The 72,089-nt window shown below is 43.6% G+C and overlaps 1 long non-coding RNA gene and 2 pseudogenes across 2 annotated transcripts; 2 read left to right on the forward strand and 1 right to left on the reverse strand.

Annotated features, from left to right (window-relative positions):
* Nucleotides 1–28,284: 28,284 nt before the first annotated feature.
* Nucleotides 28,285–56,474, forward strand: LOC114884590. Its single transcript, XR_003790866.1, has 3 exons — nucleotides 28,285–28,440; nucleotides 35,390–35,443; nucleotides 56,366–56,474. It is a non-coding gene; the product is annotated as an uncharacterized LOC114884590 (long non-coding RNA).
* LOC114884589 lies at nucleotides 34,294–34,633 on the forward strand (annotated as a pseudogene). Its single transcript, XR_003790865.1, has one exon. The product of XR_003790865.1 is annotated as a protein transport protein Sec61 subunit gamma pseudogene (transcript).
* Nucleotides 56,475–57,930: 1,456 nt separating the features above from the next.
* On the reverse strand, nucleotides 57,931–59,121 carry LOC114884821 (annotated as a pseudogene).
* Between the last annotated feature and the right edge of the window lie 12,968 nt (nucleotides 59,122–72,089).

Consider the following 72,089-nt stretch of genomic DNA (forward strand, 5'->3'; position numbering starts at 1 on the left):
ATGGGAAAATGTAAATAGTCTGATTTTGGTGGGTAGTGAGGTTGGTTTTCCTTTTTAAGTTTATCTGTTACTGTCCCAGTGTTGTGTTTGCAATGATAAACATTTAAAAGATCAAATCAAAAATTCTTGAAGTTTTGTGTGTCTAATAGTAACAGTAATAACTACTATTATCAAGCTCACGTGTGATCAATATTTTACACATATTCTGTCTTTACTGCATATAGTCATTTTGCAGAGTGGGTGTTTTTAGGTCAGTTTTACAGAAAAGGAAGCAGTCTAGGAGCCTTTCACAACTAGTAAGGGACAGGGTCAGGATTTGAATGCAAGTTGGACTAACCTCAAAGCCAGGGTCAATATTTATAATATTGCCTCTCTGCTTGCCATGTATCGATCATAAGAGAGACCGCATATTTCATTTTTTGTGTCTTTTTGCCTTATTTTCTCTACCCCTTTGATATGTTTATACGCTGTAGATTACCTTTAAATGTTCTGGTCTCCTGTTACTGTTTTATCCTTGGGGCCAAAATGTTAAAGTTCATCCTTTTAAACTGTTGCACCTGGAGTGACAGAATGTTATTATCAGCAATGTCAGTTGATCTTATAAGCTCCCAAACCTTATGCAAATGAGACTTTTGGATGGACATATAATCTTCTTAGTCTATGTGGTTGAACCCAGCCAGATCTAGAGCAAATAGAGACCCAATGAGGCACAGGGCTATCCCAAGTCTCAGATAATGAGGACCCACCTAGATTACTGTCCCTGGGCAATCATTTTGGAGGCAGGATCACAACATAAAGGCACCACATGGTCCATGGACTCCTCAGGGCTCTGCTGTGATGAAAAAGTACAGACTTGATAGTGTGATGGTGTTTGCAGAGAGAAAGCCAGGGCCCTAAAAGCAGCCCTTCTACTGCTGGTAAGCTAAAAAAAGTCAGGTCTCTCTTTCAATCATGCTGGTAGACTGTACCTGGCCCAGAAACCACTAAACAAACCACAGTAAACACAAAAAGCCAAAGAGAGTCATTTCATTGGAGAGGAAGACATACCACAAACCCAATATGCATCACTGGTAAGGAACAAATTCATTTAAGAGGGACAAGATGAACGACCGGACACAGTTACTAGCAGCATTCCCAGAAACTGCCATTTGGGCAGAAAATCTGGTGCCAGGTACTGCACCCAGGCAATTGGCTGAGGGCATTTCTAGGACGAGTTTCCTGGAAGAATCACTGCGATTGTCATTCACATCAAGACTCAGGAAGCCTGGGCACCACGTGGACTGTTTTCAATGATTTATGAGGCTGGGCTCCCAGCTGAGATGCTAATGCTCATCAATTATTTGTGCTGTTAACGCAAGCTCACGGATACATGGGCAAGTGGTGCTGTTATAATGACAAGTGAAAAGAATAGGATGTAAAATTATACGCATAGTATGGCTTCAACTGTGTGAATGACTAGGATATACCATATAAAATCGCCATTTCCTAGGTCAACAATGGTTGAATATTGGCAACTTCCGATATTTCCTCTTAATACATACACATAGAAAAAGGACTAGGAAGAAATGCACCAAAATATTAATGGGGGCGGCTGTGTCTGCGTATTGCATTTATAAGCAGAGAAACAAAATACAGAAGGTATCTTTTACAAATCAGGGGAATTTCAAGTCTTTGGGCATCTGTTTCTTTGTACGTCTTTAGAGGTCCCTAAATCTTGTTTTACGGTAAGTGTGTTTCTTTTATTATCAGGAAAAATGAAACAAACTTGAAAGTTGGCAAGCCAAAGAAAGCGAGGCAGAGAGAGGGAAAATGACACTCAAACTGGGCGAAAACATGAGAGGTTCCTTTCACAGAGGCCTGTCTGTGCTTGTCCGGAGGTGGCAGATCGCGACAGGCTGTCCCTGGCCCAGGAGGGAGGGAGAGGAAGTGGTCAAGTCAGGAGCCTGTAGAGACATGTTAGTCTGACTTGGGACCCCTCATCCCCTCAGCTTGCATTCTTGGAATTCTTGGACCACATAGATCTCACTTTGAGAAACACGAATTTTTAAGTGTAAAGTTTTAGCCATTAAAAAATGTCTTTCCATTGCAAATCATCACTGCCAAAAGAGGAGTTTTGTCTGGAAAACCGATGAACAAATTGAGCATAAATACAAGAACAGAGATGAGGTGACTGTTGTTCATTCATTCATTCCTTCATCAAATATTTATTAAACACCTACTGTGTGTCAGGCACTGCTCTAAGTGCCTGGGAGACATCAATGAACAAAACAACCATTTCTGCTCTTGTGGGCATGCATGCTAACAGGGCAAGCCAGACAACGAACAACACACATTATGAATAAGTGAATGTTGTTGTATGTGAAGAGACCAGGGGTAAGGTTGATAGGCATAGGGATGGAGGTGGGGTGAGTGGGGAGTTGCAATTTGAAATAGGACTGAGAAAGTTAATCACTTAAGCAAGGACCTGAAGGAGATGAGGGAATTATTCATGCAGATATCTGGGGGAAGAACCTTCTGGGCAGAGAGAATAACAGTAGAAATGCCCTTAAGGGAGCACGTCTGCAGTAAGGAGGCTGGTGGGGCAAGGGGCAGGCTGCAAGAGATGAAGCCAAAGAGGCACCAGGAGCCAGAACATGAGGACCCTCCCCTTGTCACCCCCAGGAAGGACTCAGTCTTTCGGTCTGAGCCAGACGGAAGCCAAATGTGCTTGTCAACACACCAAAAGTTAAATGCTGTCCCTTTAAACTGTCCCTTTGAATATGGGAACTGAATTCATGCAGCAGCCCTCCGTTGTAAGGGAGTCAGCCACAGGATCCAGATCATGCATATGTTTTTAATAGTGTCATCAAAATGGAAAGGTAACATTCAACAATTATCTCAGAGGGTTTTCAGACCTTCAAGGATACATGAGCGAACCCTCAGGGATACACAGACCTGAGTTTTAAAAACACTCTTCTTGTGCACGTGCTGTAGATATGCCAGAAGACCAAAAGGACCATAATAGCCCCATGGACCACCACATAGATTTGCCGCTGCATGTAAAATGGAAACGCTAGTCTAGGGACTTTGAGATCTGACTCTGAAGTGAAGAGAAATGCAGAGGGTGAAAGTTGGCGTCCTGAGCTGTGGCTGATGGTATTTAAGCAGTGGCCTTCCTTGAAAGGAGTGGTGTCATCTTACAAAACCCAGGGAGAATGGGTTTGTCAAGTCTCCCAACCACACCTTGAAGGTTCAAGTGCCCGAGAACAGAAAGAGAAAGAGAAAAACACCCAGGCAATGTAGAAGAGGCCACACACAGGTCACGGCTTTTAAAAATCGGCAATGATAAAGGAAACACTCAGGGTTTCCTTAACAGACGATTCAAGCGAAAGGAGTCAGGAACAATAATGAAGGCAGCATTTTAAAAGTTTGATCCAGGAACCATATATCAAGTTCACCTTGGGAGAAGGGGGTCCTTGTGAAAAAGCAGACTCCTGGCTTCAGGCCAGACCTTCTGAATCTCTGATTGTGGAACCCAGGGACCTGCATTTTATAATTAACTATAAGAATCTCATGTACACTGAAGTTTTATAGCTTCTGTCCTACAGCCTCCAAAGTGTGCACACCAAGAACATAGTCTGAGTAATAAATGAAAAGGATGGGAAATTTTACTAAGAGATGATCTTGTAGGTATCACTGATGCTTTGATGAATGGGACTACGGACAAGAGCAGCTTCTTAAAGGAGGTGCGTATCTAGAGGAGCAGAAGGGGAGGGAAAGAGATGTGGAGAGAGAGCATTCCCTTCAGGCAAATATGGACCCCCTAATAGAGAGCTCTCAGGCTCTCTGCCCTTGACCTTGGATCTCCAACTGCATCCATCTAACCATGCTCTCCTGGGGCCAAGAACAAGCTAACCATGGGACTGGAAGGAGGCAGTAACGGTGGCAGTCATAGTGGTGGTCATGTTTGCTTAGAGGAGTGGACCTTAAAACAAACACATTGAAATATGTAGAGTACACACAAAACTGAAACAAGGAAGGTCGTTACCTCCCAAAGAGGAATTGGACAAGTGGGGCAAGAGAGGGACGGGTGTTTACTTTTTGCTATAAACATTTGTGTACCTTCTGAATTATCTACTGTGGGACATATAACTTATTTCAAAGTAAACCAGTTCTCTCTGGAAAAAAAATAATGATGTGTGCACAATATATTTTAAAAATTGTTTTACATTTTTGATTCCCTCTCAATTTTGCTAACGAAGCACAGAGCAGAGGTTACTTGACAAGTCACGGCTGTAAGTATGACCAGGGCCTGACAATGTATAGCTTGCTCCAAAGAAACAGCTGTAAGTCAAGAACTCTTACTCCTGTTTTGGAAATGCATGTGGCTGAGGAATGGAAGAGAAAAGAAGAGTTTTGGATGAGGACGGACAAGAAGTTAAAGTCCTTTCAGTGACCTTAAGATCAAGAGTCATGCTTTCCTGACACAGCTGGTCACAATACGGCCAGAGAAAGAAGATGGGGAACTGCAACAACCCAGGCCTCGACTGAGTTGCATTCAGGAAAAGGCGGTCATCTGAAACCTCTCCTAGCTTGGCTGACCATTTCATCCCTGAGACGCTGGAAACCTGATCTGGGCCCGGCAGAAAACTGTGCTCCCACCCCCTGGTGACATTTCAAGAACGGGGGACGCTGTTCAGCCTGCCCCGTGCTCTGGTGACCTTCTAGCGTTGCATGGATGACACATCACAGGATTTCCTCAACTGCGCTCTGGCGTCCTGCTAGGATGCCTTTCTCATTTTTTCCATGGTACACATAGTCACTGCATCACAGTCCAAACAGACTATCCAGCGATGCCTCTGTAAACATGAGTCACATGTGAAGTTAAAGAAATCTGTGTTTGGTTAGAGACAGCAGAGCTCCTAAGGCGTATCAGCTTTGCATACAATGTAAGGGTTGATGAGAGTCGTCTGATTTCCTGCCAAGATGCCCGAATGGTGCTTGGGGATTGACTTCGTGTGGCAGCCACCAAAGCCGACATAGACGCCGTTCTTCTTCATCCTAAAATCCCCTTCCAAGGTGAAGTTCTCCAGCTTCTGTCTGAGGAAACATTACTCTGTCTCCATTTTTTTCACCTCTGTGAGCTTCTCTCAGTTTGGTCTTTGATGCCACCACCTTGTCCAGCCTTGGTCATCCCAGTCTAAGCCCAAGCACAAACCTTGTTCTCGTTTCCCCTTGAAGAATGAAGGTCACCCATATCAACCTCCTGAAATGACTCATTCTCTCATCTCTGCCTGTTGCAATCCTATCCATCCTTAACCGGTTTGCAGGGCAGAAATAGAGACACAGATGTAGAGAACAAACGTATGGACACCAAGAGGGGAAAGTGGCGGGGGTGTGTGTGTGTGATGAATTGGGAGATTGGGATTGACATATATACACTAGTTTGTATAAAATGGATAACTAATAAGAACCTGCTGTATAAAAAAATAAATTAAAAAAAAAAAAGAAATCCTATCCATCCTTTAAGATCCATCTTACCAGCTACCTCTTCCTGGATTATCCCAACTGGTTATGAGCTCTCAAACTCCTCTACCCCAGGAGTCATCTCATTTTGACTTGCATTTAGTTATACACATGCACGTCCCTTTGGAAGGCTCTTGGAGAATCCCCTGAATGGGGCTAGAGATCTTCTGATTATGTGGGCTGTGACTATAATTTCTGAGCAAGGTATGCAAAGGGCTATGAGCCTCTTCTGAAAAATTGCTGGCCTTTCGGCAGTGAGCAAGAAGCGTTACATTGTATCTAAAGTCCTTCTGGAATTTCTTCCAGAATTTTGCATGCAAGCTTGATAATTAATTGACCAACAGAGGGATAGAAAAGAGACACAAATGGTTGTAGATAGGTAGATTAGGGAGCAATGTGATCAGTGGTGTCCCAGATAAGGTATAATTAATTAGTGATTAGATATCACTATGACTCATTTTCTATGTGAAACAACTCAAGGATTTAGGACATCAACCCTGCCTCTTCACACCCGGGAGTCACCTAGTTGTGCTGGCAGAAGGTCTACAGGTCAAGGACCGCTTTGTTGTCTACCTGGGTTGCTGAGCTAGTTAATTCCATGAGCTCCATCTTTAGACATCAGGACCAAGAATAACAGAGTGAGTAAAAAGCAACATAGAAATTACCAGGGAATTACCAGGGAATAGAGTGGGGATGCTAAACCCCACTTAGTGTCTCATGGTTTCAATTTCATTGTGACCTAGAATCATAAACAGTCTCAAATATGGGAAGCTGGCCGATTTTGTCAGCGCTTGTGACGATATTTCATCCTCCCACTGTAGGATAGATGCATTGAGGGCAGCCTTCATCTGTCTCTCAATCGTGTCCAGTCTAAGTAACCAGCTTTCTCTGACTGCATAGGCAGACTCAGGGGCCCCTCCTTCTGCATTTAGATTCCTCTAGATTCACACTGAACACATTATATACAATTGAGCAAGTCGGCTACCATCATTTCTTCTTATGCTGGGAGCCTAGAGAGAACCAGGAACCTACCAAGCGTGTGATATGAGAGAAGACTAGTTGAAATTGGATTGCCTTATTGATATGTTCAAGTCAGCCCAAGTCCCTTGACTTCCCAAGGCCAGTGTATTATTTTCCATTACACTTTGTTCAGTGGCATTAAAAAAATGTGCATAATATTAGTACTTATTTCAAATGCCAGTTCACAGGAGGGAACAATTTCCCAACAGTGTTATCTAGTTTCTTTTCAAGTTCACTGGGTTGAGGTCAGTCTTTGTAGTTAATATTGGGTTCCTGACCCAAACACAGCCTGTGCCAGTTATGAAGTCAGTTTTCCACGCTTTGGATAAAGAGGTGACTGTGGGAACATGTACTGCTCTGTCTCCAGCTTTGGCGGAGCCACTGAAAACCCAACCCAGCCTGGCTGTCCATGTCCCCACACGGAAATGGGGACAGACAAGGACTGTCCAGCAGGAGGAAATGGACCCATTCTGCAAAGCCAGCCTTGGCATATGGAGCAAAGGAAAGTATCCTTCCCATTCAGGAGGAAAAAATATCTCTTTAGCTATTTATTAAGCAACACTAACACTGAAGTAATCTTTTTTTTAAAAATTAATTAATTTATTTTTGGCTGTGTTGGGTCTTCGTTGCTGCGTGCGGGCTTTCTCTAGTTGTGGTGAGCAGGGGCTACTCTTCATTGCGGTGCGCGAGCTTCTCATTGCGGTGGCTTCTCTTGTTTCAGAGCACGGGCTCTAGGCACGTGGGCTTCAGTAGTTGTGGCACACAGGCTTCAGTAGTTGTGGCTCGCGGGCTCTAGAGCACAGGCTCAGTAGTTGTGGCACACGGGCTTAGTTGTTCTGTGGCATGTGGGATCTTCCCGGACCAGGGATCGAACCTGTGTCCCCTGCATTGGCAGGCAGATTCCTAACCACTGTGCCACCAGGGAAGTCCCCTCACATAGATATTTAAACTGGAGAACACAGGGAAAGAAGTGAGAAGGCACACAAAGAGATCCCAAGATCAAGAGACAGCCAGAGAGGGACTTGGCTGCTGGTCCAGTGGTTAGGACTCCGCACTTTCACTGCCGTGGGCCCGGGTTCAATCCCTGGTCAGGGAACTAAGTTCTCGTGAGGTGTGTGGCACGGCCAAAAAAAAAAAATTTTTTTAATTAAAAAAAAAAAAGAGACAACCAGAGAAACTGTGGTCAAGTGTTACACTAATGACCCCCAAAGAAGTGACTTCCTGGTGTCCTATACCTGTGTAGTCCTCTCCCACACTGAGGCTAAGCGAAAGTGACTTGATTTGGCTAATGGGACATCAGCAGACAGGTCACAAATAGATTTTTTTTTAAGGGAATTCCTTTATTTTTATTATGTATTTATTTATTTATTTATTTATGGCTGTGTTGGGTCTTCGTTTCTGTGCAAGGGCTTTCTCTAGTTGCAGGCAAGCAGGGGCCACTCTTCATCGCAGTGCGCGGGCCTCTTACTCTCGCGGCCTCTCTTGTTGCGGAGCACAGGCTCCAGACGCGCAGGCTCAGTAGTTGTGGCTCACGGGCCTAGTTGCTCCGCGGCATGTGGGATCTTCCCAGACCAGGGCTCGAACCCATGTCCCCTGCATTGGCAGGCAGATTCTCAACCACTGCGCCACCAGAGAAGCCCCACAAGTAGATATTTAATAGGCACCTGCCACTGTGGCTGGCCCTCATGGAACCCTGGACTACCATGCCATTACCATTAAGAAGCCCGGGATAAAGGACTCCATGGAGAGAGGCCCAGTCAGGCCAGATTTGTCTCAGCTGAGCCCAGAGAAGACCAGTAGAAGAACCAGTCAGTCAACACCCTGAATCATGAGAAATTAAAAAAAAAAAAAAATGTCATTTTCAGCCACTGAGTCTTGAGAGTGGTTTCTTACCAGCACAAGATAACTGGGGCCGCCACAACAGGAGCTCCTGCTGCCGAGACCTCTGCCTTGTGACCTTTCTTTTCCAAACTGCTTTTATCCCTGGCTTGCCTGGGCCCAGCTGGGTGTCTATTCTGGGATTCTTTGAGATGTCCATCTTTCATATTGGCTCCTGTAGTCATACAGCAACCGTGCATTATGTTAAGGCCGTTGTCAAACCCCAGCATTCAAAGAGCTGAGTCAAAATGTGAGTGTCTTTAGGGGAGGGATATTGTGGGTCTGTCTCACCATTACACTCCCATGCCTGGAATGGCGTCTGTCACATAGTAAGAGATATCCATAAGTAAATGAACATGCAGATCTTGGGAGCTTGTTCAAAATATAAATTCCAGGGTCCCACCTCTGGAGATTCTGATTTGATAGATCTGGGTCTGGTCCAGGAAACTGCATGGTAATTAAGCTACCTGAGTTATGCCAAGACAGGAGGCCTATGGAACACATTTTCACCATTAAGGCCTCAAGTTATTCTTGCAACCAAAAGAGGTCAAATGACCACTTTTCTAGGTGACTGTAAATCAGAGTCACCTGGGGAGCGAACACTCTTGGGTGAATCCAATGCAACTGGTCCACAGACTGAAGGGCCTTTGGAAATCACTGGCCCAACCAACACAGTTCTCTGAAAATCATTTGAGAGCCAAACACACTTTTCTCATTCCTGAGAGCAGAGAAGACAGACTTCCTTAGTTAGACATTCTCACGCTAATCTTTAAGGCTTTTTGAAGAAAGGTTTTCATGCTTATCGTGACAAGTAGTTGTTAGGGACTCCTTCTAAATCTAATGGTCTCATATGTCAATGAGATATTGGGAACACCTCCGACTCAAATACTGTGAGGGCTGGATGAGGTAAGATGCGTGAAGGCGTTTTCAAACTGAAAACACCATGCACATAATTTGTAAGCCTTTGACCAGGCATGACTATGTCATGTAGGGGATTAAAATATTTTATCTACTTTTAGATAATCAATCAGGATTTATTATGAGTTACCTTGTTCTTCTAAGGAAGGGAAAGCCAGACTTTCAGGATCCCTGTGTAAAATGTTTCAGGGACAGAAAATCCTGGCTACATTTCTAATTCCTTCTCCTGGGGTTCAAAGCTGGGCACGATCTGAGTCCTGCATCACCTTGGCCTCTCCTTCCCCTTCCTCCTGCCCTCAAGTGTCAGCCCTTCCAAAATACTAATGCAGTCCGCTGGTTCACCTCTGTCACTAGCCCTGACTCAAGTTATGTTCTGTATCTGGAATGTTCTGGATAATTGTCCATCCCCATCCACCTGGACTTTTCGTGAACCTTTGGTGTCTATTACTATCTTCCAGCCTCTAGTCAGACAAAATCGACCAGCCCCTGTTTTTCTGGGTTTTTTTTTGCGGTATGTGGGCCTCTCACTGTTGTGGCCTCTCCCGTTGCGGAGCACAGGCTCCGGATGCGCAGGCTCAGCGGCCGTGGCTCAACGGGCCCAGCCGCTCCGCGGCATGTGGGATCTTCCCAGATCGGGGCACGAACCCGCGTCCCCTGCATCGGCAGGCGGACTCTCAACCACTGCGCCACCAGGGAAACCCGTTTTTAATGCCCACTGAACGTTTATCCAAGCTCCTGTATCCCTTGGTTGCGCTTACCTAAGCCTGGAAGTCTCTGCCCTTCTCCCACCCCGAGGGCAGGGACTTTTCCATATTAATCCCCTTGTCTCTGGCCCTGAGCACAGTGCCTGGCACAGAGGAGGGACTAATAAATATGTGTTGATTTTATGAAAGCCGGGGGCTGTCTTTGGCAGGGTTTCAAGTTCTAGAGAAAGAAAGGCGCTCATGCCTGGCAGAGGTCAAGTGTCTCTCTCTGAATCTGATTCCCTGCTGCTGTCCTTTGCCCTTTTCTCCTCCATATGGAGACTTAATGAAAACCAAACAACTCACCCCAAGCTGCTTTGCCTGATCTTTAGCTCGTGGGGATATCCAGCAGGTTTAGAAGAGTTTGCCCACGTGGGTATCATATGCAAATGTAGTACTTGATATAAATGAACAGATTAAGATATTCATGAGAAATCTCTTCTGAAGGCTAGTTCTGCATTTTTGGTGCCTACTAGATACCTCCAGCTAGATATCCCCGAAGCACTTCAAACTCAACACGTCCCAACCTAATAGATCAACTCCATCACACAAACCTGCACCTTATCTACTGACCATCTGCCCACTGCCTGGGCGCCCAGCCCCAATGCCTCCCTGTCCTGTCATCTAAGAAAATGACATGTTCTCTCCATTCTACCCCCATGATAGTTCTCACATCCTTCCCAGACTCCTCCTTCCACTCCAGGACCTCTTTACCTCTCACCTGAGCTCCTATAAATATCCTCCCAACTGGTCTCCAGCTTCCTCTCAGTTTTTTCTCGAAATCTGGTAACGGGTTAATCTTGCTAAAGCACAGATTTGAACAGGTTACTCCTCTGTTTGCAAACTTCCAACGGCTCCCCGGGGCCTGCCCACTGAGTAAAGTCCAAACTCCTTGGTTGGCACACTGTACCATCTTTAACAACCCTGTCTAATCGGACGCCATCTCTTGGGAAGTGAGGATGTAAGCAGGAGGCAGCAAGAGGCATCCTTCATTCAACAATTACTGATTAGCACCAACCATCTGCCATGCGCTGTTCTAGGCTCTGGGAATACCGTCAAGTCCTTGATTTTATGGAGCTTCTTTGTGAGAAGACAAAAAACAAAGTCATTAATATGTGTTTTCAAGATGACCGCTATCCTGAAAAATGAGTGTGGTAGGTTGTATAGATTGAGATTGCATTGGCCCCCATTCTTCCCTCCTTCCTGCATCCAAACTTTCTGCCACATGACCCAGAAGTTCCTTACACTAGAAGTAGCTGGACTTCTCCCTGCTGAACTTCGGGCTGCACCACGTGACTTGCTTTGACCAATGGGATGTTTGCAGGTGTGATGCAATCAGAGGCTTGCAGCAGACTTGTGTGGTCAAGCTTGTCCCTCTTGAACTTCTGCTTCTGCCATAAAAAGACTAACCCACGTAGACTGCTGGTCCCAGAAGAAGGAGGAAAATGTGAAGTACAACCAAACTGCAAATAAGCTGTTGTTGTTTTTAAGACACTGAGTTTTGGGGGGATGGTCTATTACTGGGGCAAAAGCTGACTGATCAAGGAACTTTAATTCTAACCTCCATGAGATCTACTTGACACCCCTGCCTTGGAGGCACTGTTCCAGAGGGACTGGGCTGCTGCTAGGGGGGTTCTCATACTTCCTTACTTCCACGCAAGAAACCCTTCTATGCAGGCAGTATCTTAATCTAGCCCTTTCATCAGTATCTATGAAACCTGAGTATGTCTTTTCCTTGCAACCTGAAAAAGCCTAGGACAATGTCTCCCCTACTATCGTGAGGTCCTCGAGGGGAGAGATTGTTCTTGATGGCTCTGCTGGCGCAGAGCCTGGTGTAGCGCATGGTACACTCCACTAGTTGTGGAACCAGATGAAACTCCTGTCAAAATTAGTAGACTTAATGAAGCAGTCTGCCCTAGGCCTTCTCTTGGAAGATCTTTTTCTGTGCAAGAGACTATTATCCATTCAGTTTATCTATCTCCCCATCCACCCACTCATGGGGCTGGAAAGCACTCTGTCGGGCCCTGGGATATAAAGGCAAATTAGACATGACCGATCCTTGTCCTTATAGAGATCGCAGACTCATAGAAGAGACAGATAGACTATTCCCAGGGGGGTGAGATAAAATCTATCAGAAATGAGAGCAAGATACTGAGGGAGTATAGTCTGGTGGGTCAGAGAAGACTTCAGGGATAAGATGACACTTCAGATGACTTTGATAGGCAAGGAGGAACTGACCAGGTATAGAAGGGGGAGAACATTCTGGGGAGAAGGTGTGACGGTGCATGAACTTAAAGTCTATGATGAGGGTATGAGGGTGTGTGGGGCAGGGAGGGGGTGGGAAGTGGTGGAAAAGGAGGTAGAAACTGAGGCCTGGCCAGATGCCAGAGCCTTGTGTGCTACGGTCAGGAGTCTGGACTAGGTGCCGAGGGCACTGGGGAGCACTGAAGATTTTGAACAGGGGTGTGACATGTTTGGATTTTGCATATTTCAAAGACCCCCCTGGCAACAATGCCTTGGGAAGGGACGAGGAAGCTTGTTAGGTCATTGCAGTGATAAAGTGGGGGGGATGTAGATGACCTGAAATGCCGGCAGAAACCTAGAGAAGGGGAGGGGTGGGAGGAGGGAGGGTAGGCATCGATTCCCCCTCTACCCCAAGCTGCGGCTTGGCACTGGCTGCATCCTAGCTCTTGCTGAGCAGCCCCGCTCTGCCAGCTGCAGCTCTCGCCAAGTTCGGCTCCAGCTCCCTTCCTTCACCCCTTCAGGCCTAGGGGTAGTACTTCCCCCAGCACCTAGTCTCTGGGTGCTTCGCCATCTTGATTTCCTATATCCTCACCCAGACCTCGAAGTATTTTGTTCATTACGTGCTCTTCAGTTACCTCTTTGAGTGTGCCCTCTGCTTCCTGCCAAGACAGGAAAACAAAAACACTGACTGGAAAGAGGCAGGAACTCTGGGCCCGGTTCAGCTCAGTTCAGTTCAATTCAGCAAACACTTACTGAGCGAGGTCCTGTGAGTCCAGCTCTATATCAGGAGCTGAGGACGCAGAAATGACTCAGACACAGTGCCTGCCTGCAGAGAGCTCACTGCCTAATGGGACGTAGAGCCCCAGAATACAGGGTGATGATGGTGTAACTTGGGGTCACACTGGAAGTGCAGGGGGGACCACTATGCCAGGAGTGGCAGACAACAGAGTCTTCCCAGAGGAGGTGACAGCGTGGAATTTGGGTGGTCAGGGAAAGGATGAGCGAGAACAATTCAGGCAGAGATAGAATCACGAAGATGTGAATGGCAATGTCTGGGGTGGCTGCCTGGAGGAGGAATAGAGGCTGGGATCTTCATGCCCACTTTGCTGGAAGGCAGAGGGATGCCTCAGTCTTGAGATGTGGGCTTCTCCCCTGGCACAGGGGTTAGTCAGGGTGCCCCCGGCACTCCAGGTGGTTTGTGTGGGCTGGGGGGGGCGCCTCCCACCCTTTCCCAACTGCCATGGTTTGGGCTCCTTTCCTTTTAAAGCAGGTTTAATTCACCAACCTATCAAAGCTCCCCTTGCTTCCCTCAGGTGGGTATTTGGGGAAAAAAGAGGGAGACTGGGTGGAGTATTGGGCCTGGGGTCCATGAGGTTAAGACAAAAGAAAAGCTCTGGCTGGATGTACAACAGACCACCCTGATTTCACAAACTATCTCCGTTGACTTTAAAGGAAGATGAGCCTGGCAAACTCCTATTTATTCGTCAAAAGCCGAATGAGGGCTTCCCTGGTGGCGCAGTGGTTGAGAGTCTGCCTGCCGATGCAGGGCACACGGGTTCGTGCCCAGGTCCAGGAGGATCCCACATGCCGCAGAGCGGCTGGGCCCGTGAGCCATGGCCTCTGAGCCTGCGCGTCCGGAGCCTGTGCTCCACAACGGGAGAGGCCACAACAGTGAGAGGCCCGCGTACCGCCAAAAAAAAAAAAGCCGAATGAGATTTCACCTCCTCCAGGAAGACTTCCTGGAAGCCCCTAACTAGTGCTCCTTCTCTTGTATTCATCATAGTCTCTGGTAATTTGTGTGATCACCAGTGTATCTAGCCCACTTGACTACTAGATCCTTAAGTATAATACATGGGGCCTAGGGCGTAGTAGAGCATCAGAAAATATTTGTTGAATTGACTTAAAAGGAATTCTTGCTGCACCAGGGGAAGTAATAATAACAGTGATATTATCAGCCCTTTGAGGAATGAGGAAACTAGCCCAGGGCAGTGAAGGAACTTGCTCATGATCACAAAGCCCATAAACAGGGCAGAATGGGGACTCGAAACCAAACAAGTCTGTTGATTCCAAGGGCTGGAGGATACACCACTGGGCTCCTCACCCACACGGGCACAGCAGGAGTGGCTGCCCAGTGCGGCCCAGCCAGGAGATTGAGAATAAGAACCCTCATTGATGGAGCAACCACTCCTCTCCAGGAATTGTTCAGAGCACTTCATTTGCATCAACTCACTTAACCCTGACAACAGCTTTGTGTGGTACGTGCGTGATCATGGCCTGATTTGACAGATTAGGATCCAGAGACTGGACGTGGTTAAGAAATGTATGCAGTGTCATACCAAGAAGGAGGCAGAGCTTACAGTGAAACCCGGACTTATTCCAGAGCCCGTGCGTGCTCTGAACCATCATACTTCTCCAGGGAACGCGACACCAGCTTCAGATTTAGGAAGAAAGAGAAAACGTTTATATGTATTATATTTGTAAGAGAGTGATAAACTGAAATATGCCTCTACATCATGGCAAAAGAAAAAGAATAATGTTTCTACAAGCATCCTTAAATTATACAAAATTACACACATTGTGAGTTTTGGAAAATTTAGAGCATCACAGAGTAAATTGCATGGGCCTGGTGGAATGGGCTTGTTCTGCTACTGAGCAGCTGTGTTGTCCTGGGCACATCTCTTCCCCTCTCTGGGCTTCATCTGTTTCCACATCTTCCAGAGGCTCCATGAAGGTGTTTCCTTTTGGATTGCAAAAGCCGTGGCAGTTTGTATCAAGCATAGTCTTTTAGCGCCCTCTACTGTCCAGTTACAGCATTGTCAGTGATGTGGGTTAGAGGGGAAGGAAAATCAGCCTATGCTTGAAACAAATGGTGAGCAGTGAAGGGCAGCTACAGGGGAAGTCCATGATGTAACGCAAAAGCCAGTCCTGTTCCAACCCATCAAAGACTTAGAAGTCCTGTTGATCCTGCCCGCACAATTTCAATTGTTTCCGACCTGCGTTTTCCTGTGCTCATTCACATGCCGTCTGTACACCCACACACAGCACCACCTCTATTTTCATAGCATCACGTTGTATGGTCAGTGCCTGTTGACACATCTGTCTTTTTAAGCACGGGGCCTGCGGTTACTCACCTTTATTTTCTCTCTCTGCCTCATGGGATAGTATATGACACACAGGCCCTCAACTGGAGTTTACTGCATGGATGAACAGAGACAGGAGGGAATGAATCAAGGAAAGAGAGAGCCCTCTGGGAAGAGGTTGAGGTGAGAGGAGCAGGGAGCATGGGAAGTTCTGAGTTAGGAACTAGTGTGCCTCAGGTTCAACAAGGTTCCCTGCTGATCTCATGTTGCACTGGCATCTTTTCAAAGTCAGAGTGTGGAAGGGGTTTTATGAAGGAGACAAATGGAGGGCTTTTGGGGTATTGCTGGGGTGCTGGATACATGGTGTGCTCATCTTGGAAAATATATTCAGCTATACACCTGTGTTCACTTAAAATTTGCACATCTTTCTGAATGTATGTTGTACTTTGATGAAAAGCTTAGGTAAATCTAATTTGAGAGAGGGGTGGATATGTCTGCTTATGCCTTGCTCCAGAGGTAGAGGCAGGCTGCTGAGTTTCTTTCAAAGAGCTCACTCCATGTTCTGTCTTAGCGTCTGATGGCCCAGCTCTAGGGAAACCCTAGACGCATTGGACTCTATCGGTGTTTGACACTCTTGCCCACTCCCTCTTTCTTGAGATATCTCCATCCCTTGGCTTCCAGGACTCAATGTTTTTGCTCTGTGTTTGGCTATAGCTCCGTCTCCTTTGTTGGCCTCTCTTCCAAGAACATTCCTTGAAGTTCCCAAGGGTTCTGTGCTAGGCCTGCCCTGTTTCTAACTGCAAATTCTCCCTGGATGATCTCACCCCCTCTCATGGCCAACCCTGTGTCGATGACTCACAAATACATATCTCGAGCCCATCTCTCTCTCCTGAGCTGTGGACCACTTATCCAATTGTTTCTTTGACATCTTTGCTCAGACATCTCACTGGTAACTCCACGTGCCATGGATGGTGTCCATTTCTCTCTGCACCCCTATCCAAAACCATGTTCCTCCTTATGTGTTCCTTATTTCAGTGAATGGCTCCGCCGTCTATCTGGGGGTTGGGCTTAATTCCCTGTGGAAGACTATATTATTGTTCAGCAAATCCTCACTCCCCCTTTCTTTCCATCTTGAAGCAGAGTACATACTTCCATACCTCACTGACTTTGGGCTTGTCCGTGGGTCTTGCTTTGAATAAAGGAATGACCACGTGGCCGTTCCCAATAGAGGCTCTAGTGGCACTGTGCTGGGAGCCGCCTGTGTTTCTCTTCCACTGGTTCTCCTGCCACCTGTCACGAGGAGAGCAGGCCACAGATGGCTGCTGTTCCTTCAGCCTGGGTGTTTCAATGGCAGACATGTGGGGCAGACCTGAGCGACCTGGAGCCTAGAGCTGAGCCCAACTGAGTTGGGTTGAGTTCAGCTGACCCACAGACCCATGTGCAAGAAATAAATGTTTGTTACTGTAAGCCACTAAGATTTCTAGACTTTTCCAACTACTCACTCCCCACATTCGACCAAGACCTGTCAATTGTACCTCCTACCTTTGTCTTGATGCATCCAATGCCACCGTTTCCCACTGCTGCACCCTACTCCAGGCTCTTCTCATCTCTTGCCTGGACGCTTGCAAGTCTTTTTGCTGGTTTCCTCACATTCGATCTTGTCCCCATTAGTCCCATCTCCACACCGTAGCAAAAGTGATCTTGCTAAAATTCAGGTCAGTTGTACCCCTTCTTTAGGCGTTTCAAGGGCTTGCCATCACATTTAGGAAACTATCCACGTCCATGGCACTCAAGGCCTTTGACCCTCTGGACGCTGCCATCTCCCTCGCCCCCCACTCACCCCTTCTCCTCCATGCTCTGCCTACTCGCACCTCTTCCAGCTTCATAAGAGCCCCCTGCTCTTTCGTGCCCTGGGCCTTGGCCATGCCTTCCTCTCTGCCTGGACCACAGTCTATTTCCCTTGCCCAACTGCACGTGGATCGCACTTCTCATCCTTTATGGGTCAGCTTAGGAATGATTTCCTTTGGAGAGTCTCCTCTGATTCCCACTGTTCTGGATGAAATCCAATTGCTATTTGCTCCCATGGCACCCTGAGCTTTTCCTACCCAAACACATATCAAGCTATTTTCTCACTTTAATTTGCTTGTCTTTTCCACTGGACTTGAGCTCCCACAAACTCAGGAACTATATCGAAATTGTTCATCCTTACATTCCTAGTGTTTAAAAAGTTGCCTATGCTCATTCTTTCAGTTCAAATATTGTTTGTTGAATAAATATTATGGGAAAATAATATGAATGGGCTAAAGAAGTCCAAGATGGAAACAAAAACCACAGAAGGGACTCAGAGAATGTCTAGTCTCATTCTTTCGTTGTACAGATGGGGAAATTGAGGCTCAGAGAGGGCTTGACTACACCAAGGACATGGAGGCTGTTAGAGGCAGAGCTGGAATTGGAAGGTTCTGATGGGACTGCCTGGGTTTTATTTGTTGTCTGATCTGAGGAATTTAAATGGTTAATTTAGGTTCTTAGGACCTGCAGTATTAGCATCACCTGGGAGTTTTTTTCGATCAGGCCCTGCCCTAGCCATACAGAATCAGAATCTTCATTTTAACAGGACCTCCAGGGGCTTTGTAGATACAATAAAGTCTGAGAAACACTCATTTCAGTGACCAGGGGGACAGCTAATGTGGCTTAAAGGTCATTCCAATTCATGCAGGAAAGCCAGCTGGTACAGTGGGAAAGAAAACCCAGCCGAAATGTGGTGGCATTCAGTTCATGCTGTAAATCAAAGGCCAAACGTGTGGGCCCCTCACCTTCCAAAGTTCCAGATAGTTTGGGAGTCCAGGACCTGGACCGATGAGGGAATAATGGTTCAACTTTAGGTAAGGTGAATGAAGGGGGCTTGCATAAAGGGAAACTCCCAGAAGCCCAACTGACCAGCAGACCTGATGCTGCAAATTTCCAACTTTTGAACCTGTAAAATCTAAAAAGAAGTTTAATAAATATTTATTTATTTACACAAATAATTCTCCCCATGCTGCTTGAGGTGACGGTGAAAGTGGTATACTCCTACCCTGCTAGTGACATTGTCAACTGGTGCAGGCTGTTTTGTAAACACTGCAGCAATATGTAGCAACAACTACCACATTGTTGATCTCCTTGGACCAAGTAATGCCATTCACAAGAAATAATCCTAAGGAGATCATTCAACAGAAGTGAAAATCTATATGCATGAAGATGTTTGCTACAGGTGACGGTGGAAAATACTAAATAAAAAAGGGAATGATTGAGCAAATTAGAATATGGTATCTTCACGACCATTTAAATTTAATTATAAAATAGCTACTATGTCTTACTTCATCTGCTTGGGGTACAGTGGTGGTTAATAGCCTGGTCCCTGGGTGTTTGATTCTGGCTCCACCATTTACTGTATGATCTTGGGCAAGTTTACTTAACCGCTCTATGCCTCAGTTTCCTCATCTGTAAAATGGGGATAATAACAATACCTACTTATAGGATTGTTGTAAGGATGGAATGATTTAATTTAATTAATTAAAGTGCCTGGAATAGCACCTCTATAAATTTGTATTACTATGATTTTTAAAAGTCAAATTAAATGGCCTGATACTCTCACTCCACCTGACACAGGAATGCTTTTCCTGCATCCTCAGGGCCTGACCTATGATAAGTCCAAGACCCCTGGGGATGTTCCCTCAGTCCTCCTTGGAATCAGCCTGGTTTTCCAGCCTTGTGGAGAGAAAACAAGAGAATTTGCTTGGCTGGCCTGTACATTGTATTCTTTGTGGCTCTGTTGCTGTTATGGTGTTGCTATTGAAACAGGTGATTCAGGGGCCATCTTGAATTCTTCCTCCCTCAGCATTATGCTGGACTGTGGTAACTCCACCCCGTATAGGCCTTTAGTACACACAGACACACACACACGTGCACACACACACAACCACCTTCTGTAAGCCACTCCCCCAGCGCACCTGAGTTCTGGTTGCTGAGGCTGAACAAGGTCCCTTTTTTCTTCTCCCAACCCCTAGGTCTGTTTACATTTAGTGCCCTAGAATGGCATACTTTTCAGTAGATAATCCTACTTGTTCCGATGATAATAATAGCTACCATTAATTGAAAGCCAGAAGTGTGCCAGCCAGGTGTTCTGCTGTATTTTTACAAACATCAGTCCTTAGAATCAAATGATGAGGCAGGTACCTAAGAGGTAAGTACCATTGTTTCTATCTTACTGGTAGAGCCTCTGAAGTACAAGCATGTTATGGGGTTTGCTGGAGATCCACAGCTTGCAAGTGAAAAATCTGAGATTTTAACCCAGATTTGTCTAACTCCAAAGCCCACACTCAGAACCACTACCCTAAACTGCCTCCCTACGGAGGGACATAAGCAAGAAGTTTATGATAAATGGTAACTAAAAAAGTAAAAGGAAAATTGCATCACTACAATGCATAGTTGTGCAAAAATATGTCTGCATGTAGACAAAGCATTGAGAATATTTGCTGCGCAAGGGCCATAGGGTTAGGTATGATTTTTTCATTTTAAGTAATTTCCTTTAGTGACAGTGGCTGTATAGCCTTTACAATTTGAAAAAAGCTACCCTCCATCTGCAAAAATGACTGCCTTTAGGCCAATAGGTCTCAGCTTTGATTGATCATGAGAATCACCTGGAGGGGCTTTTAAACGTGACCCAATGCCTGGGCTCCACCATAGATGAATAAATCAGAATCTCTGGGGGTTGAGTCCAGGCAGTGGTATTTTAAGAGAGTCCTCCCATTGATTTTGTGTGCAACTAAGATTGAGGAACAGCTTCAGGGAGAAGCTTCACCTTCCACTGTCCTTCCAGAGAATCTAGCTGCCCCATATTCTGTGACCCGGTGCTAATTAACTCAAGCTTTTCCCTCTTCGCCCAGGAAAAAGCTAGCAATATGACTTCCCCCCGCAATCCTTTTAGTAGATAGGCACTGAGAAGAATCTTTGGGTGGCGGAAATATTCTGTATCTTGATTGTGGTGGTGGTTAGATGACTGTATACATTTGCCAAAACTCACGAAACTAGACTTAAAATTGGTGAATTTTATTATGTGTAAATTATACTTCATTAAGCCGGTGTTTAAAAAGGTATGAATATTGGAAAGGAAGAAGCAAATCATTATTCACAGAAATCAATATTCATATTGTGATTGATTAATTCTACTTCCTTGTGAATTAATTCTCTTTCTTTACATTGGTGCTCTTCTTCTCTAGTCCTGGCTTTCCTCAAATATTTGGCAATTCTTGGCTGCCTTCTCTTCTATGACTTTAGAAACGTCTAGTAAGCTTATGAAGGTTATAGATATGGTCCGAGTCCCTGCCTCCCATCATTGTAGGGGAGATAGGCTGACTGCTGGTGCTTGTCATCTAGTATGGAGGTTCCTTCTCCTCCATCCCTTGAGTTTTCTAGGAAGCTGGGGCCTCAGAATCACACTCAGTGCTTCCACCTGGGAAAGATGCTGCCATCTGTTTCTTGTTATAGGTGAAGGAGGGGGAAGGGCTATCAGGTCTAGCTGCTTCTCAAAGTGGTTCTCAATTATGGTCTTTGAATCAGCAGCCTCAGCATCACCTGGGAATGTATTAGAATTCTCAGGCCCTGTCTCAGATCAACTGAATCAGAAACTCTGGGGTAGGTTTCAATCTATACTTCAACCTGCCCTCCAGGTGGTTCTCAAGGTTGAGAACCACTGTCTTGCTGAGAACCCCAGTTAATTTCCTGGACAATCACTCTTTCTCTTCCCTGATCCCTTTTCACAGCAGGCACTCTTGCAAGTATTTCAAGCTGAGGTTTCTTCCTTCCTGTTCCACCTTCAGTCCAATTCCAATTGCTTTCTATCATTCAGAAGTTCCCCACATTTTCTGGTGGATTGGTAGCACCTATTCTTGCTTTCTAGTGTTCCAATGGATTTTTATTTTTATTTTTAATTGTGGTAAAAAGCATATAACCTGTGTGCCATCCTCATCACTATCTCAAGAACTCTTTTCATCTTGCAAAACTGAAACTCTGCACCCATTAAACAACTCCCCATCGAATGGATTTTTAAAAAACATATTTTTTGTCTGTCATTAAATGGAATTTCGGGTGTATATTGAGGTCAATGCATGTGCTCCGTATACCATCTTTCTAAAAAAATTGTGGTTAAATATATATGACAAAATGTACCATCTCATCCATTTTTAGGTCTACAGTTCAGTGTCATTAAGTACATTCATATTGTTCTGCAAGATCACCACTATCCATCTCCAGAACTTTTTCATCTTCCCAAACTGAACTCTGTGCCCATTAAACACCAACTCCCCTTCCTCCCCTGCCAGCCCCTTGTAACCACCATCTACTTTCTATCTCTGTAAATTTGACTGTTCTAAGTACCTCATATGAGTGGAATTATGTAGTATTTGTGCCTTTGTGACTGGCTTACTTCACTTAAAATAATGTCAAGTTTCAACCATGTTGTAGCATGTGTCAGAATTTCCTTCCTTTTTAAGGTTGAATAACGTTCTATTGTATGTATTCACCACATTTTGTTTATCCATTCATCGGTCAAGGTACACTTGAGTTGATTCCACTTTTTGGCTATTGTAATAATCCCGCTATGAACATGGGTGTACAAATATCTCTTCATGTCCCTGCTTTCCCTTTTTTGGAGCATATAGCCAAAAGTGGAATTGCTGGTGCATATGGTAATTCTAATTTTAATTTCTGGAGGAATTGCCATGCTGTTTTCCCTAGCATCTGCTCTCTTTTATATTCCAACCAACAGTGCACAAGGGTTCCAATTTCTCCACGTCCTTCCAACACTTGTTATTTTCTTTTTTTTATCATAAATGGGTGTTGAATTTTGTCAGAAGCTTTTTCTGCATCTATTGACATTATCATATGGTTTTTATCCTTCAGTTTGTTAATATGGTTTATCACATTGATTGATTTGCATATATTGAAGAATCCTTGCATTCCTGGGATAAACCCCACTTGATCACGGTGTATGATCCTTTTATTGTGCTTTTGGATTGTTTGCTAGTATTTTGTTGAGGATTTTTGCATCTGTGTTCATCAGAGATATTGGCCCATAGGTTTCTTTTTTTGTGACATCTTTGTCTGGTTTTGGTATCACAATGAGTTTGGGAGTGTTCCTCCCTCTGCTATATTTTGGAAGAGTTTGAGAAGGATAGGTGTTAGCTCTTCTCTAAATGTTTGGTAGAGTTCGCCTGTGAAGCCATCTGGTTGTGGGCTTTTGTTTGCTGGAAGATTTTTAATCACAGTTTCAATTTCAGTGCTTGTGATTGGTCTGTTTATATTTTCTATTTCTTCCTGGTTCAGTGTCAGAAGGTTGTGCTTTTCTAAGAATCTGTCCATTTCTTCCAGGTTGTCCATTTTACTGGCATATAATTGCTTGTGGTAATCGCTCATGATCCTTTGTATTTCTGCAGTGTCAGTTGTTACTTCTTTTTCATTTCTAATTCTGTTGATTTGAGTCTTCTCCCTTTTTTTCTTGGTAAGTCTGGCTAATGGTTTATCAATTTTGTTTATCTTCTCAAAGAACCAGCTTTTAGTTTTATTGATCTTTGCTACTGTTTCCTTCATTTCTTTTTCACCTACTTCTGATCTGATCTTTATGATTTCTTTCCTTCTGCTAACTTTGGGTTTTTTTTGTTGTTGTTCTTCCTTCTCTAATTGCTTTAGGTGTAAGGTTACGTTGTTCATTTTAGATTTTTCTTGTTTCTTGTGGTAGGATTGTATTGCTATAAACTTCCCTCTTAGAACTGCTTTTGCGGCATCCCATAGGTTTTGGGTCGTTGTGTTTTCGTTGTCATTTGTTTCTAGGTATTTTTTGATTTCTTCTTTGATTTCTTCAGTGATCTCTTGGTCATTTAGTAGCGTATTGTTTAGCCTCCATGTGTTTGTATTTTTTACAGTTTTTTCGCTGTTATTGATATCTAGTCTCATAGCGTTGTGGTTAGAAAAGATACTTGATACGATTTCAATCTTCTTAAATTTACCAAGGCTTGATTTGTGACCCAAGATATGATCAATCCTGGAGAATGTTCCATGAGCACTTGAGAAGAAAGTGTATTCTGTTGTTTTTGGATGGAATGTCCTATAAATACCAATTAAGTCCATCTTGTTTAATGTATCATTTAAAGCTTGTGTTTCCTTATTTATTTTCATTTTGTATGATCTGTCCATTGGTGAAAGTGGGGTGTTAAAGTCCCCTACTATTATTGTGTTATTGTCAATTTCCCCTTTTACGGCTGTTAGCATTTGCCTTATGTGTTGAGGTGCTCCTATGTTGGGTGCATAAATATTTACAATTGTTATATCTTCTTCTTGGATTGATTCCTTGATCATTATGTAGTGTCCTTCTTTGTTTCTTGTAATAGTCTTTATTTTAAAGTCTATTTTGTCTGATATGAGAATTGCTACTCCAGCTTTCTTTTGATTTCCATTTGCATGGAATATCTTTTTTCATCCCCTCACTTTCAGTCTGTATGTGTCCCTAGGTCTGAAGTGGGTCTCTTGTAGACAGCATATGTATGGGTCTTGTTTTTGTACCCATTCAGCCAGTCTATGTCTTTTGGTTGGAGCATTTTAATCCATTTACACTTAAGGTAATTATTGATATGTATGTTCCTATTACCATTTTCTTAATTGTTTTGGGTGTGTTATTGTAGGTCTTTTCCTTCTCTAGTGTTTCCTGCCTAGAGAAGTTTCTTTAGCATTTGTTGTAAAGCTGGTTTGGTGGTGCTGAATTCTCTTAGCTTTTGCTTGTCTGTAAAGCTTTTGATTTCTCCATCAAATCTGAATGAAATCCTTGCTGGGTAGGGTAATCTTGGTTGTACGTTTTTGTCTTTCGTCACTTTAAGTATATCCTGCCACTCCCTTCTGGCCTGCAGAGTTTCTGCTGAAAAATCAGCTGATAACCTTATGGGGATTCCTTTGTATGTTATTTTTTATTTTTCCCTTGCTGCTTTTAATATTTTTTCTTTGAATTTAAGTTTTGTTAGTTTGATTAATATGTGTCTTGGTGTGTTTCTCCTAGGGTTTATCTTGTATGGGACTCTCTGTGCTTCCTGGACTTGGGTGACACTTTCCTTTCCCATGTTAAGGAAGTTTTCCACTATAATCTCTTCAAATATTTTCTCAGACCCTTTCTTTTCCTCTTCTTCTTCTGGGACCCCTATAATTCGAATGTTGCTGCATTTAGTGTTGTCCCAGAGGTCTCTGAGACTGTCCTCAATTCTTTTCATTCTCTTTTCTTTATTCTGTTCCCTGGCAGTTATTTCCACCATTCTATCTTCCAGCTCACTTATCCATTCTTCTGCCTCACTTATTCTGTTATTGCTTCCTTCTAGAGAATTTTTCATTTCAGTGATTGTGTTGTTCATCACTGTTTGTTTGCTCTTTAGTTCTTCTAGGTCCTTGTTAAATGTTTCTTGTATTTTCTCCATTCTGTTTCCAAGATTTTGGATCATCCTTACTCTCATTACTCTGAATTCTTTTTCAGGTAGGTTGCCTATTTCATCTTCATTTATTTGGTCTTGTAGGTTTTTACCTTGCTCCTTCATCTGTAACAAATTTTTTTGTTGTTTCATTTTTTTTTTTTTTCATGGGTGGTGCTGTATTCCTATCTTACTGGTTGTTTGGCCTGAGACGTCCAGCACTGGAGTTTTCAGGCAGTTGGATAGAGCTGGGTCTTGGTGCTGAGATGAGGACCTCTGGGAGGCCTCACTCCGAATGATATTCCCTGGGGTCTGAGGTTCTTTTAGTCCAGTGGTTTGGACTCGGACCTTCCACCACAGGAGCTTGGGCCCAACCTCCAGCCTGGGAACCAAGATCCTGCAAGTTTTGTGGCTCAGTAAAAAAAAAAAAAGAAAGTAAAAAGAACAGTACAATATCAAAGAATATAAAACAAAATAAAATTAGAAAGATTAAAAAATATATTAGGAAAAATAAAGCTATAATTGAAACAACTGCAACAAGGGAAAATAAAACCACAGCAGAAAAAAAAAGGGAGTGGGGGGTTGGGGAACAAGCCAGAAGGAGAGATCACTAACAAAGTATAAAGAATAAAATAAAATTAGAAAAATAGAAGATTTATTAGGAAAAATAAAAAAGAATCAACAACGAGTCAACAAGGTAAAACAGAACCCCAATCTAAAAGAGGAAAAAAGAAAAGAAAAAAAAAGCCTTGGCTCTTGGGGCGGAGTTTAGGTGGGGGGTGGAACTCAGGCAGGGGCGGGGTTTTGGGTGGGGCGGGACCTAAGGGGGTAGAGGGAGTGACATTTGAGTGTGGGGTGGGGCCTAGGCCAGGCATGTTCAAGCATGGGGCGGGGCCTGTGCTGAGGACCTACTCCGGGAAGGGGTGAGGCAGCACGTGGAATGGAGGGCCTCTGGAGTGTGGAGTGCCGGAGTTTGGAGGTAGGGCCCTGAGTGGGGTTTAGGCCAAGCACGGTTGGAGGGGGTCTCAGAGGGTGTCTCCGAGTGTAGAGGTGGGGCCCTGGGTAGGGGCGTAGGGGCGGGGCTTGGGCTCTGCACAGCAGGAGGGAGGCTCCGAGGGCAGAGGATTAGGCCGGGGAGCCCAACAGACTCCCTGGTGCCTAAGTGGACAGGGAAAGCGCTGGCCCCGCTCCCTTCTGTTCCTTCGTGCCCCTCCCCCACCATCTCCCCCAGGGTCTCCCCTGTCCCTGCTGGACCCCTAACTGTGGGTGGGTCCCATTGGCGTAGGAATTCCTTCCCTCCCCCAGCTGCCCCTCAGGGGTGCCAGTCTAGAGGTCCGGCCTTTACTTTTGCTCCCCCTTCCCTCCCTCCCTCCCACTCCCTCAGGACCCACGCGGCTGGAGGGGGTCTCAGTGGGCAGAGGATTAGGCCCAGGATCTCAGCAGGCTCCTGGGGGCCCAAGTGGGCAGGGGAAACCTGGCCACGCTCCCTGTGGATCCTCTGCCCTCCCAGTGGTCCCCCAAATTCCCCCTTCGGATGTGGGATCCCTTCCCTCCCCCAGCTGCCCCTGTGGAAGTGGAGGCGGGTGCCAGTCCCGTCCCGCCTCCACTTCTCCTCCCCCATCACTCCCCCAAGTCCCACGTCCTACCGGTCCCTGGGGGTTCCTTCCATCCCCTTAGGTGTCTGTGGTCCCCCATTGGTGCCCAGTAGGTGCACCAGTTGTGAGGAGATGTGAATTCCATGTCCTCCTAGTATGCCATCTTGACTCCCCCCACCTTTTATTTTTTTTTATGGTAGCCATTCTAATGGATGTGAAGTGGTATCCCACTGTGGTTTTGATTTTCTTTTTTTTTTTTTAATTATTTATTTATTTACTTTTGGCTGTGTTTGGTCTTTGTTGCTGAATGGGGGCTATTCTTCATTGCAGTGCGTGGGCTTCTCATCACAGTGGCTTCTCTTTATTGCAGAGCCCTGGCTCTAGGCGTGCGGGCTGCAGTAGTTGTGGCACATGGGCTCATTAATTGTGGCTTGTGGGCTCTAGAGCCAGGCTCAGTAGTTGTGGCGCACGGGCTTAGTTGTTCTGTGGCATGTGGGATCTTCCCGGACCAGGGCTTGAACCTGTGTCCCCTGCCTTGGCAGGCGGATTCTTAACCATTGCGCCACCAGGGAAGTCCCCTGTGGTTTTAATTTTCATTTCCCTAATTATTAGTGATGTTGAGCATCTTTTCATGTGCTTATTGGCCGTTTGTATATCTTCTTTGGAGAAATATCTATTCTAGTACTTTGTCCATTTTTGAATCAGGTTTTTTTTTTTGTCCCCAAGTTTTAGTAGTTCTTTATATATTCTGGATATTAATGCCTTATCAGATATGTAATTTGAAAATATTTTCTCCCATTCTGTTGGTTGCCTTTTCACTGTGTTAATAGTGTCCTTTATTGCACAAAAGTTTTTCATTTTGATGAAGTCCAATTTGTCTATGTTTTCTTTTGCTGCTTGTGCCTTTGATGTCTTATCCAAGAAAATCAGAGGCAAATCCAGTGTCATGAAGCCTGTTTTCCTCTCTCTATGCTGTCTTGATCTAGCCTCTAATGGTGGTTTCTATTTGTCTGCTAGTTAAACATAAATATCTATCTTTCCCCCACCCTGCCCTTGCCATGAGCATGACTGTTTAAAACCTGGCAATTTTGCTATCAATCCACAATATAGATACAGCTGCTCTCTGATGAAAGGCTAAGACAAGCTGGAGTAAGTTCTGAATGACCTTGATCTTAACCCTCATCACAGTGAAAGGGACTGGTGAAGAGTAGAGTAGGTGTTTTTGGAATCAAAAGGGCCTCACCCCAAATCTGCCTGCCTCTGCCACTGCTAGCTGGGTGGTTTGGGGCAAGTTCTTCCTCTTTGAGCTTCAGTTTTTATTTTATTGTTTATGTTTAAAATGGGGATAATAATACCTACCTTGAGGTGCAGTTGTGGGAATGACAGATAATGTGTATACATGTCTGGCTCTTGGAAGCTGGAAGCCCTAATTATTAATTATTGCTGTGTTAGACTTGGTTGTCACCCAGTACATCTCCTCTACTTGACCACTAGCCCGTGAGCACCTCCAGGGACCAGTGTAGCACATCTTCATTTCTGGATCCCAACACTTGGTCCCAAGCCTAGTCAGTGGTAGGACCTCTGTAGGCCTTTGTTGAGTGAATGATTTGGAAGGTGAAAAAACATTCCCTTGCCGCCAGCCTGAAAGCCACATCCCTGTCATGGCATATGGGTGTGAACTTGTGAGTCTGAGGATTCACGTGAAACACATTCTTGCTCTTGGAATGTATTTCTTTCCACATATGGATGCCAAACGATGTCCAACTTTTCCTCTCTCCTCTTCACTGCTACTGTTTTTTGTCTACTTTCCAGGTGAAACTGATCCTGCATCCCAGAGGGAATTTTGGAAGAGGTTTCAGTGGAGGTGAAAACCAAGTGCCTGAATGGTTTTATTGCTGAAAAGTCCTGAGTCTGGGAAACCTCTCCGTCTTGGAGTTTCCCTCAGAATGAAAAACAAGGGGAAGCTGACTGGCAGGTACACGGACAAGACAGAGATCTTTTGAATTCCCAACTTTATCAAAGTTTGGTTTGATAGATTCTGTACGGTTCGGTTAGGTTACATTGAATTTGGTACTTGGATGAGTATGGAGCAGATCAGATTTTTGCTGGTTCCATTCAGATTTTTATTCTCTGTGCAAAGTAATACCATTGGCAACTTTAAAAAAGTTACAGCATGCAGTATTTCTTGACATGCTAAAGTGGCCAACATTGAGACTGAGGAAATACATGTATTAATTTTGGATCATAGTTACTTTTCTAAGCCTATTTTTGGACTGCAGTTTGCTGTCATCAACACCAAATCTTCCTCGGTGAAGTATTTTCTCAAAGACAAGTCTTTATGAGTAATCATCAGAGAAAGGAAGCAGGTTAATTTTACCTTGAAAACTCTGTTGGGTGCCAAAGCTGGTAGGATGTGCAAAAATACAGGCTTGAACTGTTTCAGAAGTGGATTTTAAAAGAATTGTGGCTAATACTTTTCATCCCAGTGACTATTTCTGAGTTCAGATTTAGTGGAAGATGATTGTGATGACTTAACAGAAACATGTCAGACAGGTATTTTATATCCTGGTACGTTCTTTATGCTCTCTCACTGGGCCAGATCTGAGTAAGTCATCCTCCTGCTTAAAAATCCTCACTAGCTATCCCACTTCTCCCAGGATGAAGTCTGAAGACATCCCAGGCTTGTGTGAGCTGATCCTCCGTTGAGCCGATAAGCTTGCTTCCTGGCCCTTTCATAGCCTTTTTAGAACCCTTCACTTACTCACATAACAAAAAATTAGCCATTTCAATCTAAACAAGTTAGTGGCATTTAGTACACTTACAATGTTGTGCAACCACCACTATGATCCAGTTTCAGAATATTTTCATCACCCCCAAAGGAAGCCATGTACACGTTAAGTAGTCACTCCCTATTGCCCTTCCCCCAGCCCCTGGCAACCACCATCCTACTTTCTGTTTCCCTGGACTTATCTGTTCTGGACATTTCATGTGTATAGAATCATTGTGTGGAATATTGAATGGAATCATGTATAATATATGACCTGTGTGTCTAGTTTCTTTTATATAATACAATATTTTTGAGGTTCCTTTGCATGGTGACAGTACAGTATTAGAAATTCATGCCTTTCTATGTTTGAATAATATTCTATTGTATAGATATAGCACATTCATCTGATGGTAGACATTTGGATTGTTTCCATTTTTTGGTTATTATGACTAGTGCATGCACGTATGTGTATTTGCTTGAGTACCTGTTTTCAATTCTTTTGGATATATAGCTAGGAGTGGAATTGCTGGGTCATATAGTATTTCTATGTTTAATGTAGAAGAATTGCCAGACTGTTTTCTTCCCTTTTCTCTCATGTTTCTATAATACAATATATTCAAGAAAATTTCTACTGTAGCACAGTTATAAGATACCTTTAGTTATGACAGGCTGTATATGTATCTGACAGCAGGGATTAGGTCTTATTTATTTGTGAATCTCCAATACCCGGTACAGGGCTGCACAGAGAAGGTACTCAAAAAGTGTTTGTAGAATTGGATTGACTATAGAGGGATTATATGCAGTTTTATCCTTGAGGAAGATGTGGTGTATGTGGTAAGGCTGTGAATATGAGTGATGGGCTAAGTGGAGATAGGAGGTGGGTGAAGTAAAGAAGACCCTCCCAACTTCTTTGGACAAAGGGAAAGGAAGACCAGTGTGGTAGAACTAGTTATCCATAGACCTGGCTTCTATTGCTGGTTTGCCTTTAACTAACTCATTATAATTTTCCGAGAAGTTCAGTTCTCCTCTTTGTCAAATGAAAAGATTGAATATTTTAGTGATATTCCATTTTTTGGGTTTGTTTTAAGCAACGGGAACTGTTTTATTCATATGAACTCACTGGTGGAAGCCCAGTATGCCTTGATGGGGGGAAGGGCAGAGTGCAGAGCAGGGCACAGACCAGAACACAGGGCAGCCCCTATCCCTGCAGCCCCAAGACCTTGGCAGGACCCTGAGACTCAAGGTCCCAGCACATTCAGTAGCTCTGAGAGACCTCTGTTCTAGAAAGATCAAGGAAGCATGAATGCACACAAGTACATATTATTCTGCAAAAAAAGAATTTTTTCCAAGCAATAGAGGGGAGCTTAAGGATTGAGACAGCAACTTCAATGGGAAAAGAACAAAAGATCTGATGAAAAATTACAGTGAGTAGTACATTTGGTTAAAAAGGGGGTCCCCAACCTCCTTCTCGCCTCCTCATACTTAAAAAGAAAAGATGTTGCAGGTTGACTTCATGAACAGAATTGTCAAACGTTTGTACTCTCCTAACTGAATGGATTCCTGCTCCATGAGAGCACTTCCTCTGCAAATGTCCTGCCTGGTATCATAGCTGAATGTGTCATTGGGCAGGCCTGGCCTGGTCCTTACTTTCTGGGTTTCCTTTTTTTTTTTTTCTCTCTCTCTCTCCTGGCAAAATGTCTTGAAAACATGACATTTACACTCCACCCTCATGTTATCTTTTCTCTCTAGTTCTTTGCTTTCGAACTAGCCTTGAACATCGTGAGGGTTAGCTGAGGCCCCCAGACCGCTTCCTGGCACGCCTATGGCATCAACAGGCCATAACCTCTCTCTCCACCGGATTGTTGCTGATGCTAGGCTTGCTTTGGTCTTGTTCAATTTTTTTATTTCTGCTGAAGCTCATTTTTAGGCAACACTTCTGAAAACATACTGCCTGAACCTCAAAATCTCTTCTATTTATTCAGGTTGAGGCACAGACGTTATTCAGGCACTGAGACCGAAGTTGGTTTACACGGATGTCTGAATTAGCCCCCAAACCATGTTGTTTTTATTGTGAATATCCCTACATGTCATCATAGAAACATAGTTCAAGCAGTGTAACTGCAAACAGTATTCACATTCCACTATTAGCCCTCTTGTTTATTTTTTTTTTTTTTCATTTTTATGTGAGGCTCTTCTGGAAATTCTACAACTTCTTTTAAAACAGATTTTCTGGACAATGAGTGTCCCTTTTGGAGGTAGAGCCCTATTATAAAAATAGAAAGAAAATTCAGTTTCAATATCCCTCTGATTTTACTTGCTTAACAGTTGCTTTCACTCCAAAATGGGCATGAACGTAAACACTGCAGTATTTTCACCATTTCTTTAAATGCTTTTTAAGAAAGGGAACTTACAGTTTTCCGGAGGATACCTGTATGACGTTAATCTCTCTCGCTCCGCCATGATGCTGTGGGACTAGTGGAGGATTGGATGCGGTAATCCTTTAAATAGCACTTCAAAAATGATTTAGAAAATCTAAAGTCTGTCTTGTAAACCCCAGAACTTGTCTCAGATCTTGCCTCGATCAACTTCCAAAGTATAATGCAACGTGATTATGTTCCTCTGGGGAAACCTGTGAAACAGGTCTTTGAGCTCCATTGGATATGTCAGAGTTTTAATTGATTCTTTACCATGTCTCTGCCCCCCCTAATAGCAGTGCTAAGGACAGGACGTGTTTTATGGGAACAGTCACCCAGAGCTTAATTTGTTGTTGCATAGTAGACAAGACTATTTCCCAATGAAATTAAATCTGTTTCGTGCCCTGAGAGTTTCTTCCTGATCAAGTGTGGTCTGCTGATTATGGAGAGTGCAAACCTTGATAGCCTCCAATTAGCACTGATGCGATTCCAGGGAAAACTTACTCCCTGTTCCTTGCCAGTTACAGAAAAACATTTTGGTTGAAAAGAGGTGTGCCACAGAACTCTGTTCCTTGAGTTCATTTACTTTTCTCTTGCTTCTTGGATCACAAGACAGGGGTGAGCCACACGCCCTTATTACAAGCCATATAAAGTACCTCACATATATTATCTCATTTTGTCCTCATGATAACGTTGCAAAGAGGGCAGGCAAGTATCACTATGCCCATTTTACAGATAAGAAAACTGAGTCCCAAATAGCTTTGCAACTTACTTGAGGAACCACCAGTAATAAGCACCAAGTAAGGACTAGAAAGCAGATACTCTTTTTAGTAATTACCCTCTTTCTTGGACAGTAGCCAAGACTGCTCTACCTAGAGCTTACTGCAGTGGAATTTCTGCCCCCCAACACAGTTCGTTTATTCATTCAATCAACAAACACTTGCAGTGAGTATGAATTTGGGGCCTCAAAATTCAGATCTGCAAAACAAAGGTAGATTTATTTTTAAACTTCAAGTAAATTCTCTCTTGGGTCCTCATTCCTCCTGGTGGCAGAAACTTGTCAATTCTAGGTTTTCTCTGCCAGCTCAGGGAATTTCCCCCTCCTCCCTTTTCTTCTGTAGTTGTATATAAGTTCAGGCCATTGGAAGGTTTGTGTGTGTGTGTGTGTGTGTGTGTGTGTGTGTGAGTGTGTGACAGTGTGTGTGTTATGGAGATGGTAGATGCATATGGCCTTCTGGGGTCTTGTTACTCTGATTGCTGTTGAAATGTGTGGCCCATCTGGTCTTCCAACATTTGGAAGTATTTGGTAAATACTAGCACTTATTGCTATGTGATTTTTTAAAAACCCTGCTCTTGAGGCATCTGTAGAACTGCTGGCTTGCCTTCTTTCATCTAGCTTCTGTGTCCTCCTTGTAAGTATGAGAGACACTTGGCTGCCCTCCTGAGCTACTCTGAGGATTTGGGGGAATTTCATAGGACTCTCTCAGGCCTCTTGGTCTAGCCTTGTCATATGTCTTTTTTATTCGAAGCTTCTCTCTCCTACCCTATTGTGTGTGGGAGTGGGGAGAGGAGACTGTTTCCCCACCTCCTCAGGTATCACCTTGTGTGAGGCATAGATCGCCTCTACCCCTGGATCTACCAAACCAACCTGGGGTGTATCTCATTTCCCTGACTGCACACATATCCCCTCACCCTGGCCTTACCCAAGGGAAGGAGGGAGGGTGGGGTGAGGGGCATAAACAGGGACATTCTCCATCATCCAAGTGTCTGCTCTGCTGTCCAATGCTCTCCTCTAGAGCAGGTAAATTTTACTTCCTCTGGATCAGGGGGTGGGATGGGGGTGGGGAGGAAGGATTAGCCCAGCAAGTATTCATCCAAATCTGTTATCTCTGCCAGGAGCTCAGCTTTTGAAAGTCAAAAGCTATGAGTTAACTATTTTTATTCTCTCTTCCTTGAAGCAGTAAAGGTGGAATGTCTTAGCTGTCTAGGCTGGGGGGTGAGCAATGGGGTACACATAACTCTGTGTGTGTGTGTGTGTGTGTGTGTGTGTGAGAGAGAGAGAGAGAGAGAGAGAGAGAGAGAAGCTGTTAATCCCTCATAATATTACCCTGAGTTTGGTCATTTTTGCCTAACATGTTCCAGATTCTCTGCCAGATGGGGAATATAGAGGTGAGCAGACTATATCCCTTGCCTAAGATGTTTACAGCCTAGTGAGAAAGGCAGAGACAGGGAGGTTGGCCCCAAGGCGAGATGCAGGCTGAGAGTGGTGTGCACTGTTTAAACCAGTGTAGTGTGCTGGCTGATTGGAAAGATGTATAAGGTGCCACTGGTACCCTTTCCCGAAGACCCAAGCAAAGACTTTACAATTCTACAGTTTCCCTGTTATCCAAGCTATTTGGTGCTCACCACTTTGGGTAACTGATCTGAACTAAGATGTAAGTGGAAAGCAAAAGGAAAATTAATAGTAAAACAATTATAATTTTGTATCTATGATCTCACAGGACCTTCTCCACCTCCGTGAGAGCTTGTAGGGTTATCTCCACGTGGCCCATATACAGCCAGGGTTACTTAGTAGCATCTTCTAGGTACCACTGCAAGCTGAGAAATATTAATTTGGCATTATGAAATAATTTGAAGCCGGACCCAGCTTCCGGTTCTGGTGGGCATTTGTCTGTTGCCTGTTGTGCTACGTGTCTTTGGCTTGTGAGCGGATGGTGGGCAGGCGTCATGGATCAGGTAATGCAGTTCGTTGAGCCAAGTTGGCAGTTTGTGAAGGACTCAATTCGGCTGGTTAAAAGATTCACCAAACCTGATAGAAAAGAATTCCAGAAGATTGCCATGGCAACAGCAATAGTATTTGCTATAATGGGATTCACTGGCTTTTTTGTGAAATTGATCCATATTCCTATTAATAACATCATTGTTGGTGGCTGAATACCTTTGTAGAAAAGTGTTTTTCATCTTGTGGATTGGTGAACAAGTAAGGATTTGAGACGCTCATGGAGTAAAAATTTGCTTATATGTTTTGTGTTTTTCTTTCATTTTTTTTCTTCCAAGGTGTTTTCTATTTGTAAATTAAAATAATTTCAAAATATATAAAAAGCAGTAATTTCAGCTTTTACTTCTGTTTCTCAAAAAAGCCTAAAAGAGAGTATGTTCATTACATAGAGCAAATTCCCTCCTCTTCTTTCATCTTCTCTTTTCTCCTTCTCTCTCTTCCTCTTCCCTTCCTATTTGTCCTATCTATCTGTCTGTCTATCTATCTATCTATCTACCTATCTATCCATCCATCCAGCTATCCATCTATCATCATCTATCATCCATTCATCTGTCTCATGGCCAGCTTTGCTCTTTTCCCAGTCCAAATTCCCACCCCAGATCTCTCAACCTGAGCTGGCATAGTCTTTTGGAAAAAAAATAAACTTTTTCAACCATTTCCTGTTTTAGTTTCCTCTCTTGCTCTTTCTCCTTTTCTTTTTCCTCTCCTTCCAGTCTAGTAGCAACCTGTCCTTTTAAATACAAATCTAAATATTACTTTAGCTACATATTATAGATCTAGAAAAAAGTCTGGTGAAGACAGAACCATCCTTAGCACGCTGGGGGTGGAGGTCGGGGTGATGGGTTGATGGGAGAGGCAGAGGGAGAGCCAAGGAAGCAAAGACCGTTTTCCTTAGTGGATGGAGAAGGTGATGTATTATTATTTGCAAGTCTATATTTTTGATCCCTGTCAAACTCTTTTACAGATGGAGAAACTGAGGCCTGGAGAATAAAATAAGCTGCCCAAGGTCACACAGCTGGTAAGTGACAGAGCTGTGGTTTAAATCCAGATCTTTGACATTAAGTGTTCTTCCTACTCACAAGTGGAGTGAATTCCCGGTTTCTCCCATAATTCAAATGAGAGGAAAATTCAAATAACAAAGATTCTCTCCCCACCCCTCAAAAGTAGTAATGGAGAGGACAGTTAATGGAAAAAAGATGCCAGGTCTAGCATGAGAACTATGGTTTGTTGGTTCCTTGATATGGAGATGGTAATGGCCACCCACTGCCAGAAGGGAGGCAAGAACCAGGAGAGGCAACAAGATGGAGGGAGCTGAAGGCCTTGTGAATTAACAGTATTGGAATTACATGGGTTCTGAAGTTTGTGTTTAAGTGTCAGCCACAGGGAAACCTGAGAGATCTGGGCTACTGCTGAAGAAAAATATGTTACACAGTGAGAATAGAAAAACCCAGTACTGTTTCCTGATTACTGTATTGTATAGTACATTGGACCTTTTAAAAACATTAAAACGTATAGCAGAAAGTGAGCAGCCCATGTAATACCCCAACTCACACACCCATAAAAGTCATAAGAAAATCTTCATATTTTTTCTATACAAATACTAATATGGTGGTAAAATAGCAGGATATCATTCACAATCTGTGTGAAATCTTGCAATCATATAGGTTCCTTTACCTGTACCCCTTTATGTTATAGGTATTGTGGTGATTACATCTACATACATTGAAAACCCCATCAGACAACTCTGTCATTACTGCTTTAAACAGTCATACGTATTTTAAGGAGCTTAAGAGATGAAAATTAGTATCCATTTACTCAGATTTTTACCATTTTTGTTGTTTTTCTTTCATTCTTAAAGTTGCAAGTTTCTCTCTGGTATCAGTTTCCTTTCGCCTAAAGAATTTCCTTTAGCATGTATTTTAGAATCTGTCTACTGGTTACAAATTCTCTTAGATTTCCTTCATTTGAGAATGTCTTTATTTCACCACTTTCATTCCTGTAAGATATTTTCACTGGATATAGACTTCTGGGTTGACACCTGTTTTCTTTCAGCACTTTTAAAGATGTTCAACTGTCTTCTGGACTCCATGGTTTATGATGAGAAGTCATATGAATTATCTTTCCTCTAAAAATAATGTGTTGTTTTCCTCTAGACTCTTTCAAGATTTTAAACTATTTTTTTCTTGGTACTTAATAGTTTTATTATGATGTGTCTGGGCATGGTTTTCTTTGACTTTATCTTGATTGGGCTTTACTGAGTTTCTTAGATCTGTAAATTGATGTCTTTCACCAAATTTGGGAAATTTGGGCCATTATTTCTTCGAATGTTTTTATGTACCAATATCTATTATTCTGGGACTCCAATGGCATGAATGTTAAACATTTTGATCTTGTCCCACAGATCTCCATGGCTCTGTTCATTGTTTTTCAGTCTTTAGTCCCTCTGTTATTTAGATTGGATAATTCCTATTCATCTGTTTTCAAGTTCACTGACTCTTACCTCTATCATGTCCATTCTGCTATTGAGTCCATCTAGTAAATCTTTTATTTCAGATTATATATTTTTCAGTTTTAAAATGTCCCTTTTAAAATAGTTTCTGTTTCTCTGCTGAGAAAGTTTATCTTTTCATTCATTTCAAGACTATTCTCCTTTATCTTATGGACCATCGTTATGATAACTACTTTAACATCTTTGCCTGATAATTCCAACATCTGGATCATCTAGGAGTTGGCATCTTTTGTCTTTTCCCTTGAAATTTTCTTCTTTTGTGTATGCTGGGTAATTTTGGATTGTATTCTGAACATTTAAAAGATTATGTCATGAGACTCTGTGACCTATTAGAATCCTCTGGCAAATGTTGATGTTTATGTTTCCGCAGACCTTATTAGGCTCAGACTGCAAAACCTGTATCCCCTTCTGTGGGTGACTTTTCCAATGATCGTTTTCAAACTGTTGCTATGGTGTTTTGGGTCTGTCCCATGTTTGTGCTACTTAGGGGTTAATCTGAGACTTGAGTGGTGGTTTAAATCATAATTCAGTTCTCAAAGACTTTTCCATGGTGCTTTGTATCTGTCTTGTGCATTCACAGGTCAGAGTCAAGTCTGGGCCTTGTGTAGGTTTATACACAGAATTAGAAAATTCCTTTTTCTGGCTCTTTCCTCTCCAGGATTCTTCTCTGTGATCTAGCCCATAGAGGACTCATGATCCTCTGCTCAGAAAGATGGGGTTTTACTTAGGGTTTTATCTGTCTGTATCCTTGCTGCTATAGCACCCCTCCATGACTGGGACCCACCCTCAGGGCAAACAAGCAAGAGAAAAAAAGAGAAAAAGAAAACAGGGATTCCTCACATACTTCTGGGAGTGCAGGGGCGTCTTTCCCCAATTATCCTCGTCAGAGAAACAGAGTTCCTATTGGAGTTTCAGCTGCCTGCACTGCCACCACACAGTTCCATGACTGGGGCTTGTCTTCAGGTCAAACCTGGGGAGCTCATCCCTGGACAGGTTGCTGCTGTAATTGTTTACTTCCCTTCTTGTCTCTTCTGTTTACTTTTCAGAGTCCTCAGGTAGTTGCTTTTTATATCTTGTACATTGTTTTTAGTTGTAATTAGAGAGAGGTAGGCTATTGTGGGCTTTATCCATCTTGTGTGGCACCAGAAATTCTTATAATCCTTTTAAAGTTTCATCTTTTTACTTTTAAATCTTTGCTCCTTCTGGAATTAATTTTGATGTAAGGAGTAATGTAGTACACTCTTATTGTTGTTATTATTATTATCCTAGGAAATCTTCGGTAGGTGAATAAATCAGGAGCCGTAGTGGGAAGACCATGGGATTAGCAGTTGCATCAGCCTGGGTTCAAATGACTCCATCACTTACAAGTTCGTGACCTTGGGCATAACCTCCCTAATCTCAGCTTCCTCATCAGTACAGTAAGGATAATGACTAGTATTTGCTTCACAGAGTTGCTGTGAATATTAAATGAGATAATGCTAGTGAATTATTTTGCATGGGGTCTGGCACTTAGTAGGGGAATTAATAAATGTCAGTTATCGTGGCTATGATGCTGGTGATAATTATTGTTGTTATATAAGTAACAAGACAAAGTCATTACACTTGAGAGTCAGGTGCACTGAAGGCTTAGGGGGATGTTACTTAGTCACAGTACATATGTCAAATCATACAGAAAGCTGCTCTCTGTCCCAGAACACGTGTGAGGTCTGAATCAGTGACATGGATTTGAGTTTGTAGGATAAGGAAATGTGACTGGGAGATGGAGGCTGCTGTAGGTAACACATTCATAGCTCCCTCAGTTAATGTTTGTAGACAAGGAAAATGAAGAATCCTACATTTTAGAAAATGGTGTTTTTCAAATTGGAATCAGAATCATCTGGTCTACTTGTTAAGATGCAGATTCTTGGGCCCCACTCCTGACCTAAGAAATTAGAACTGTGGGCAGGTCCTGGGAATATGCATTTAGCAGGCTCCCCAGGTAATTCTTTTTTTAAAATAAATAAACAAACAAACAAATAATTAATTTATGGCTGCGTTGGGTCTTCGTTGCTGTGCGCAGGCTTTCTCTATTTGCAGCGAGTGGGGGCTACTCTTGGTTGCTGTGTGGGGGCTTCTCATTGCAGTGGCTTCTCTTGCTGAGGAACACAGGCTCTAGGCACGTGGGCTTCAGTAGTTGCAGCATGCGGGCTCAGTAGTTGTGGCTCATGGGCTCTGGAGTGCATGCTCAGTAGTTGTGGCACACGGGCTTAGTTGCTCTGCGGCATGGGGGATCTTCCCAGACCAGGGCTCGAACCTGCGTCCCCTGCATTGGCAGGTGGATTCTTAACCACTGTGCCACCGGGGAAGTCCCAATGAAGATGTTTCTGGATGAGATTAACATTTGAATCAGTAGACTGAATAAAGCAGATTGCCCTCCCCAAAGTGGTGGGCATTATCTAATCTGCTGAAAGCCTGAACGGAACAAAAATGTGGAGTAAGGGAGAATTTGCTCTCTCTGCCTGACTCTCTTCAAACGGGGACATCTGTTTTCTCCTGCTTTTGGGCTCAAACTCAAACCACAACTTACACCACTGGTTTTCCTGGTTCTCAGGCCTTCAGACTCAGATTAGAACCATACCATTGGCCCTCCTGGGTCCCCATCTTGTCAACTGCAGATCTTGGGGCTTCTCAGCCTCCACAATTGTATGAGCCATAATAATAACTCTCCTTATATATGTGTGTATATGTGCTTTTAACTATATGTACTTTTATATATATTTAAATATATATCTATATTTATGTAATATATTTTATATGCTGCATATATATTTATATATACTCTGTGTGTGTGTATATATATGTATATATACACATATGTATATGTAGTGTGTTTCTCTGGAGAGCCCTGCCTAATGCATCTTCCTCCCTAGTTCCTCTGTGTCTTCCTGGTCCGTCACCTCCCTCCGTGCCCAAGTCCCTTGCTTTGTCCCCTCAGTCACAGCAACCTGGTTGTCAGTAATGCTCTCCCTGTCCTATCACTCACTTGCTTAGATTTCCATGACTCCCTGTGGCCTTCAGGAGGAAGTCCCAGCTTTCCTATGCCGGCCCAGGGAGCTTTCTTTTTTTTTTTTTTTTTAAGATTTTTTTTTTTTTGATGTGAACCATTTTTAAAGTCTTTATTGAATCTGTTACAATATTGCTTCTGTTTCATGTTTTGGTTTTTTGGCTGTGAGGCATGTGGGATCTTAGCTCCCTGACCAGGGATTGAACCCGCACCCCCTGCACTGGGAGGTGAAGTCTTAACCACTGGACCGCCAGGGAGGTCTCCCGGGGAGCTTTCTTACCAACCACTCCAGCCTCCGCTCCCGTCACCTGCACTCAGCTGTCCCTGACTCTCGGCCCTGATTTGCGGCAGCAACTTAAACTGCCTATATTTCCTGCTTCATGTTTCCCTGCTGTTGCTCATGCTGTCCCTGCTGCCTGGGATGCCCTCACCCTCCAGACATATCGGTTTACCTGCCAACTCCAGTTTATCCTTTATGACTCCACTCAGTCACCACCCCCTCCAGAAGAGTCCCTGACCCAACTTAGCCTGCGTTAGCTGCTCCTCCTGTTGTTCCCGTGTTTCCGCCTGTTGTTTCTCTTATCAGATGTGTTATCATTACCTCGCGTGTGTCTGTCTTCCTCACTGGGTTGTAAGCTTCTTACCTTATTTAACTTTGTACTCCCAGACCCTAAAATGTAACTGGTACTAAATATAAGTTTGTTGAATGAACAAAACCAAGTTTTTGTAGAAGGGCCTCTTTAGTACCAGCTGTCAAACTCTTCTCATACCACCTACCCCAGTGGCTCAAATCCAAGTGGTTTCCACCTGGATCTCTGCTTATCACCTCTTACTGCTGCCTTCATGGACCCCTGGACCTTGTACTTAGTTTGGACTTTGGCTTGTGGTGCTTATTTCCTGTCTCTGCATTCTCACTTTTACTGATCTTCTGGTTTGGAAGACACTTCTGTGTCTTACCCTTTCCAGTAAACCAATGATCTCCTGTCACCTGGGGCTACTTGAACTGCAAGACCCAGCCTTCTCCGTCTCATCCATCTTGTCACCTCAAACACCCCCCTACCCCTGTCATCTTCAAATTCCATGTTACACTTCCTAGACATTAAATATTATTATACATTTTATTTTATAATAATACCATGAGAAAAATGTCCTTCATAACAAAACAACAACAAATCTGTGCATTTAGTGTGGTTATGTGAGATTTACAAGGTGCTTTCACACAATTTATTTCATTAAATCCTCATAACAACCTCGTATAGTGGGTTATTATCCCCATTTTACAGATGAGGAAACTGAGGCTCAGAGTAGTTAAATGAACTGCTTGAGATCTCATAGACAGAGAATGACAGAGCATGGACCTTAGATGAGGTCCTTTGACTCCAGAGCTTTGAACTCTTTGGAGTTCACCATGGCATTAAAAGATGAGCTATAGCTGATGAAAAACAGATATATCTGATTGTAAGCTTGAAAACATGCCCTCTCCAAATCCATCTTCTATACTACTGTTAGCATAATTTAAAAAAACCTTAAATTCAGGTCAGATTTCTTCCCTATTACAATCCTTCAGTGGACCTTGGTTCCTCATCCAGTTACCTGGGGTTCTGTTGAACTCCTGACCTCAGTCTTACCCTATGTTTTAGCAATCTCTACCAATTGCCTTGCTCTAAAGGCCAATGGTGGTCCATGCCTTGGTGTTCTTTGACCTAATTTCCCACCTATAGTGCATCTGCCTTTTGCCTGGGCAGTACCTCCTTCCTTTCTAGCTCAGGTATCACCTCTACTCTGGACTCAACAGCCCCACCCCCCCATCCTCACTCTCCCTACTACCTCCTTCATAGTGTCATGGAGTGAGTCACATGCTTTTGTTCCAACACCTCTAACCATTTGTGGTGTTGTTTTCATTATCTGTCTGCCTCCCTCTGAAGACCTTTATATTCCTTCAGGTTACAAATAAGGCCCAAGTTCTTCTGTGTTTACAGACGCAGCACGTAGCACAAGTCCAGCACAGAGTAAAAGACAGTGGATGTTTATAGAATGGATAGACAGATGGATAGTTGGAAGGATGGATGGATTCATTTTTAGAAGGATGGACGGACAGCTGGATGGTTGGATGGATGGATGGATGGACGCATGCACTAGTGAACTTCAGGTTGCCCTTTCAAATCCAGGTCTTCCTCTTCTTCTCTGTTTTCTCCAGTGGCAAAGTAATTAAACGTTTTTAGTAGAATATAGAATATAGGATGAACTTCTTTCCCCCTTAGAATAGTATACTCATTGAGCTGTAGAGGAAATACAAGGTCACCTCTGTCAGCCCCCTGCCTTCAGACCTGTCAATGGGCCAGTCATTTTACTCTTAGATTATATTAATAACATTCCAGTTGGTAGAAGGAACCCCTTATACTGAGCACAAGTACACCTCCCTGAAACTACTGTACTTGGGTCCAGTTTTGGCTTTTTGAACCAATATAGATGAGTAATCCCTCTTTCACGGGGTAGATTTCAACATATGAGATCATGGCCTGCCTTATTCAAGACTCTGCTGCAAGTGACAGAAAACTCAGCTTAAACCAGGTAAATAAAAAAGAACAGTTACTGCCTCCTATGAGCCAACTGCAGAATGGCAAGGATGGAGCTGTCCCCACAGTTGACTGGCCCCAGGCACTCCATCTCTCCATTTCTCGGCTTGTCTTCTATTTGTGTTTTGCTCCATTATTTCAACTTCTTCCAGATGGCTGGGAATCCAGGTACCACCATCTCTACAAACACATCCTTTAACTTACAATCCAAGGGAGAAAAGGCAGAAACCCTAGGGCAGGGCTTTGATTGGTCTGGTTCAGGTCACATGTCTGTCCCTGTGGCTAGAAGTCAGGGTACTGCAGTTGAAACTGAAACCATGCACCTCAGATCGGGACTTGAACCCATGCGGCCGGGACTCAAACCCGCCCAAAACCCACAGTCTTCCAACTGAGATCACACGCCTGGTTTCAGGACTTAATGAATTTCAGGTTCTTGATGTCTCATTGCAGAAAGAATTCACTGAGGGTCAAAGTGATAGGTAAGAAGTAGATTTATTTAGAGAGAAACACACTCCACAGACAGAGTGTGGGCCACCTCAGAAGGTGAGAAAGGCACCAGGGTATGGGGTTGTCAGTTTTTATAGGAGTGTGTCATTTCATAGGCTAATGAGTGGGGGGAGTATTCCGGTTATTTTAGGAAGGCGCGGGGATTTCCAGGAGTTGGGCCACCGCCCACTTTTTGATCCTTATGATAGGTCTTGGAACTGTCATGGTGCCTGTGGGTGTGTCATTTAGCTTGCTCTTGTGAGAGTATACTGAGGCTCAAGGTCTAGTGGAAGTTGACTTGTCCGCCATCTTGGACCCATTTGGTTCTAATCAGTTTATGTCATGTCCTTGGGCTATGTCATTCTTTCAGAGGTTGTGCCCTGCCCCCTTCCCTCCTGTTTCAAAACCCCCCTCCAGAATCACAAGGAATAGGAAAGGAGCAGGTCCTCTACAAAGCAAGGGAAATAGTTACCAGAATAAGGAGGCAAAGGATTCTGGTTTGACCAAAATAGGACATCTGCTACACCCTGCATTCCTCTTACCTTTATACCTTAAGATTTTGAAATTTGAGATTTGAGTGCAGCCCAGACCATCCTAGGACCCCCCTGGATATGCTCAAGTCTGTCAGTATCCCACTCACAATGTGACCCTCTTCCCCCAGTGGAATCCTGAGGAACGCACTGTTCCTCGAGTGATCTGATCTGCACAGGACACAGCAGATTCCTTGGGTTCCTTGTTCTGAACATGACCATCCCAGTGCCAGGCGTATAGTGTGTACTCCAGAAATAATGAATGCATAAAAAGATAACCATGATTCTCAAGCCAATCCTGCCTAAACATTTCTCCCAAAGGCAAATAAGGCAGCTGTTTTGCAATTGGTAAAATATAGCAAAAGAGACACAACCAGTTGCTCTGAGAATGAGGGAGCGTGTGGAGGCTATGGCTGGAGGCTATGCGCCTGGCACCCTTGCTTGGAGGGAGGGCTCTGTCCTCCTCTAAACTTCCAGTTCACTGGAATGAGCTGCTCCTCCCCAAAGGCAGCAACACAGGAAGATGAAGATATTTACAGAATAAAAACAAAACCCAAAAAACTGCATGTCCTTTTCCTGCCTTAGGACTTTGGCTTCAAGGGACAGAAAATTCAAAATGGCAGTGACCTAAATGTGAAAGACTGTCATTTAAACCAAGTGCAGAGGTAAGAGGTCAAGGCTGGAATGGCAGCTCCATGGTCCCTCGGGACCCAGATTTGCTCGTGTTTCTCCACCACCTTGTTGGTCCCAAGTTCCCACCATCATGCCACCATTCTAACAGAAAGCAGGAGGGAATAGAGGAAGGAAGAGGGTGAAGGTATGCTCCAGCGGTCTCAAGATTTCCAGAAGGCGCCCCTAACACTTCCATTTACATCTCATGGTTGGAACTTAGCTCTAGCTATGAGCAAGGCTGGGAAATAAGGTTTTTATTCCAAGCAGCTTTGTACTCTGTTAAAGCCAAGGGCTCTGTCAGTATGTAAGAGACAGGAAATGGATGCTGGAATGGGCAACCGGGATCTCTGTCAACGCTGCCAGGAAGGAAAAGCTGATTCTACGGTGTGAAGGCAAAAGCAGGAAAATTAGAACGTGCCCTGCTGTGGTCTGGGCTACAGTCCTGGTAGGGATTTTGGAGAGGAAGACTTCAGTCCCTCAGTCACATTGCCAGAGCATCGTCCGTGAAATTAACCAGACCAGATTCAGGATGTGATCTTGGTTTCCTGTAACTAAACTCTCAAGCGTGATATGCAAGGCATTCTGCACCTGCCCAGTTCTACCTCCTTCGTGTAGCAGCAACCTGCCACTCTCCTGCACTAGGACCACACCCAGCTCCCTGTCATTTCTAAACACGCTCAGGCCAGTTCAGTTCCCCTCCCTCCACACGTGCAGTTCCTGGTGCCTGGAAAGCACTTTCTTCCCCTCCTTGCATGAAAACCCCCAAACACTGAGCTTTCGAGTTGAAGCTCACAAGGACCTCCTCCACGGGTCCCACCATTCCCTCCTTTGTGATTGCTAGAAGCCTTCCTCAGATTTCCTTTGCTTTCTCTGTATGTGTTTTCCTCATCACCGACCACCCTGTTTAAAACAGCAGCCCCCATTTCCCTCTAGACCCTTATCCTGCTTTATTTTCCTTTGTAGCAATTAATACCACCTAACGTTTTAGGTATTCATTTTTTTCCATATGTTATTGTCAGTCTCCTCCCATTAGAAAGTAATGTTTCCAAACTCCTGGACGATATTTAGCTTAGGGATTTCATGGAAAAATGGGGAGGGGGAGTTTCTTGGGATTCTCCAAATCATGTTATTCCTCTAAAAGATCTAAAACATATTTTTTCATAACTTTACTTGTTTTAAAATGATAATGAGTGACTCAAATAATAAACAGGGGGCTTCCCTGGTGGCGCAGTGGTTGAGAGTCCGCCTGCTGATGCAGGGGACACGGGTTCGTGCCCCAGTCCAGGAAGATCCCACATGCCGCGGAGCGGCTGGGCCCGTGAGCCATGGCCGCTGAGCCTGCACGTCCGAAGCCTGTGCTCCGCAACGGGAGAGGCCACAACAGCGAGAGGCCCGCGTACCGCAAAAAATAATAATAATAATAATAAACAGGGCATCGGTTTTTCTGTGATACAATTATGCCAAAATTTCAGAGATGTTCTGTTTATAAAACCTGACGTATTAAACAAATACAAGTTTTGTGAATCATGAACCAATGTGTTGTGATGAGACTACATATTTCAACAACATAAAAAATGATTTCTACCTGATATTTTTGATAAAAGATTAAAAGAGAACATTAACACAAATTAAATACTTATTTATTCGTTATATGACAAATATTCCAGGTATAAAAATTTTTTCATATTGCATTGATTTGGTTGAGTTAAGAGTCCAGAAGCATCTTTAAGTTGGGTACATGTTCCTTCATACATGCTCATTTCCTTAATAATGAAAATATTATTTGAGCTGCCTACTTTGTTCAGCTCAAATATTGCCTCAGAGAGGCCTCCTTGGGCTGCATGGTTCAAAGCAGTAGCGCCCCACCCCTGTCTTCTCTTTCTCCCTTCCTCCCTTACCAATAGGAGGTAAGTTCTAAGAAAAGAGGAGTGACCATTTGTAAGTTGCAACCAGGCCCTCAAAACTCTACAAGTTCAATGTGAGTCCACACTGCAAGTGGGCCAACCCTTAAAATATTAGCAGTAGCAATAGTAATAACAGAGCTATTTCTTTTTAGCTCTTATTATGTACCAGGCGTCGTTTAAGTTTTTAAAATGAATGGTTTCTACGGGAGTAGATAGGATTATTATCCTTCGTTTTATTGAGAAGGTCCCAGAGAGGATAAATAACTTGCTCAAGGTCACTCAGCTAGTAAGTAGGAGAGCGAGGTGTTGAATCTAGAACACGTGCCTCCAAATTACATACTCTTCACTCTGACATCTTACTGCCTCCAGAGCAATTTTATTCTACATACAACATGGTGTATGTTTCCAGGGGAAAGCTAGGTACGTACTCACTGCCTCTTCTCTGTGTTAGTTAAACCACACAGAAGAAGGGTGTGTTTGGTTTTGGGATCCACTAACTGGAGCCCTTGGAGAGAGGGTCCAGAAATAAACCATGAAAGGCGGGGCTGAGAGCCTGATAATGCTTGACCTGGGATGGAGAAAGCATGTGATTGCTTCCCTACTTTCTTTAGGTCCTTGCTTAGGTCAGAGAGACGCTGTTTCTGATCACCATTTAAAATGGCAACCCCTAGGGCTTCCCTGGTGGCGCAGTGGTTGAGAGTCCGCCTGCCGATGCAGGGGACACGGGTTCGTGCCCCGGTCCGGGAGGATCCCACGTGCCGCGGAGTGGCTGGGCCCGTGAGCCATGGCCGCTGAGCCTGCGTGTCCAGAGCCTGTGCTCCGCAACGGGAGAGGCCACAACAGTGAGAGGCCCGCGTACCGAAAGAAAACAAACAAACAAAATAAATAAAATGGCAACCCCATCACCCTGGTCCTTGTCCTGTTTAATTTTTCATCATAGCCCTTATTACCACCTGACATTTTCTGACACATTTATTATTGACCAAAGTCATTGTCTATCTCCCCCACTAGAGAGTAAACTCCATGAGTTCAAGGATTCTGTCTAGTACCATCTTCCCAGGGATGAGAACCAGGCCTGGTACAAAGTAGACATTCAGTACATTTGTTGAGTGAATAAATAAAATATGAGTCCCCAGATATTTTCATTTGTTGACATACTATTCTCTTCCTTGTCCAGGAGTAGATTCAATTAGTATATACCTAGAGTAATATCACAGTGAGAATTTTATATCCTAAATTTTCCACTGATATTGAGCTAGGCATATTTTTCTTTTTGCTGAATTTAAACTTTACCCTCCTCTTTCTTTTCCTATCTCCTCTCTCCCAAAGGCAATTAATATTAAAAGTCTATCCTCCCACATCTTTCTCCCATATAATCATGTACCTGTATGACATGTACATGTAAGTTTTTTCATCGTTTTACAAATGGATATATTATATATCTCTTCCATTCTGCCTTTCTCACCTATGTATGCAAGTATATACTTAAAGATATACTTACATACATAGATATATATCTATGAAGATATAGAATAAACATTTAAAAAGCCCACAACATACTTCATGGTATAACTGTTTCAGCAATGTATACATTTCTTATGGACAGGTATTTCAATTGTTTTCCATTTGTTGCCATTTCTATCAGTCCTGCAATTTGCATTCTTATATGTATATTCTTTTGACTCTGTGTTTTATTTCTATTCGTTATATTTTATAAAGTGGGATTTCTGGAGTATTAAGTGTGCAGTCAGAATAGATTTGCTAGATTACTTCCCCAAAGAGCTATAGCAATACACATTTCTGTCAGCAAAGGCCAAGCATGCCCTTTTCTCTCTGCAACCTTGTGTGGGGAAATAAACCTTCTCTGGATTTCTCAGTGCTCCTGTAAAATGCTCTAGCCTCCTGAGACAGAGAAATGTATTTGGTATAAAGACAGAATGTTTGCCTTCACTTCTCCTAGGCACGTTTTGCTTTTCGTACACTATGAGAATTAGATCTATAGCGATTTGCTAATTCCTCTAATCCAAAAGGATAACAAAATTCCTCTTATCTCCCCAAATGGGACAAATGACTATAATCTGGACTAAATCCCTAGGTTAAGCTTCCAATGTGTCAGGAATACTGGACCACTATTTCCCTAGTGTTTACGTTTCAAAAGGGATGAAGCCCGAACCTTGGAGCCATCTCTCGGTAAAAGCCTGAGACACCTACCGGGCTTAGCTGGCCCTTGGAGAGAGATTTTTACATTCCAAAAGGTCAGAATGAGCATCCGGGATCCTTCCTATCTCTTCTCCAAAGGACAAAGGATTTTCTCTCTCCTTCCCAGAGAGGAGGGAGATGGCTGCCTCTCTCCTGTATACAAATGGAGGAAATACTTTTTTCCATCCCTTGTCTGTGGAATGAAACCTGCCACTCACAAGAGAATTTTTATCAGCGCTCACAGCATTACCTGTGGGTCTAGGAGTCAGGGACTGACACTGCACTTTACTCTGACTATTGATCTGGTTACATCAATAAAGAACTCTTTTCTCTGACCCAAGTGCTCATGCTTCTGCAGCATATATATATATATATACACACACATACATGTATATATATATATGTATATATATATATAAAACAAAAACTGTGCAAGTGGGAAAACATTCCAGACCCTTCACAGTTTTGACACAGCATCCTGCCAGCACTGGGAATGTTCATTCTTTTTCATCTTTGCCAATCTAATGGGTGAAAACTGTCTTCTCACAGTCTTCTATTTTCTCTTCTATCAGTGAAATTGAACATATTCCATTTTAGACATTTACGTTACCTCGCCTGTGCATCTGTGTGAGAATTGCCTTTTCATAAATTCTGCCCTTTTCCCAAAGTTTTCCTTGAAATCTTTCTTATCAGTTTGTATGGGCTGTTTTTATGGTAATAGAATAGCTATGAATATAGGCCGACAGTGGCTCTCCAGCAAACGTTTTGCAAATACTTTTTCTTTCAGTCAGCCTTTCAGCATGATATTTGTCCTCATCCTGCAATTCTTCCTGCATGCTTTGTCTGCTTTCTGTGTGCTGTCTAACAGGAAGAGGGTCCTTAATGCCTACTACTGGCAGGTCCAAATGCTAAAGCGAGTGCCAACCTCTTAGTTGGTGAGAAGGGGGCTAGAGTCACATGGAGAGAGGGTCCTTCCAGAGGGGCTTACTGTAGGGAGGATGTGTCCATTGAAAACCTCCTGTCTGACCCTGAGTCTGATATGGAGGAGGAAACCTGGAGAAAAAGACACAGTCAGTTTCTCTGCTAGAGACGCTACTCCCGAAAAGGGAGATCATGGTGGGAATGTCCCAACGGCTGGTCACTGCAGCTTGGGGCTTGGGGTGCACACTCCACCCTGGGTTAGGAAGAACTTCGGCATCCTGACTCCTACTTTATCACGGGTCACCGGGCAGGCAGTCAGAAAGCAGAGCCTGCCCCCTCTCCTCACTCCCCTGGAGTCAGGGGGTAGGTGCCCAGAAGAGCAAGCTGAGCAGGACCCACAGCCAGTGGTGCCAGCAGGAAAGGAATATGGTGCCAGCAGGCTGCGTTTGGACCAGAAATGAACAGGATGCAAAATGGGGCTGAAACCGCTGAGGCAGAGACCAGGAGAGAGGGGCCCAGTCTCCATGCTGGATGCTGAGAGCGGGAGATGGACGATGACGAGGCCCTGGGTATCCTTGGGGAGTGTGGTTCGAAAGGTAGAGGAGGCACAGCCGAAACGCCACTCGGGGCCAACAGGCAGCCTGCTGGGCACATTCCTTCAGTAAAGTTTCTTTCTAAAAAGAAACCACATGGTAGCTGATCAGAGGATGAGGTTTCTTTTCCAGATGTAAGCTCTGAGTGTACAGAAGTCAAGAGGAACCCAGGGCTTTATGAAAAATGGATATTCCTCGCCCTTATTAAAACTTCCAGAAGCTAGTAAAGACCGAGTTTCTAGGGACAATTGGCCGTGACACAGCTTGGGGGCCAGGAGGGCACGCCGACTCCCAAGAAACGTCGGCAACATCCACGGTGAGGCTGAGGGAATCTGCCCCTTGCCTGGACTGTGGCTGGGGACTCGCTCACTGCCATTGTCCTGTTGGACCGCCAGTACACGTGTGGGGAGGCCTGGCTGCACAGTCTCCGAAATCTCATTCTTTCCATGTGTCTTGTTGGCAAGGTTTCCTGCCACCCTCCTGGAGACTGGACAGAGCTGGCAGCAAGAAAAGAAAGACAAGTCAGGGTCATGCTGCTCTAAAGAGGCATTTGGGGTTATTTTCATGAAGGGATGGGGTAGCCGTGAGGGTGGTGGGCCGGGCAGTAACTTTGCCTCTTGCCCAGATGTATAAATGGGAAGCATCTGACTACAGGCTGTCCAGCAGAACTTGCCGTGAGGGTGGAAACAGTCCATATTTGCAGTCTCAGATAGGCACACGTGGCTAGTGGGCACCTGGAGTGTGACTATTAGAACTGAGAAAGTGGATTTTTAAGTTTACTTGATTCTCATTAATTAAAACTTGAACATAAGTAGCTAGCGTAGTGGCTAGTTGCTATCCTATCGGACAGCTCAGCACTAGAGCATGGGGGTCAGGAGTTTGGGCTCTAGAACGAGACAGAATCTTGTTTCCCTCACTTCCTAGCCCTGTGAACTTGGAGAAGCAACTTAACCTCTTGGTGCTTCCCTCTCCTTTTATCTAAGCTGAGGCTGGTGGTACCAACCTCTCAGCCTTAATGGGGGTGTTGACTATTCAAATACGGAAACACTAAACAAACACTTTCAAATAATTGTCACAGTCCTGAGAATCCACACCTGTCAGTCGAGGTGGAGCTGCCAGGAATTTTCAGGAGACGTAGGAGGCAGAAAGGGAAGGGATGCTTTCTGAGAAATGGGCTTGGAAAGAGTTCAGTTAATGAACTTCTATCTCTGGTGCTTGAGGGTTCCTGGCTGGTGAAGAGTGTTTCAAGAGGCTTTCCTGGGAGGTGACAAACTTAGGATGCTCCCCTCTGGGTGGGCTTTGTGTCTGAGAGTTTTCTCCAGGGCCAAGTCCTGAGCTGCTCAAGACTTTGACACATTCTAATGAGACCCCAGGGGGCAGCAGGAGTGGAGTGGTGTTGGAATCCATGTCCAGAGAGTCTTGCTTGAGAGAAAGGAGAGGTGATACCAGAGGCTGGGGAAACTTCTTCCCAAGCTTGTAGTGTTGTCCTCAGGACCGGAAGGAGAAGTCAATCCAGACAACTTGCCTTTGGTCTAAAGCTACCCTAAGGCATCGGTGATGGTACTAGTAGGTACAGAGGAGCCAAAAGCCTGGGAAGATGGCAGGGTCAAGTCCCATTTTCCTGTCTTTTGCTGGGAACTTTTTCTTTTTTATTAGTTTAAAAAATTTTTGTTTTTAATTAATTAATTAATTTACTTATTTTTGGCTGCTTTGTGTCTTTGTTGCTGTGCACAGGCTTTCTCTAGATGCAGAGAGTGGGGGCTACTCTTTGCGGTGGCTTCTCATTGCAGTGGCTTCTCATCGCAGTGGCTTCTCATTGCAGTGGCTTCTCTTGTTGCGGAACACGGGCTCCAGGTGCGCGGGCTTCAGTAGTTGTGGCACGTGGGCTCTAGAGTGCAGGCTCAGTAGTTGTGGCGCACGGGCTTAGTTGCTCCGCGGCATGTGGGATCTTCCCGGACCAGGGCTCGAACCTGTGTCCCCTGCACTGGCAGGCGGGTTCTTAACCGCCGCGCCACCAGCGAAGTCCTTTGCAGGGAACCTAGAAGCAAACTTCCAGCCTGGCTTATCAGGGAGTCTCAGGGTGAGGACAGGATTTCACAGCTAAGTGTTTTCTTAAATTCCACAAGTCACCTCCACCCCTTTGCCTGCAGGTGACCTTTAGTGTGTTCCTAAGGGCTGGGAGCTGTGTTAGGCCTTGGTGACTGGGTGACACAATGATGTCACTTGCCTTCTGTAATGTGATTTATAATAAGAAATATATACTTGGTCTTCTTCCTCAAAGCTGTCTCTGGCACAGAGCTCCCCATACCCTTGGAATTTCCTAATTGGTGAGAGCAATGAAGATGTCTTTTGTTATGTTAATGAGGCAACCTTTGGAAAGCTTCTAAGGGTGGGGACTGGTTGCCAACCACCTGGTTGGAACTCTCAGTCCACACCCCACCCCCCCATCGGCCTATGAAGCCTCCGTAAAACCCCTAAGGATGGGGTTCAGAAAGCTTCTGGGTTGGTGATTTGGGGAGAGTGGTGCACTTGGGGAGAGCATGAAGCTCCGAGCCCTTTCCCCCCACCTTGTACTATTTGTCTCTTCCATCTGTTCCTGAGTTATATCCTTTTATAATAAACCAGTTGTCTAGTAAGTAAAATGTTCCTCTGAGTTATATGAGCTACTCTAGCAAATTAATCAAACCCAAGGAGGGGTTGTGGGAAGCTCCCATCTATAGCTGGTCGGTCAGAAGCACAGGTGACAACCTGGACTTGTGATTGGTGTCTCAAGTGGGGAAGTGGGGGGTTAGTCTTGTAGGACTGAGCCCTTAACCTGTGGGATCTGATGCCATCTCCGGGTCGATATTGTCAGCGTTGAGTTGAATTGTAGAACACTTAGCTGGTGCCAGACAGTTGCCTGGTGTAGGGAAAAAACCCACATGTTGGAACTGGGTGACAGATTTGGACCTCCTAACTGGACTCCTGCTTCCAAGCCTCTCCATCACCTCTCTGTCCAGCACACCTTGTGAGTTTGGTCTTCCCGGCAACCCATTTCCCTCACGGTGCAGCCCTGTTCCTTACTACCTCCTCTCACTCCCACTCTAGGCCCACTCTGCTCTCCTGCTCAGGTTCCCACAGGGTCCTCAGCTACATCTCATGCCTCTAGCCTCTCCCCTTTGGTCCTCATTCAGTATAATCTTCCATCTGTTCTCTGCCAGGAATGTCCTTCTTATCCAAATCCTGCCCGTTGGCTTAAGGCTCTCTGCTCCTGAAATCTCTTCTACTGCCCTCGCTCCCATCCCCTCTCCTTCCGTGGACTTTCTCAGCGCTTACATTTTGACCCTACACCGATCAGTAGGGCATTTGGTTCTGAATAAGGGAGTACCTCATTTGTCTCGCTGTCATAAAATCCTGATCCTCCGGGCTTCCCTGGTGGCGCAGTGGTTGAGAGTCCGCCTGCCGATGCAGGGGACACGGGTTCGTGCCCCGGTCCGGGAAGATCCCACATGCCGCGGAGCGGCTGGGCCCGTGAGCCATGGCCGCTGAGCCTGCGCGTCCGGAGCCTGTGCTCTGCAACAGGAGAGGCCACAACAGCGAGAGGCCCGCGTACCGCAAAAAAAAAAAAACAAAAAAAACAAAACAAAATCCTGCTTCTCCGCTACCCACTCCACGCTCCCACCAACTCTAGCCTCCTGGAAGGGCTCTGGGACCCTGTGGAATGGGTGCAGCCTCTTCTCAGGAAAGAGCTTAAGACTTTTCTCCCACATGCTCATACAAACACCCCAGAGAAGCCCCCAAGATTTATGCGGGGGGACGGGGAATTGGAGCACAGTCAGAGAGTTGAGGCAGGAGGCTCTGAAAGCCCCCCTCTGCCTCGTAGATCCTCAGCAGGACTCTACAGGGCATTAAGCCCAGGTGATGCCATCAGGATCAAAGCCCAGTCAGTTGCAGTACCTGGCAAACAGGATCATTACTGTCATGCATCAGGATGCCAAAGATGGATCAAAAATGGCAATGTGGGGCTTCCCTGGTGGCGCAGTGGTTGAGAATCTGCCTGCTAATGCAGGGGACATGGGTTTGAGCCCTAGTCTGGGAGGATCCCACATGCCGTGGAGCGGCTGGGCCCGTGAGCCACAGCTGCTGAGCCTGCGCGTCTGGAGCCTGTGCTCCGCAACGGGAGAGGCCGTGATGGTGAGAGGCCCCCACACCGCGATGAGGAGTGGCCCCCGCTTGCCACAACTAGAGAAAGCCCTCGCACAGAGGCGAAGACCCAACACAGCAAAAATAAATAAATTAATTAATAAACTCCTACCCCCAACATCTTCTTTAAAAAAAATAAATAAAATACTTAAAAAAAAATGGCAATGTGCTTCAACTGAATGACTAGTTTCCTCTGTTCTCTGGTAGTAACTTACTACCAGGTTAAGCTGTTTCTTGAGACGCTCTTGGACCTGAAGGTTAGGACCACATTGTCAACTCAGAGGATACTTGACTGTCTGTGTATTAATAGCAGAGTATGTGTCTCAATTGTCAAAATGTTGTACCCACAGCATAAGGGCTACGAGGAAAGGTTCCCCTCTGATTTATAATTAATGTCTCAAGGTAGTGGTGGGAATAATAATTAGAACAACAGACTTGGGTTCAAATCTTTCTGCTATTAGACTCAAAGTCTAAAAGCCTCAGTTTCCTTATCTGTGAAACGGGGATAATAATGGTAACTACCTTATAGAATGTTGTGGGGATTAAGTGAAATCATGCATTTCAAACACTTAGCACAGTTCCTGGGACAATGTAAGTGTTCAATAAGTGTTAGCCATGATTGATATTATGTGAAGAGTCCTGTCATAAGATAAATCTGTAGTATCAGAAGACAGACATTTTTTAGGTTTTAGTAGTAAGTACATGAAGGGTACCTGGGTAGAAGTCTGTGAAGTTTTGGCTTTCTTGCTACCGAAGAAGTGAAGTGAGCCAAGGACACTGGTGGAATGTGACCTGGGGGTCTTGCTTTAGGACAGATGACCTGAGCATCACTTCTGGTTGCCCAGGTTTTGAGTTGCCTTTTGATGCTAATGGCATTGTGATGAGCTAAGCGTACACCGATGAAGTAAATAGTAATTGGGGTCGAGCACCTGTGGCTCATCAGCTCCCCCTAGAGGAAGGAGTGGGGTGGTGCTGGAAGGGGTTGCCAGGGGCCACTTGCTGATACCACATGGGCCGAGTGTGAGCTCTGGATCAGGGACATCTTGGATTTGGAGTTTGAAAGCCTCTTGCGCATGTACCTGCCTGTAATCTCTCTTCCAAGCGTGGTGAGACTTGTGAAAATAAACCCCAGCCCCTAGTCTGTCCTGCTTGCCGTGCCAGGGCGGGAAGAACACTCTGGATTGGGGGATAGTGGTAGTCATCGCTCCGGGGGCTTCTGTGAGGGGGCTTAGGTCGCCGGTGAGCGTGGCCGTCTGCTGCCCTGTTGCATGCCCTGCCCTTTGCTGCTTCTAAGAGGGCAAAGCCTGCCTGTGTGGGTGGGAAAGGTATTATTACTGGGGCTGTTGTGGTCATTGCTGCCACCACCGTCAGTTACACAGGTGGAAAAGGGTATTGGTTGGGTCAGAAAACTGCCATCAGGTACTCAGATTCCTCTACTTAGATCAAAGAAGGAAAGAGAAAAGAAAAAAGACACTAATGGGCCCTAAGAGACCAGAGTGAACACTGAAGTGCATTTTTTCAGAAACAAAGGTTTCTGAAAACAAAGGTTTCTTCCTGGCAAGATACAACCCTTCCCCTGACCCCTAAGGCCATTTTTGGTGGCCGACTACGTGGTAGAGATCCTGCAGGTGCGGTCGGCGCATTGTCCTGTGTAATCCTTGGGACAAACCCACGATGAAGGGGTCATTGTACCTCTTTTACAGTTAAGGCAAAGGAGGCTCAAAGACCTTAAGAGATTTGTCCACTTTGATAGAGCTAGCAAATGGGAGAGTGAAATTTGAACTTGGTTCTGACTAGATCTAAAGTTTTCCAATTCATAACTTGGATGTTGCTTCCCAGGGCTCCATTTTCCTTCTCAGTAAAATGGGGGAGTGAAACTGGTTCTAAGGCCATCCTTCTAACCCCAGTGACCACAGATGGCCATCAATAATTGAAAAAGGGAAAGTATAGGAAAGAATCCGGTTTGGTGAAACAGCAGTTCTGTCTGAATAGAGTGATCCAGGCAAGAGGTGTGTCCCAGGGGCTGGCAGAGGGCACAGGCAACTTTGGGAGGAGAGTTCTGAGAAGGTAGGGATTGAGACACATAGAGTCTGTCTTCCTCAGGCCATTTGGGTCCCCTGGGAAGGACATTAAAGATGCTGTCCTTTCTTGTGCCACTCTGCCCTTTCTCCTAGCCATGAACCCTGGGCTCTCACTCTTTATTCCTCCCTAGGAAACAGGCGGGCCTGTCTACCTAGCTTTGGGCCACCAGACTGGACTCTCAGCTCTCAAAACTATGTTTTCCTTACCACTGGATGCTTCTCCTTTTATGCCTCTTCACCACAGGCCCAGCATCAGCACCGGGGGGTTCCTGGAAAAGTGGCTGGAGATTTCATCCCCTTGTCCATGTCACCAGGCAGCTCTTGCTTCTCTGGGAACTATTGTGAATGACCCAAGTACAAAAGTGTATATCAAAGCCTCCTGATGCTTTGAGAGCTTCACACTTTCTCTGAACTGGCAACATCAGCAGCTCTGTCTGCACCCACTGCACCAGGATGACTGTTAGGATTCAAACTGTCACCAGAGCTCCAGCAGACAGGATCCTCTGACCTCACCCATGATGCCAGAACATTCCATGGTCCAGCTCAAACTCATATCCAGCAACTGTAAGACCCTCCAAGACAGTTTCTTTTTTGCAATAAAAACCCCCATGGATGTGCACTCGTGAAAAAAATCAATTTTATTAATGTATAATTTACAGATTAAAATGTGTCTATTTCCTACTGAAGAACGGACTTGAGGATATGGGGAGGGGGAAGGGTGAGCTTTGACAGGGCGAGAGAGAGTCATGGACATATACACACTAACAAACGTAGTAAGGTAGATAGCTAGGGGGAAGCAGCCGCAAGGCACAGGGATATTAGCTCAGTGCTTTGTGACAGCCTGGAGGGGTGGGATAGGGAGAGTGGGAGGGAGGGAGACGCAAGAGGGAGGAGATATGGGGATATATGTATATGTATAGCTGATTCACTTTGTTATAAAGCAGAAACTAACACACCATTGTAAAGCAATTATACCCCAATAAAGATGTTTAAAAAAAAATGTGTCTATTTTACGTGTGCATTTGGTGACTTTTGACATATTTATACACCTGTATAATCAGTATCATGATCAATATAGAGAACATTTACATCATCCTAAAATGTTCCCTGTTCCCTTTCTCAATTTTCCATCCCTGGTCCTAGACATCCACTGACCTGCTTTCCGTCTTGATAGATTTGTCTTTTTTATAGTTTCATATAAATGAAATCTTCCAGTATGTAGTCCTCTATGTCTGGCTTCTTTCACTCAGCACAAAAATGTTGAGATTCATCCATGCAATCGCATGTATCATAGGTCATTTCTTTTTCTTTCTTTTTTTTTTTTTTTTAGTAACTTGCAGGTTTTATCAAAATGAATCAAAAAAAAAAAAAAGAAAGAAAAGCAAAGGGTAACACAACCCCATATCCCAAAACTTTCTAGATTTTTTAGTGCAAGAAATGCCATATCACTGAAGCACTTGAGGATTATCATGAAATCCTAGCAAAAAATGTAATCACCTCAGAAGTGGTAATAAAATAGAGAAACAACCAGAGAGGTACACGTTATTATTTATTTATGGTTTTGAATTTTATTTTATTTTTTTATACAGCAGGTTCTTATTAGTTACCTATTTTGGTTTTTTTAGAAGGATTTTTATACTATATTAAAACACCACAAAATCAAAAAGGGATCAGTCGACATATATCTTAGAAGTCCTTCCAGAGTCTGTACCCACAGCCATGCAGGCTGCCTGTCGCCTTGCTCCCCGCTGCTCAGTCTGCGGCTTGTTGAAGGATCGCTGGAGATGACTCAGGCTCTAGTTCTTGCAGTCACACTTCTTCTGCCAAATCCAAGACCCTGAATTTATCCAAATTGTAGAAACATGCTTTGACCACCCGTCCACCAAAATACCTCCCATTCAGATCAACAACAGCTTTAATTGCTGATTCAACCCTCTCAAATTCTAAAAATATTTGTACTGCTTCATCATTAGGGGCACCAGGAATTTCAAATATCACACATTTTCCAACTTTGCCATATTTTTCACACTCTTCCTTGGTTTCAACTTCCAAGTCTTCATCTACCTCTCCTGCACCAACCATGTTCCTTAGTAGGACCACTTTAGTAGGACACTTATGTATTTCAGTTAATGGATTTGAATCCCACTTCCTGGTTGCATCTTTCTCAGTGGCGTCGCCCACGATGATCTTGCCTCCCCGCTTGCTGGTCTTCTCCACTGACAGCGCTGTGCTCAAGCCCTGCTCGTGCTTCCCAAGACCCTGGCCTTCCCGGAAGCCGTACTTCTGCATGATTTTATGTGCTACTGTGCCACCCATGTTGGGGAGGAAGGAGTTGCCGGGGCCGGTCGGGGATCTGGGTCTGTCTTCTTCCTCGTACACTGGGGGAGGGATAGCAGCTTTGGAAGACGGTGAGCGAGGTCTTGAATCCTCTGCATAGGGGTAATTCTTTGTGTTTCTCTACAAGAGAAGTGGGTGGTGGAATGGCAGCTCTGCCCCTACTTCTCTTCTTCCTCTCTGGCTCATAATCTTCATCTTCATCAGAATCTGAATCTGGTCGCCTGGAAAACCCCCTAGCTTCATGTCTGTCTTTACGCCTCTTTTCTCTCTCTTCTATTTCTGTCTTTCCAGCTCCCGCTGTCTGTGTCGCTCCTCTCTTTGGCGCTTCACTACTTTCTCATAATCGTTAGGAAACGTGGGATCATATTCATCAGCTAGGGGTATCAAAACTTCTCTTGCAGAAACCCCCCTGGGAACCGGATCCTTGAGGCCCGCTGCCACGTGCGGCGCGGTGTCCACAATCTGCCTCTGGTCTGAAGAGGCACCTGGCTTTGGGTCGATTACTGGGTCGAGGACTGTACTTTGTTTTGTCCTCCGGCTCTTCGCCTGAGTGACAGCTGCCTTCTTCACCTGGAACTGAGACTACAGAAGTGTGAAGTTTTGGGACCAGGCTGCTGTTTTAGAGTCACTGGTCTCCACTCCCAGGTCATCGTACAGGGACATCTCAGTTTAATGCCGGCCCGCCCGGCCGACGCTCCCAGGCCGCGGCGGCGCACCGGGGCCGAGGCGCCGCGGACTCGACGGGCTGGGCGCTGGGTGTCAGCCCCAGACGGCCGGACCTCTCCGGCGCGAACCCCTACGCAGAGTCCGCGGGGCCCCCGGCGGCGTCGTCATTTCTTTTTTTTTTTTTAAATTGAGGTATAGTTGATGTACAATGTTATGTAAGTTACAGGTGTATAACATAATGTTTCATAATTTTTAAAGGTTATACGCCACTTACAGTTATTATAAAATATTGGCTATATTCCCTGTGTTGTACAATATGTCCCTGTAGCTTATTTCTTTTATACGCAGTAGTTTGGTACCTCTTAATCCCCTACCTATATGTTGCCCCTCCCCTCTTCCCTCTCTCCACTGGTAGCCGCTAGTTTGTTCTCTATATCTGTGAATCTCGTTTTTGTTATGTTCACTAGTTTGTTATATTTTTTTAGATTCCACATGTAAGTGGTAGCATACAGTATTTGTCTTTCTCTGTCTGATATTTCACTTAGCATAATTTCCTCCAAGTCCATCCATGTTGTTAAAGGTCATTTTTATTATTGCCGAGTAGTTTGTTGTATGGATATACTTCAGTTTGTTTATCCATTCCCCTGTTAATGGACAGTTGGATAGTTTCCAGTTTTTGACTACTATGAATAAAATTGCTATAACATTTACATACTAATCTTTGTGTAGACATGTGTTTTAATTTCTTTTGGGTAGCAGCCTGGAGTGGAATTGCTGAGTCTGTGGTACATATGTGCTTAACTTTATAAGAAATTTGTGTTAGGTTTTGTCAGATACTTTTTTTTGCATCTATTGAGCAAATCATGTGGGTTTTCTTCTTTGATTGTTAATATGGTGAAATACAATAACTGAAATTCAAACGTTAAATATTCAAACACTTGATCCATACTGATTAACCTTTTCTATACATTGCCTGACTTGATTTCTTAAAATTTTGTTACAGATTTTTGCAATCATATTATGAAGGATGTTGGTCTTAGTTTTTCATTTCTTTGCAATGTGTTTGCCTGGTTTAGGTATCAAGATAATGTTGGTCTCATAAAATGACTTGGGAAGTGTTCTCTCTTCCTCTGTTCTCTGGTAGAATTGGTATTATTTCTTCCTTAAATGCTTGATAGAATTTATCAGTAAAGATATCTGGGTCTGGAAGTTTCTTTGTTAGAAGGTTTTAAATTACAAATTGATTTTTTTTTTTCTATTTTTTGGCCATGCCACGCAGCATGCGGGATCTTTGTTCCCCAACCAGGGGTCGAACCCATGCCCCCTGCAGTGGAAGTGAGGTGTCTTAACCATTGGACTGCCAGGGAATCCCACAAATCAGTTTTCTTTAACAGATATTGAGATACTCAGATTTCCTATTTCTTCTTGAGTCAGTTTTATTAATTTCTGTCTTTCAAAACACTTGTCTATTTCATCTAAGTTGCTGAGTTTATTGGCAAACATCTTTTCACAGTCTTTTCTTATTGTCCCTTTAATGACTTTAAAGTTAGTAGTGATGTTCCCGCTATCATTTCTGCTATTGGTAATTGTGGGTTTTTTTCTTTTTAACTTGATCAGTCTGGCTAAGGGTTTGTCAAATTTGTTGATATTTTGTTTGTCTGACCATATTCTATTTCACTGATTTCTGTTCTTATTTCTGTTTACTTTGGTGAAAGTTTAGACAATTAATCTTAGACATTTCTTGTTCTTGTTTTATTGTTAACTTTTTAAATGTATAGAAATGTATACCGTAGGAAGTGAGAATTTCCCATAACCCATTCCCCTCGGAGGTAACTGCCTTTCTACCAATGTGCTGATCAACAAAGACATACTAAAGGGACTTGACATCCCGCTAATCCACCACATGCCTTTGAACATGGGTGCCTTTGCTCCTGACATTCCTTCAGAAAGGAATACTCTCCCCAACATTCTCCACCTGGTGAATTCATAGTTATTAAGGTCCATTTCAAATACCACATCCTCCTTGAAATTTCCTTCAGTTCTTCCAATCAGAGTTCACTCTCTTCTCTGTGTACCACTGGACTCTGCATGATTGTACTATATTGATCATTGGAAGGGTAGAATTTGAATATGGTCCATTTGTTCCAAAGTCCACACTTTCATGTGCTATGCTGCTTCCTTGGCATTTTTCTATTGGATTTTAGAGCAGTTTTCTATAATTCTTGACTTACTATACTCTTTCTGTTTGTTTGTTTTAATTGAGGTATAATTCACATTACATAAAATTCTCCTTTTTAAGGTGCACAATTATTACAGGATTTTATTCTCAAATTTCTTTATGGAAAGAATTATATTCATCTTAGTATTTCCAGTTCCTGGTACAGCACTTAACACTCAATATAAGACATTCAGTAAATGTTTCCTGAATTAAGAAAATAAGTGTTTACCATGTGTCCTCTGCTGGTATTTCTCAAATTCAGTGTGTATACAAATCACCCAGGGAGACTGTTAAAATGCAGATTCTGATTTGGAAGTGGAATCTGAGATCTAAACTTCTAACAAGCTTTTTTACATGATGCCTATGCTGCTGATCTGAGGACCACACTTTGTTTTATTTGTTTGTTTTTTATTTTATTTATTTATTTTTTAAATGTTTTTATTGGAGTGTAATTGCTTTACAATGGTGTGTTAGTTTCTGCTTTATAACAAAGTGAATCAGCTATACATATACATATGTTCCCATATCTCTTCCCTCTTGCGTCTCCCCCCCTCCCACCCTCCCTATCCCACCCCTCTAGGTGGTCACACAGCACTGAGCTGATCTCCCTGTGCTATGCAGCTGCTTCCCACTAGCTATCTATTTTACATTTGGTAGTGTATATATGTCCATGCCACTCTCTCACTTTGTCACAGCTTATGCTTCCCCCTCCCCGTGTCCTCAAGTCCATTCTCTAGTAGGTCTGCGTCTTTATTCCTGTCTTGCCCCTAGGTTCTTCATGACCATTTTTTTTTTTTTAGATTCCATATATATGTGTTAGCATACGGTATTTGTTTTTCTCTTTCTGACTTACTTCACTCTGAATGACAGACTCTAGGTCCACCCACCTCACTGCAAATAACTCAATTTTGTTTCTTTTTATGGCTGAGTAATATTCCATTGTATATATGTGCCACATCTTTTTTTTTTTTTTTTAACATCTTTATTGGGGTATAATTGCTTTACAATGGTGTGTTAGTTTCTGGTTTCTAAAAAAGTGAATCAGTTATACATATACATATGTTCCCATATCTCTTCCCTCTTGCATCTCCCTCCCTCCCACCCTCCCTATCCCACCCCTCCAGGCAGTCACAAAGCACCGAGCTGATCTCCCTGTGCTATGCAGCTGCTTCCCATGCATCTACCTTACGTTTGGTAGTGTATATATGTCCATGCCTCTCTCTCGCTTTGTCACAGCTCACCCTTCCCCCTCCCCATATCCTCAAGTCCATTCTCTAGTAGGTCTGTGTCTTTATTCCCATCTTACCCCTAGGTTCTTCATGACATTTTTTTTTCTTAAATTCCATATATATGTGTTAGCATACGGTATTTGTCTTTCTCTTTCTGACTTACTTCACTCTGTATGACAGACTCTAGGTCCATCCACCTCATTACAAATAGCTCAATTTCGTTTCTTTTTATGGCTGAGTAATATTCCATTGTATATATGTGCCACATCTTCCTTATCCATTCATCTGTTGATGGACACTTAGGTTGCTTCCGTCCCGGCTATTATAAATAGAGCTGCAATGAACATTTTGGTACATGACTCTTTCTGAATTATGGTTTTCTCAGGATATATGCCCAGTAGTGGGATTGCTGTGTCGTATGGTAATTCTATTTTTAGTTTTTTAAGGAGCCTACATACAATTCTCCATAGTGGCTGTATCAATTTACCTTCCCACCAACAGTGCAAGAGGGTTCCCTTTTCTCCACACCCTCTCCAGCATTTATTGTTTCTAGATTTTTTCATGATGGCCATTCTGACCAGTGTGAGATGATATCTCATTGTAGTTTTGATTTGCATTTCTCTAATGATTAATGATGTTGAGCATTCTTTCATGTGTTGTTGGCAATCTGTATATCTTCTTTGGAGAAATGTCTATTTAGGTCTTCTGCCCATTTTTGGATTGGGTTGTTTGTTTTTTTGTTATTGAGCTGCTTGTAAATTTTGGAGGTTAATCCTTTGTCAGTTGCTTCATTTGCAAATATTTTCTCCCATTCTGAGGGCTTTTTGTCTTGTTTATGGTTTCCTTTGCTGTGCAAAAGCTTTGAAGTTTCATTAGGTCCCATTTGTTTATTTTTGTTTTTATTTCCACTTCTCTAGGAGGTGGGTCAAAAAGGATCTGGCTGTGATTTATGTCATAGAGTGTTCTGCCTATGTTTTCCTCTAAGAGTTTGAGAGTGTCTGGCCTTACATTTAGGTCTTTAATCCATTTTGAGTTTATTTTTGTGTATGGTGTTAGGGAGTGTTCTAATTTCATTCTTTTACATGTAGCTGTCCAGGTTTTTTTTATGGTTTTTATTCATCAGTTTGATAATATGGTGTATCACATTGATTGATTTATGTACATTGAAGAATCCTTGCATCCCTGGGATAAATCCCACTTGATCGTGGTGTATGATCCTTTTAATGTGTTGTTGGATTCTGTTAGCTCTTCTCTAAATGTTTGATAGAATTCACCTGTGACGCCATCTGGTCCTGGGCTTTTGTTTGTTGGAAGATTTTTAATCACAGTTTCAATTTCAGTGCTTGTGATTGGTCTGTTCATATTTTCTATTTCTTCCTGGTTCAGTTTCAGAAGGTTGTGCATTTCTCAGAATTTGTCAATTCCTTCCAGGTTAGGACCACACATTGAATTGCAACGCTCTAAGGTACCTTCTCTCTAGAGTAAAGGTAGTTCTCCTGAACATACGCAAGGGGGCGCAATGGGCAAACATTTCTACTGCTATTTATAACAAAGTAGTGAATGAATTCCTGTGACATGCTTTTTGGCAGGTGTTTTGCTAATTATTATTTATTTCATGGAACAGGCACAGTAGATATCTCAGTATTCTAAAAATAGACTTTCCTTTAAGCCATGTCTTTTGAAGAATTTGCCACGATTATGCTCATAGAAACTGGAAACCCTCACAATCTGTTATTAGAAGTGTCAAATAAGAATAGCACTAAAAAATTATTAGATATGAGAGATCTGAAAGATGTGAAAATGATAATAATAGTGATAATAAAAGTAATAATGATAATATCGGTCATTTATCGATACCTATTAAGTGTGTAGTATTGTACTAGCTGTCTCACATGAATGGTTTCATTTAATCCTCACAACCACCCCATGAAATAGGTAATACTGCCCTCATTTTACAGGTAAGAAAATCGATGCTTAGAGAAATTAAATAAAATGCCCAAGTTCTGGAAGTCATAATTGGAAGGGTAGAATTTGAACATGCTCCATCTTCTTCTTTTTTAATTTTTGAATTTATTTATTTTTTGAATTTAATTTTTTTTATACAGCAGATTCTTATTAGTTATCTATTTTATACACATCAGTGTATACCTGTCAATCCCAATCTCCCAATTCATCACACCACCACCCCCACCCCACCCCCCAGCCACTTTCCCCACTTGATGTCCATACATTTGTTCTCTACGTCTGTGTCTCTCTTTCTGCCCTGAACATGCTCCATCTTTTTCCGTAGTTCACACTCCTGAGTGCTGTGCTGCTTCTTCAGAATTTTCCTTTCTTTTTTTGTGGGGGGAGGATTTTCTTTTGGTGTTTAGAGCAGTGATCTACGATTCTTGATTTGCCGTATGCTTTTTAAAATTTGAGATATGATTCATATGGCATAACGTTCACCCTTCTAAAGCACACAGTTCACTGGTTTTTAGTAAAATAAATACAAGGTTGTGCAACTATTGTCATATCTAATTCCAGAATATTTTTGTCACCCCCTAAGAGAAATCCATATTTATTAGCAGTCTCTCCTCATTTTCCCCTTCCACAGCCCCTGAAAACCACTAATTTACCTTCTATCCCTATGAATTTGTCTATTCCAGGCATTTCACATAAATGTAATCATGCAACTCGTGGCCTTTTGTGTCTGGCTTTTTTCACAGAGCATAATGTTTTCGGAGTTCATTCATATTGTAGCATATATCAGTCCTTCCTTTTTATGTCTGAACAATATTCCAGAGTATAGACATACCACATTTTGTTTATTCATTTATCAATGGATAGACATTTGGGTTGTTTCCATTTTATAGCAATTATGGATAATGCTGCTATGAACATTTAGATATACATTTTTGGACAAACATAAATTTTCAATTCTCTTGGGTAAATACCAGGGAGCAGAATTGCTGGATTATATGTTAACTCTGTGTTCAGCTTCTTGAGGGACTTCTAGATGGTTTTCCTCAGTAGCTGCACCATTTTATATTCCCACCAGCAGTTTCCTCCATATAATTGTCGTTGTTGATTTACCATGATTTGGTGATCATGAATTAATTGAAGGGGAGACAATCAAATTCTCAAACATGTTTCAAAATGAGATACCCTTTAATTTTTTTAAGTGATGAGTGGGCTTCTGCCTACTGCTGTGGAAAGAACACTGAACTGGGCTTCTTCATCATTAACTATCGTTCTCTATGATTAACTGTGTGACCCATATTATGATCTAGTCCTTCAGACTCTCAGCTGTAGATCTGGGATAATAAAACCTGCCTTGCTTCCGTGGTGGTACTGGCATGAAGTTAAAACCAAATGGCTAAGGCAGGAGAAAGCACTTTCACAAATGAAAGAGTTGCCAAAATTAATGAAGTTTAAGCACCAGTGCCCCTCTTTTGCCTTGGCCCTTTACAAGGCCCCGGTCTCTGGCCACTCTGTAACCCTTCTCCTCTAGTGGGGTGGCACTGGAGTGGACAAGGACATGTTGAGTCACAACTAAAGGTAAGTTCAGCTGGGCTCTATGGGACTTGTTTCTAATAAGGTGAATCCTACGTATCAAGAAAGTCATGGCAGTATCTTCGTTTATTCAACAACAAACTGTACTGCATCTAGCACCTGTACTAAGTGCTGGGAATACAATTTTTTTTTTTTTTTTTTTTTTGGGTTCGCGGGCCTCTCACTGTTGTGGCCTCTCCCGTTGCGGAGCACAGGCTCCGGATGCGCAAGCTCAGTGGCCATGGCTCACGGGCCTAACCACTCCGCGGCATGTGGGATCTTCCCGGACCGGGACACGAACCCGTGTCCCCTGCATCGGCAGGCGGACTCTCAACCACTGCACCACCAGGGAAGCCCAAGGGAATACAATTTTTAAAAAGGGTAGTTGGAATTTAATATAGCCTTCTGGGACACCAATTGACAGAGCACACTTATTGATAAAATAAGCAAATATAGAAGAATTACATAACATGAATAATAAGCCTGAAAAAATAGATACATATCACATATATCCAACAAATAGAATATGTACTTTTTTTATATGTGCAACATTATGTTTCTGCCTCTGTATACGCTGCATTGTGCTCACCACCAAAAGTATAGTTTCCATCTGTCACCATTCAGTTGATCCCCTTTACCTGTTTCACCCTCCCCCCTACTCCCCTTCCCCTCTGCTAACCACTACTCTTTTCTCTGTATTTATTTGTTTGTTTTTATCTGGTTTGGTCCATTCATTTATTTAAAACCATTTTTTATATTCTACATATGTGTGAAATCATATGGTATTTGTCTTTCTCCGTCTGACTTATTTTACTTAGCATAATACCCACAAGGTCCATCCACTTTGTTCAAATGGCAAGATTTCATCTTTCTTTTATGGCTGAGTAGTATTCCATTGTGTGTGTATGTATATATACACACACTTCTTTATTCACTCATACATTGATGGGCACTTAGGTTGTTTTCATACCTTGGCTATTGTAAATAATGCTTCAATGAACATAGGGGTGCATGTATCTTTTCAATTAGTGTTTTCATATTCTTTAGATAAATACCCAGAAGTGAAATAGCTGGATGATATAGTAGTTCTAGTCTTACTTTTTTGAGGAAACTCTTTACTGTTTTCCGTAGTGACTGCACTAATTTACGTTCCCACCAACAGTGTATGAGGGCTCCCTTTTCTCCACATCGTCTCCAACATTTTTTATATCTTGCCTTTTTGATAATAACCATAGAATATGTACATTTGGATTGTACCTTGTATATTTATTAATATTGGCCATGTTCTAGGCCACAGAAAAAGATCAATTTATTCCAAAGATTATTTTATTCAGTATCATGCAGACTATGTTCTGTAATTATAATGCAATAAAATTAGAAATCAATAACAATAAAAGAGTTAAGAAACTTTCCTTTTTCTGGAAACCAACAAACAACAAAAACAAATCAAAAACAAAAATAGTCCCCAAAATCCTTGGGTTAAAAAGATCATCATATGTCAAAATTCATGAGGCACAAAGTATTTAGAGGGAAAAATTATAGTTTGAACAAATTTATTGGAAAGCAGGACCATTTGAAGGAAAATAAACAAAGCATTCAACAAGAATAGTTTGAAGAAGACAACTGAGCAAACTCTCCTCATGGGGTTCTGACTTATATGTACACAGGATGCTGAGTGAGCCCAGTGGAGGTGCATCTAACCTGCGGGGATCACATGTGAGCTGTTTGATGGAGTATAAGGAATCAGATTAAGATATCTGGGAAAGGCAAAGAGAAAGTGCACTGAGGTGAGAAGCAGCCAGTGGTTGTGCCCCACTGCAGGGAACGGTTCCTATGGAGAGGAGGTCAGAGAGAAGGCAAGGGTTATGTCAGACCATGAAAGCTCTGTTGTGAAATAAAAGGAAGGCATAACACATTTTTTAAAATAAAAGGATGATGATTTCAAATAAGAGTCTGAGCTCCAGGGTCAGATGATGCTGAGTTTGAATCTCACTTATGCAAACTGTGGGGTTCTAGCTGTGTGCTCATGGGCCAGCCATTTAACCTCTGCAAGCCTCAATGTCCTCATCTTTAAGTAATAATAATAGCTACCTGGTAAGTGTATTGGTGTATAAAGCACTTAGCACAGTGCCTGACATAGACTTAGGATTTATCTGTTGTTCCAGTGTAATTGTTCATAGCACACCCTTTCATGATCAAAAGTGTCTCTGTTTGGACTTCCCTGGTGGCGCAGTGGTTGAGAGTCCGCCTGCCGATGGAGGGGACGCGGGTTCGTGCCCCGGTCTGGGAGGATCCCACATGCCGCGGAGCGACTAGGCCTGTGAGCCGTGGCCGCTGAACCTGCGTGTCCAGAGCCTGTGCTCCGCAACGGGAGAGGCCACAACAGTGAGAGGCCCGCGTACCACCAAAAAAAAAAAAAAAAAAGTGTCTCTGTTTGGCTGATAAATTATATGGTCACATCAAGTTGGTACTCAGTATGTCACCTCTATGTGTGCGTGTGATGATCTTTAGAAAGATCAGCCTGGATGCACATTGGAGCCTGGATTTGAAGGACACTAGACTAAAGACAGAGGGGTCACTTAGGAGGGACCTGAACCAGGCAGGTGAGGACAGACTGGAGAGTTCCAAAAGAGAGGTGTATTTTTTAAAAAGGACGCAGCTTTTATACAACTGGTGACTACTAAGATGCTTCTAGGCTTCATTAATATTCCTGACTTAGAGGACCAAGTGGGTGGTGACAGGGAATTCACCCCAGTGGGTCCAACAGAAGGAAGCACATATTCGGGATGCAGGCATGTGGGATGGTGAATTTTGGACACGTCAACTTTAAAGACATCTGGGGGATTGCAGCATGGGGGGGATCATTAGAGAGTCAGAAAGCAGAATCTGAAGTTCAGGGAGAGGCCAGGTCTGGAGATGGAAATATGGGTCTTACCTGTATGTGTGAGCAAACGAGATGACTCAGGGAGAGAAGTGAAAAGTGAGATGAGATGAGGGCTGAAGAGCAAGCCCCGAGGAACACTGCCAGGTAGGCGTCCATGAAGGATGCTGTTGCCTGGGAGCTTGGGAAAGTCAGGAGAAATAAGGGTCAGAGCAGACAAAGAGGGCAGAGTCTCAGGATGCAGTGAGCTGTCAGTGGCATCAGTTCTATGGAGAAGTTGGATATGAGGAGGGCACAGAAGTGCCATCGGGTTCTACCTGTGACGTCATGGCTGCTTTGGGAAGAAAGTTTCCGAGGACTGGTGGGGTGGAAGCCGATTGCAGAAAGTTTAGTTTGAATGGCAGCTCAGGAGGAATGAAGAGTTAAGTTGTATTTATAACATTTCTCAGACTCGTAGATGCAAGTGAAATCCATAATTCTGATAATTAAAAGAATCCCTTAGTTCTGGTATAATTCTTGTGGCTGACGAATGAGCATCCCTAGTTGCTGCTCATTGTGTGCTGATATCGTGCCGGACACCCTGGCCACAGTGTCTGGTGTGATAATCCCAGCGAGGGGATGAGGAAGGTGTCCCTTGACAAATGCAGAAACTGAAGTTCAGAGGCTCTACGTGACCTGCTCAATGTCACACAACTACCCAGTCCCAGAACTGCAAATCACACTCATCTCTGATCCACCCCAAGTCCACTTTGTTCCTCTGAACCTCAACTCTAACCTCAGAACCTTCCCTCTTTTTTTAAACTGTCTGAAAAAGAAATTCAAAAACCCCTACTACGTAGTAACCTCTTTTAAAAATAAAAATGCAGAAAGTTCTCTTAGCTGGCGATGGAACCAATCGCTTGTTTGTCACAGTATAACCTGGGGACCTCAGAAATGTGAAAAGCATTAAAAAAAATCACTGTGCTTTCTTGTGCTGAAAGGGAACAGTGGAAAATGACCTGTCTTTCCTACCTGAGCCCCCCACCCCCGCTTTAGGGGAAACAAGGAAACTTTGTGTATCTTTCAGTCCCAGAAAAGGGGGGCCTTGTCTGTGAGTAAAATAGCAAGTTTCATCTTAACCTTCAAGAATGATGTCTTTTCATGTCTTCATGGGGTACCTGAAGCCCTGCCAACCTCATGAGTGAGAAACCAGACCCACTCACCCTGGCCTGTCTCCACACCAGTCCCCACCACATCGGAGGCTCTTTCTGAGGCTCTTTCAGGGGTGTGAGTGCACCCTTGTCCTTGGGGAGCCATTCATATGTTATTCTCTACAGCGCATGCGTGCTCTGTACAGCCTTTTCTATGTATGGAACACTTCATAATATGGTCCCAAAGTCACTGCTTAAAACATACAAAGAAGAGTAAGACTAATATTTTCAAGAGAAAAAAAATCTTTTTTTTTAAATAGATCTTTATTGGAGTATAACTGCTTCACAATGCTGTGTTAGTTTCTGTTGTACAACAACGTGAATCAGCCGTATGCATACATATGTCCCCATATCCCCTCCCTCTTGCGTCTCCCTCCCACCTTTCCTATCCCACCCCTCTAGGTCGTTGCAAAGCCCCAAGCTGATCTCCCTGTGCTATGCAGCTGCTTCCCACTAGCCATTCATTTTACATTTGGTAGTGTATATATGTCCATGCCACTCTCTCACTTTGCCCCAGCTTCCCCTTCCCCCACCCGTGTCTTCAAATCTATTCTCTATGTCTACGTCTTTATTCCTGCCTTGCCACTAGGTTCATCAGTACCATTTTTTTTTTTTTAGATTCCATATATATGCATTAGCGTGCGGCATTTGTTTTTCTCTTTCTGACTTCACTCTGTATGACAGTCTCTAGGTCCATCCACCTCACTACAAGTAACTCAATTTTATTTCTTTTTATGGCTGAGTATATATGTATATACACATATATTCCATTGTATATATGTGCCACATCTTTATCCATTCATCTGTCAATGGACATTTAGGTTGCTTCCATGTCCTGGCTATTGTAAATAGAGCTGCAATGAACATGGTGGCACATGACTCTTTTTGAATTATGGTTTTCTCAGGGTATATGCCCAGTAGTGGGATTGCTGGGTCATATGTTAGTCTATTTTTAGTTTTTTAAGGAACCTCCATACTGTTCTCCATAGTGGCTGTATCAATTTACATTCACATCAGCGGTGCAGGAGGGTTTCCTTTTCACCATACCCTTTCCAGCATTTACTGTTTCTAGATTTTTTGATAATGGCCATTCTGTGAGGTGATACCTCATTGTAGTTTTGATTTGCATTTCTCTAATAATTAGGGATGTTGAGCAGCTTTTCATGTGCCTCTTGGCCATCTGTATGTCTTCTTTAGTGAAATATCTATTTACGTCTTCCACCCTTTTTTTGTTTTTTCTTTTTTTTTTTGCAATACGTGGGCCTCTCACTATCGCGGCCTCTCCTGTTGCGGAGCACAGGCTCCAGACGCGCAGGCTCAGTAGTTGTGGCTCACGGGCCTAGTTGCTCTGCGGCATGTGGGATCCTCCCTGACTGGGGCACAAACTCGCGTCCCCTGCATCGGCAGGCGGACTCTCAACCACTGCGCCACCAGGGAAGCCCCTTCTAGTGTATTTTTCATTTCAGTTATTGTGCTGTTCATCTCTGTTTGTTTGTTCTTTAGTTCTTGTAGATCTTTGTTAAACATTTCTTGTATCTTCTCAATCTGTGCTTCCGTTCTATTTCCGAGATTCTGGATCATCTCTACTGTCATTACTATGTATTCTTTTTCAGGTAGATTGCCTATTTCCTCTTCATTTATTTGGTGTTTTAGGTTTTTACCTTGCTTCTTCACCTGTGACATGTGTTTTTGCCATCCCTTTTTTTTTTTTTTTTTGTGATGAGTGGGATTGTGTTCTTTTCTTACTGGTTGTTTGGCCTGAGGCTTCCAACGCTGGATTTGTAGAGGAGGACCTCCAGGAGATCTCACTCTGATGAATATCTCTTGGGCTCTGAGGTCTTCTGTCAGTCCAGTGGTTCGGACTTGGAGCTCTGACTGCAGGAGCTTCGGCCTGACCCCCGGCTCGTGGACCA

This window comes from Monodon monoceros, unplaced genomic scaffold (assembly GCF_005190385.1).
Source record: "Monodon monoceros isolate NGI ecotype Baffin Bay Population unplaced genomic scaffold, NGI_Narwhal_1 Super_Scaffold_5, whole genome shotgun sequence".
In the NCBI taxonomy this organism is placed as follows: Eukaryota; Metazoa; Chordata; class Mammalia; order Artiodactyla; family Monodontidae; genus Monodon; species Monodon monoceros.